The sequence below is a fragment of the Helianthus annuus genome, chromosome 16, assembly GCF_002127325.2.
Source record: "Helianthus annuus cultivar XRQ/B chromosome 16, HanXRQr2.0-SUNRISE, whole genome shotgun sequence".
NCBI classification, from domain to species: domain Eukaryota; kingdom Viridiplantae; phylum Streptophyta; class Magnoliopsida; order Asterales; family Asteraceae; genus Helianthus; species Helianthus annuus.
This window is the reverse complement of record NC_035448.2, coordinates 63816315-63888403: the sequence shown is the minus strand read 5'-3', so window position 1 is coordinate 63888403 and position 72089 is coordinate 63816315. Positions and strand designations below refer to the sequence as shown.

The 72089-nt window shown below is 38.1% G+C and overlaps 3 protein-coding genes and 1 long non-coding RNA gene across 9 annotated transcripts in view; 1 reads left to right on the top strand and 3 right to left on the bottom strand.

Annotated features, from left to right (window-relative positions):
- Positions 1–14929: 14929 nt before the first annotated feature.
- LOC110940397 lies at positions 14930–28625 on the bottom strand. 6 transcript variants are annotated; one of them, XM_035985747.1, is made up of 5 exons: positions 27620–28625; positions 26358–26445; positions 16106–16249; positions 15810–16024; positions 14930–15728 (listed from the first exon to the last, which is right to left on the bottom strand). In XM_035985747.1, exons 3-5 carry the CDS (start codon positions 16110–16112, stop codon positions 15381–15383), a joined length of 570 nt encoding a protein of 189 aa, XP_035841640.1. In that variant the 5' UTR covers positions 16113–16249; positions 26358–26445; positions 27620–28625; the 3' UTR covers positions 14930–15380. The 6 variants fall into 6 exon arrangements, 2 of the variants coding, with proteins under 2 accessions (XP_035841640.1, XP_035841641.1); XM_035985748.1 differs by having other exon boundaries at positions 14941–15728; positions 26358–26434; XR_002593110.2 differs by lacking the exons at positions 14930–15728; positions 15810–16024; positions 16106–16249 and adding an exon at positions 23994–25404.
- Positions 28626–42302: 13677 nt separating this feature from the next.
- On the bottom strand, positions 42303–43520 carry LOC110940396. Its single transcript, XM_022181947.2, has 2 exons — positions 43412–43520; positions 42303–43276 (listed from the first exon to the last, which is right to left on the bottom strand). The coding sequence occupies exon 2, from the start codon at positions 43259–43261 to the stop codon at positions 42536–42538; it is 726 nt and encodes a 241-aa protein (XP_022037639.1). The 5' UTR covers positions 43262–43276; positions 43412–43520; the 3' UTR covers positions 42303–42535.
- Positions 43521–66194: 22674 nt separating this feature from the next.
- LOC110940395 (heat shock 70 kDa protein 4-like) lies at positions 66195–68113 on the top strand. Its single transcript, XM_022181946.2, has 2 exons — positions 66195–66471; positions 66582–68113. The coding sequence occupies exons 1-2, from the start codon at positions 66252–66254 to the stop codon at positions 67964–67966; spliced, it is 1605 nt and encodes a 534-aa protein (XP_022037638.1). The 5' UTR covers positions 66195–66251; the 3' UTR covers positions 67967–68113.
- Positions 68114–72000: 3887 nt separating this feature from the next.
- The window catches only part of LOC110940394, a 5231-nt gene continuing 5142 nt past the window's right edge, over positions 72001–72089 (bottom strand). Inside the window, exon 6 of the long non-coding RNA XR_002593105.2 lies at positions 72001–72089. This exon is cut by the window's right edge and continues 322 nt beyond it. This is a non-coding gene — a long non-coding RNA (uncharacterized LOC110940394).

Here is a 72089-nt window from a genome sequence, read left to right as displayed (position 1 = left end):
GAAAGAAGACCTCGTATCCTTCCTCAAAAGGAGGAAAACTACCTTTGCATGGAAGCATGAGGATATGACAGGTATATCTAAGGATATTATCACTCATAAACTTGGCATTGACAGGTCATTCAAACCAATCCATCAAAAAAGGAGGAAGTTTCACCGGAAAGAAATGCCATTATCCAGGAAGAGGTAGAGAAATTGCTCCGAGCAGGTGAGATTAGAGAGGTCAAGTATCCAAGATGGCTGGCCAATGTGGTTGTTGTTCAAAAGAAAAATGGAAAGTGGAGGGTATGTGTCGATTTCACAGATTTAAATAAGGCATGTCCCAAGGATCCTTTCTCATTACCCCACATTGACTCCATGGTGGATGCAACGACGGGTCATGAACTGTCGACTTTTATGGATGCTTCATCTGGATTTCAACAAATTCAGATGGAACCATCTGATCAATAGGATACGGCCTTTATGACTCCAACCGGTATATATTGTTATATTGCTATGCCGTTTGGATTAAGGAATGCAGGTGCAACATATCAAAGGCTGGTGAATATGATGTTCAAGGATCAGATTGGATAAACTATGGAGGTTTACATAGATGATATGGTGGTAAAATCCGTAAAAGCTGAGGATCACCTAAGGGACCTGGAGGAAGCATTCGATATCCTTGACAAATATAACATGAAACTTAATCCTTCAAAATGTCACTTTGGTGTTAAAGCAGGTAAATTCTTAGGGTACATGGTGACCAAAAGAGGCATTGAAGCTAGCCCAGAACAAATCAAAGCCTTAGTGAATATCAAATCTCCTGCCAATGCTAAGGATGTCCAAAGGCTAACAGGCAGGATAGCAGCTTTGAATAGATTTATATCCAAATCCTCAGAGAAGTGCAAAGAATTCTATGATATCCTAAGGAAGAACAAGAAATTTGAGTGGACTGAGAAGCATGAAAATGCCTTAAGAGCTCTCAAAGATTACCTATCCTCAGCCCCGGCCTTGATGAAACCAGAAAAAGGCGATGTGTTATCCTTATATCTTGTTGTATCCTCAAAAGCAGTAAGTGCAGTCCTTGTTAAGGATCATGAAGGTACACAACATCCTGTCTATTATGTAAGTAAGAGTTTACTTGATGCCGAATCCAGGTATTCACACCTTGAAAAGCTTATTCTTGCATTAATCATGGCATCTACTAAGTTGAGACATTATTTTGAAACTCATGTTATTGTTGTTAAAACTAATTTTCCAATTAAGAATGTCCTCAGGAAACCAGAAATGTCAGGGAGGATGGCTAAGTGGGCAGTGAAGCTTAGTGCCTATGATATAAGATATGAGCCTAGGACAGCCATCAAATCCCAAGCATTGGCTGACTTTGTGGCTGATTTCAGTAGTGATTTACAAAAAGAAGCTGAGTTAGAAGTCCAGCAACTAGAAGAGACCAAGGATCCTTGGATACTCTATACTGATGGATCCTCAAATGTCAAAGGCACAGGGCTTGGAATACTACTAAAATCGCCACAGGGGGACATAATACCCCACTCTATAGCTTGTGAGTTACAAACCACTAACAATGAGGCTGAGTATGAAGCCTTGATTGCTGGTTTGCAAATTGCTAAGCATATGGGAATCAGGTATCTTGAGGTACATGTAGATTCATTGTTAATTACAAATCACTTTAATGGATCCTATGTTGTTAAAGGTGAAAAGCTAACCAAATATTTAGAGATAGTCAAAGAATTGGCACTCTCTTTTGTTTCCTTTAGTTTGACACAGGTACCAAGGGAAGAAAATACAGAAGCTGATGCATTGGCTAACTTAGGATCATCTTTGAAGATTTCGGAGGATATAAGCATTCCCATTATCCATATCCTAGCTCCCGCCATCGAGGATCATGTGGCGCTGGAAATAGGAGAGGATTCTGCGATTATCCCTAGTGAGGATACTCAATCTCATTCAGGATCAGGATCATGGATCTCGCCAATCATGAGATACTTACAACACGGAGAGATTCCTACAGGAGAAAACCCTAGGGCTTTCAAAATTAAGGTATCTCAATTCACAATCTTAAATAATATGTTGTATAAGCGATCTCTTGCAGGACCATATTTAAGATGCATTGAGGATCCTGAAATCCAAGAAGTTTTAAAAGACTTCCATGAAGGAGATTGTGGAAACCACACTGGGGGCAGGGCATTGTTCTCAAGGATCCTGAGGACAGGATACTACTGGCCAACTATGAAAAGAGATGCTGTGGAATATGCTAAAAAGTGTGATCCTTGTCAGAGACACAGCAATATCCTTCATCAGCCGGCTGAATTTTTACATCCTATATCCTCCTCTTGGCCATTTATGAGATGGGGCATGGATATAGTTGGTAAGCTCCCTAAGGCACCTGGTGGAAAGGTGTTCATGCTAGCTATGACTGATTACTTCTCCAAGTGGATAGAGGCTGAAGCTTTTGCCCAAGTCAGAGAAAAGGAAGTTATATCCTTCATTAAAAGAAATATTATAACTAGATTTGGTATTCCTTCTGAAATTATATGTGATAATGGTTCCCAATTTATTGGGGGCAGAACTACTAACTTTTGTGACATCTGGGGAATTAAGATGATAACATCAACACCAGTCCACCCACAAGCTAATGGTCAAGCAGAATCATCCAATAAGATCATCATCAACAATTTGAAGAAGAAGCTTGGATCCAAGAAAGGAAAATGGGCAGAAGAACTACCTTATGTGCTTTGGGCTGATAGGACAACCCCCAAGAATGCTACAGGCCAGACTCCATTCTCTTTGGTATTTGGGGCAGAATCAGTGATCCCAACAGAAATGGTGGTCCCAACTGCTAGAACAAGTATCCGTGATCCTGAGGATAATGATGAGAACTTGGCTCAAGACCTGGATACTATTGAAGAAATCAGGGATCTGGCTAGGATAAGGATGGCCAGTTATCAACAAAGAATGGCTGGTGCTTACAACAAAAATGTCAGAATCAGGAAGTTTCAAATTGGTGATATGGTGTTAAGGAAAGCATTTCAGAATACCACCAATCCTGCTGATGGAAAATTGGCACCAAAATGGGAAGGCCCTTATTTGATTGAAGCTGAAGCAGGAAAGGGGGCATATCGGTTGCTGACTATGGAAGGTGATTTGCTACCAAGAGCTTGGAATGCTGTCCACTTGAAGAAATATTTCATGTGAGCAGGATCCTCATGGCACATATGATCCTTACATTAGGGGTATCCTTGAAGGATCCTTAAAGCATCAATGATCCTTACTCTGGTAATGTCCTAATCTTGAACTATTTCATTTCCTTATTTTCTCACATAAGGATAAGGATCATGTGTCCTTTATCCATCTCTCACATGATTCTGAGTTTTGAAAGTTCAGGTATCCTTAGCAAAATGTTGATTATCCACAGAAGCAATTCGTTCCTTGGGTTTAACCCAAGTTATTTGGGCTTGACCCCAGTTCCGCCTGTAGCGCATGATGATCCTGGTATAGTTCAAGGCAGTGGGACCAGTACTCGCTTTAGGGGCTGATAATTCCATTGTACTGGCTATACCTAGGATCCTACATATAATGGTAGATGTACCATACATCCGTTCCTAAGGTTTCTAACGTTTTCACGTTATCTAAGGTTTTGGCATTGTCATGTCACTAAGTTTGCATAGTCGCCTACTCCAGTTTACATACGATCCTTGGGCTTGTCCCCAGTTATCCTTGGGCTTGTCCCCAGTTATCCTTGGGCTTGTCCCCAGTTGCTAACTCTTATCTTATATTGGCTTAGTCCCAAGTTATGCTCTATTTCAGGTCCTTGAACTTAAACAACTAGGGATCCTTGATCCTTACTTCTCTCTAATGTTTATCTTATAGTTATCCTGATTATGGTTAGGATCCTAACTTGGATCCTCAGGTATGATCCTTAACTATTTCAATTCTATTCGTTGATTATTTGAATAACCCTTGTAATTTGACAACTAAGTTTGTGACCCTTAAAATATATTACTTTTTGGGATTTTTCAAATATGGGATATTTGATCTTGGATCATATCTGTTTTGGTCAAAAAATCACACAAGGATAATGTAACCAAACTTTATGTAAACGGGGTATGATGCTTGGTTAACTATGAAAGTAAAGGATCACTTCTGTGATAAAGATGCAAAGACACAACGATTTATACGAGGAAAAAGCCCTTGATCAATATATGATCTCCGGCATAAAAAACCTCGGGTGATGGCAACTACCGATCACCAAACTTCAATATAAGAACAAAATGATTACAACTTCGGATGATAATGAGCTGAGTACAAGGATCACTATTGTTTCGAGTGTCTAAGTGTGTAAGAGTTGCGTTGTATGTCGTGTGTGTTCTTCCGAATGAGGAAGAGTGGTATTTATACGTGTGTAGGTGACCTATTTTAGGTAGCTAAACTAATATTCAGCTCATTACCCCTTTAGAAATGAGATACAATCTAGCCTAAATTGCTGCCCATGAATCAAGCCATGTTTCCATATCCTGTGCAACGTCTATCTCCGATTAAGCTCTTGCCATAATTGTGAAGACGCGTCCCTTGATCATGATGCTTAGAGCGTATCCTGCTAGATATTCCTGCATAAATAACATTGCATTAAGCGAAGATGATCGTTAGTATGAGGATCCTATAATGTCCCATGATCCTAATCATGAAGTCCGGCTGAGGATCACTGTCTGCCAAGGAAACAAGGATCACTGGTTAGGATCACGTGTAAGGATCACCTATAATAAAAATCCAGCCCTAACAATTGCCCCCAAAATATAAGGAGTTTATTGTAAATTGACGAGTTATATTTTGTTTCGATCTTATCTCCAACGGGCGACTCCGAATAACTAGCCGTTACACATGGACTAGCCGTTGTGATCATTACGTCATAGATGTGACAATCCCTGCAAATCATGATTATAAATAGGAGATAGGGTTAGGATCATTTTGCATTTAAATTCAAGATACACTCCCTTTATATTCTGCACCGAAGATTGATCAGGTATTCTTCTCTTTCTCTCTTTCTTATCTCTTTGCTCTGTTTTCTGCTTCTACTCTGTTTCCGTCTCGTCACAAACATGTTGCTCCGGAATTCTCCACACAAGGATTCCAAGAAGGATAGTCCCTTAAAAAGCCAGGGGATTATCAAGGATTCTCCTACGGAGAGGTGTTGCTTCACTGATGTTCACATAGACAGAATTCGTCATTGCTTTCCGGCGAATGCTGTTTTCAAGTCCTTCACACCTACCGCTCTGAGTGACTCTGTTTCGGATACCTGGGTGGCTTTTCCTGCTACTCCATTTACCATAGGGTATTCATATCCTTTTCCATTGTTCACCCAATCTTTCTTTTCCTTAACCGGCATCTCATATATCCAAGCTATGCCGATGATCTGGAGGGTTCTGTATACCTTCGAGAGGATCATTGAGCAGGAAGGGATTGATCTGGGGATGGCGGAGTTAGCTGAGTTTTACGATCTCACCACCTTTGGTTCTCACCGGTATTTGTTGAAACGGAAAGCCGGGGAGGATCACCCTGTCTTCAAGGTTACTAAGAACGATACAAACTGGAAGCGTCGCTTTTTCTTTGTTAGGAGGGATTCCATCCCAGATGGGAAGGATCTACCCAAGGAATGGGCCACTCATGGTAGGATAGAGGATCCTCGAAGGATCACTATCAGCCCTGTCTCATATAATGAGGATCACTAATATCTCTTTTTATCTCTTGTGCAGCTGTATCCATTGCTCATCTGAAATTAAGCCCTGCTGCAAAAGAGAGAGTCCTAGCTTTTAAAAAGCTTAATCCTGAAATCAGAAGTTTCCAAGTCACCGTCCAAGATTCTCAAGAAGTATCCTCTGCATCTGCCACTATGTCAAGTAAGTATCCTTATAGAAAATAAATTAAATGTAGGATTGTTTGATTAATAAAGCAACTTATCTTGTTTTTGATTGTGTAGGTGCTGGAAAGTCTGCCAGGTCTGTCAAATCTGCCTCCAAATTTGGGATAAGTGATCTTGCCAATGTCACATCTTCAAAGAAGAAGGCTCCTGCTGCCAGTCCTTCAGTATCAGCTCCCAAAGCACCTATTCGAGGCAAGGGGAAGAAGAGGAAGACTACTGAAGATCTACAAGGATTTCCCCTCCACCGTCAGCAATTTCTTGATTCTGTCAACGAGGTTAGGATCACTGCCCCTGTGGGTTATCCTGATGGTTTTCGAGGATCACCTGTGTCTGATGTCATATCTTGTTGTTTTTGCAGAAACTTACTGAAATAGAGACTTATGTTAACCACGTTGAAGATCAGGATCGCCAAATTGCCGACCTCCACCAGATGGGTGCACTAAAGGATCTCAAGATAGCCGATCTTGAGAAGGAGCTCCGGGCTACCAGGGATGAAGCTGTCAAAGCATTGATCAAGTTTGACTACGAGAAGCATGATATCACCCACGATGCTAAGGTCTCTGCTGCGATAACCATGTACAAGATCTAGCTGCAGATGGCTGCAGAGGCTCAAGATCCTTCCTTTGACAAATGTACATGGGACGTGGAAGGTTGGAAGGCAAGGCTGGCAGAGTTGGAGGATGATGATGATGCTGAGGATATCCCTATGCTTGAAGGTGGAGATGCTGGTAAGGATCAGGGTGAAGCAAGTGGAGCTGGTGGTGATGGTGCAGCGAAGGTTTGAGCTGCAAGATTGGGCGATGATGGATATTTTTGACTAGGCCGGAGCCCAATTTTTTAGGTTTGGTAATAGTTTTTTGTGGTTGTTGATGGTTTGTGAACAATTATGGTCTGTAATCTCTGAACAATAGTCTTTAGGGTAAAGGATCCTGGATCCTTCAAACAATAGGTGGGATTACAAAAGGTGGAGGGATCCTCTGTTTGGGGGATGAAGCCTTTGTGATCCTGCCGCTTTTACTTTCCTGCACAATGCTAAGACCGCATAGACAATGGACACCCTTTGCCAACCCATGTGGACGGGCCACGTTTTGCTGGTAGAAATGTGGGTTGGCAATTTTGACAACTTTTTGAAAGGGTTAATGATCCTTTTGTTTAATAATATAACTTTAACTTTTCTGGCTTATCTCGTGTTGTTATCCTTATCTTCTTGTTTCTTAGTTATTTTTGTAGTATATTTGTTTAAAGTGGCAAGAGTTGAAAATATATTTAATAAAATTAGGATATGATCCTAGATCAAATATCCTGATATTGAAAATATTCAAAGTATTTTAGTTCAAGGACCATAGGTTTGGTTGTCAAAGTATAAGGGTCGGTCAGGATAATGAATATAATCAAAATAGTTAAGGATCATACCTGAGGATCCAAGTTAGGATCCTAACCTTCAATCGAGACAATCGTAGATAAGATTTTGATGGATAATAAGGATTAAGGATCCTTATGTGTTTTACCTTTGACAATCCTGAAAAACGAAGCACAACTTGGGACTGAGCCAATGTAAGAGATAAATTAGCAACTGGGGACATGCCCAAAGGATAACCGAGAATGATCCCGGAGGATCACTGGGGACAAGCCCAAAGGATAACTGGGGATGATCCCGGAGGATCACTGGGGACAAGCCCAAAGGATCGTATGTAAACTGGAGTATGGCCCTTTCTGGCGATTATCAAAACTTAGTGACATGAAAATGTCAAAACCTTAGCTAACGTGAAAACGTTAGAAACCTTAGGAACGGATGTATGGTACGTCTACCATTATACGTAGGATCCTGGGTATAGCCAGTACGATGAGGTTGTCAGCCCCGGAAGTGGGTACTGGTCCCAAAGACGTGAACTATATCAGGATCATTGTGCGCTGCTGACGGAAACTGGGGATAATCCCAAGGATAACTGGGGTTGGACCCAAGGATCTGCGGTGCTTTTGAAGATCTTTGACGTCATGCTGAAGATACCTGAACTATCATAACTCAAAGGGTTTGTGAGTAGAGGATGAAGGATACATGATCCTTATCCTTAGGTAAAAAGTAAGAAAATGCAATAGTTTCTAGGATAAGCATATTACCAGAGTAAGGATCACTGATATCACCGGGATCCTTCAAGGATACTTCAATGTAAGGATCACATGAAGGATCATGTTCACAGGAAATATTTCTTTAAGTGAACAGCATTCCAGGCTCTTGGCAATAAGTTTCCTTCCATGGTTAGCAACCTGTATGCCCCCTTTCCTGCTTCGGCTTCAATTAAGTAAGGGCCTTCCCATTTTGGTGCTAACTTTCCGTCAGCAGGATTAATAGTGTTTTGGAATGTTTTTCTCAACACCATATCTCCGACTTGGAACTTCCTTATTCTAACATTTTTGTTGTAGGCACCAGCCATTCTTTGTTGGTAGCTTGCCATCCTTATCCTAGCTAGGTCCCTGATTTCTTCAATAGTATCCAAATCCTGAGCTAGGATTGTAGCATTTTCTTCAGGATCACGAGCACTTGTTCTAGCAGTTGGGATCACCATTTCTGTTGGGATCACTGCTTCTGCCCCAAATACTAAAGAGAAGGGTGTTTGACCAGTGGCATTCTTGGGAGTTGTCCTATCAGCCCATAGCACATAAGGTAACTCCTCTGCCCATTTTCCCTTCTTAGATCCTAGCTTCTTCTTCAGATTGTTGATGATGATCTTGTTGGATGATTCTGCTTGACCATTGGCTTGTGGATGAACTGTTGTTGATGTTATCATCTTGATTCCCCAACTGTCACAAAAGTTAGTGGTTCTGCTTCCAATGAATTGGGAGCCATTATCACATACAATTTCAGAGGGAATGCCAAATCTAGTTATAATATTTCTTTTGATGAAGGATATGACTTCCTTTTCTCTGACTTGGGCGAAGGCTTCAGCTTCTATCCACTTAGAAAAATAGTCAGTCATGGCAAGCATAAATACTTTTCCGCCAGATGCTTTAGGAAGCTTGCCCACTATATCCATTCCCCATCTCATGAATGGCCAAGAGGATGGTATAGGGTGTAGCAGTTCAGCTGGTTGATGAAGGATATTGCTGTGTCTTTGACAAGGATCACATTTCCTGGCATATTCTACAGCATCCCTTTTCATGGTTGGCCAGTAGTATCCTGTTCTAAGGATCCTTGAGAATAATGCCCTGCCCCCAGTGTGGTTTCCACAATCTCCTTCATGGAAGTCTCTCAACACTTCTTCAATTTCAGGATCCTCAATACATCTTAAGTATGGTCCTGCAAGGGATCGTTTATATAGCACATTATTTAAGATTGTAAATTGAGATACCTTGATCCGGAAAGCTCTAGGATTTTCTCCCATTGGAATCTCTCCGTTTTGCAAGTATTTCATGATTGGTGAGACCCATGATCCTGAATAAGATTGAGCTTCTTCACTAGGGATTATTGCAGTATCCTCTTCTATTTCCATGGCCACTTGATTTTCAATAGCAGGAGCCAGGATATGGATGATAGGGATACTTATGTCTTATGGAATTTTCAAGGATGATCCTAAGTTGGCCAATGCATCAGCTTCCGTGTTATCCTCCCTTGGTACCTGTGTTAAGCTGAAAGAAACAAAAGAGAGTGCCAATTTTTTGACTATCTCTAAATATTTGGTTAGTTTTTCACCTTTAACAGCATAGGATCCGTTAAAGTGATTGGTGATCAATAATGAGTCTACATATACTTTAAGATATTTTACCCCCATATCCTTAGCAATTTGCAAGCCAGCAATCAAGGCTTCATACTCAGCCTCATTGTTAGTTGCTTGGAACTCACAGGCTATGGAGTGGGGTATTATGTCCCCCTGTGGCGATTTTAGTAGGATCCCGAGCCCTGTGCCCTTGACATTTGAGGATCCGTCAGTGTGTAATATCCAAGGATCCTTGGTTTCATCCAGCTGCTGGACCTCCAATTCTGCTTCTTTTTGTAGATCACTACTGAAATCAGCCACAAAGTCGGCTAAGGCTTGTGATTTAATGGCTGTTCTTGGTTCATATCTTATATCATGGGCACTAAGCTTCACTGCCCACTTAGCCATTCTCCCTGACATCTCCGGTTTCCTGAGGACATTCTTAATTGGAAAATTAGTTTTAACAACAATAGTATGGGTTTCAAAATAATGCCTTAACTTAGTGGATGCCATGATTAATGCAAGAATAAGTTTTTCGAGGTGTGAGTACCTGGATTCGGCATCAAGTAGACTTTTACTTACATAGTAGATAGGATATTGTGTACCTTCATGATCCTTGACAAGGACAGCACTTACAGCGGTTGAGGATACCGCCAGGTATAAGGATAACACATCTCCTTTTTCCGGTTTTGCTAATGCTGGTGCTGAGGACATATATTCTTTAAGGGCTTGTAAAGCGTTCTCATGCTTCTCAGTCCATTCAAACTTCTTATTCTTCCTTAGGATATCGTAGAATTCTTTACATTTTTCTGAGGATTTCGATATGAACCTGTTCAAAGCTGCTATCCTGCCTGTCAGTCTTTGAACATCCTTGGCATTGGCAGGAGATTTGATATTTATTAATGCTTTGATTTGTTCCGGACTTGCTTCAATGCCCCTCTGGGTTACCATGTATCCTAAGAACTTTCCTGCCTTAACACCAAAATGGCATTTCGAAGGATTAAGTTTCATGTTGTAACTATCAAGGATATCGAATGCTTCCTCCAAATCCCTTAGGTGATCCTCAGCTTTCTTTGACTTGACCACCATGTCATCTATGTACACCTCCATAGTTTTTCCAATTTGATCTTTGAACATCATATTCACCAGCCTTTGATATGTTGCACCTGCATTTCTTAGTCCAAAAGGCATGGCAATATAACAATACAAACCTGTTGGGGTCATAAAGGCTGTATCCTCTTGGTCAGATGGTTCCATCTGAATTTGTTGGAATCCAGATGATGCATCCATAAAGGTCAACAGTTCATGCCCCGCTGTTGCATCCACCATGGAGTCAATGTGGGGTAATGGGAAAGGATCCTTGGGACATGCCTTATTCAGATCAGTGAAATCGACACATACCCTCCACTTTCCATTTTTCTTTTGGACAACGACCACATTGGCTAACCATTTTGGATATTTTACCTCTCTGATCATACCTGCTCGAAGTAATCTCTCTACTTCTTCTTGGATAATGGTATTCCTTTCTGGTGCAAACTTCCTCCTTTTTTGATGGATTGGTTTGATAGACCTGTCAATGCCAAGTTTGTGAGTAATAATATCCTTAGATATACCTGTCATATCTTCATGTTTCCAAGCAAAGGTAGATTTTCTTCTTTTGAGGAAGGATAATAAGTCTTCTTTCATCCTGCCAAGGATCCCTGATCCGATATAGATTTTTGATTCAGGATCACTAGGATCCAAGAGGATTTCATCCACATCTTGTTCCCTTGCCTCCAAGACATTCCTTGGAGGATACTGTAATTGCTATTGCTCCCTTGGCTTCGAGGTTGGCTTCATAGATGAGGTATAACAATCCTTAGCCTCCTGCTGATCACTGTCAATCTTGATTATCCCCCATGGGCTAGGGAGCTTCACACATTGATGGTAGGTGGATGGGACTGCTTTCATATCATGTATCCAAGGCCTGCCAAGGATAACGTTGCAACAAGATAAACAGTCAATAACACAAAATTTTTGATAATTATGTAATCCTTCCACGTAGATTGGGAGTTTGATGTCCCCCAGAGTTTTCTTCGTTTCCCCACTGAATCCTACAAGCACGGAGGATCTTGGTGTGATGTCTGATTCTGGGATTCCCATTTTCTTCAGGACATCCAACTGGATAATGTTCACTGAGCTCCCGCCATCAATAAGGATCCTGCGGACAAAATGGTTAGAGATAAAGAGAGTGATAACTAAACTATCATGGTGAGGATCCTGAATGTTAATGCGATCATCCTCATCAAATGTTATCATCTTCCCTTCTGAGACACTTGATGTTCTAATAGGCCTTTCACCATTGTCCATTTTTGATTCTTTTGCATGTCTTTTGGCCGCCGAGAAGGATGTACCACAGATGTCTGATCCTCCGGATATAAAGTTGATCACTTGTGCATTTGCCGGAGGTGCTGGAGCTTTTTCGGGGATCCTTTCAGGATCCTGGGTCCTCTGCTTTTTTCTCCCCAACAATTCTTTTAGATGCCCCTTGCTTAACAGATATCCAATCTCTTTTCTTAAAGCTATGCATTCTTCAGTTAGATGCCCGAAATCCTCATGGTATGCACACCATTTCGACTTGTCTTTAGTCCCGGATGGTTTATCGTTCTTCCTAGGCCATCTAGCCTTTTCTCCTAGATTCTGCATTGCAAGGATCAGTTCATGATTATCAACGGAAAAACAGTATTCTGAGATTGGAGGATAATCTTCATCATCCTCTTCTTGGTCAACAGCATGCGCATTCTTGTTCTCATTTCTATGGTAGGATTTGAATTTGTTGTTCTTGAAGGAGGATCCTTGCTTCTCCTGTTTTGAGGATCCTACTTGTCTCTCCTGGATCCTCTTGTCATCCTCTAGCCGGATGAACCTGAGTGCTCGAGTTCTTACTTCATCTAGATTCCTGCATGGTGTCATGACAAGATCATCATAGAATAATGAATCCTTAAGCAGTCCCATTTTGAAGGCTTCAACAGCCGTAGCCATATCCAAGTTGGGAATGTCCAAGGATTCTTTACTAAATTTAGTTATATAATCTCTTAAGGATTCATTATGATTTTGAGTTATCCTGTACAAATCACTAGTTAATTTTTCAAATTTTCTGCTACAAGAGAATTGGTTATTGAATAAATTAACTAAATTAGCAAATGAAGTAATAGAGTAGGGGGGAAGACTTAGCAGCCACTTAAGAGCTGATCCAGTAAGAGTGGATCCAAATCCTTTACATAGGCATGCTTCCTTCAACTTTTCTGGGATAAGATTGATCTCCATCCTCTCCCTGTATTGTGCTATATGCTCCTCTGGATCCGTTGTGCCATCATACAGCTTCATGGTAGGGATATGGAACCTTTTGGGTACCTCTGCATCACAAATTGGTGGCGCAAAGCGAGATACCTTGTGGCTTCCATCTGCAATCTCTGGGATAGGCTTGACTACCCCTGGAACACTTGAGATCATATCTTTTAGCTTCTGCAACTCCCTGGCCATAGCATGATTGGTACCTGTATCCTGCATGAATCCATGGTTAGTGGTAGGATAATTATTTAAAGTGTTACCTCCCATTGGGTTCAAGTTAGGGAACCCATATTGCTGGGATTCTGGAACAACGGAGGGACCAGTGGAAGCAATGGTCTGCATTGGAATGAAGTCCCCTTGATGGACATCTAGACTTCCTGTTTGCAAACTCTTTAGGGATCCTGGTATCTGGAAGGATCCTGGTGTCTGGGAGGATCCGGGAACGAAGGAGGATCCTTGAACCTGGGATGATCCTGGAACAAAGGAGGATCCTTGGCCCTGGAGTGATCCTGGAACAAAGGAGGATCCTTGGCCCTGGAATGATCCTGGAACAAAGTAGGATCCTTGAAACTGCTGTGCCCCCGGATAGGCTCCTGAATTCATGAAGGATCCCATGTACTGAGGATAGGATCCTACTGGCTGAAAATGTGAGCCTGATGTCTGAGTCATTGCTGCCGAGTTGAGATGTGATCCTCTTGACTCCCCTATGATTTGCACGTCCGGGATCCCTGATGGCTGGGAAGTGATCATTGGAGTATCGAAGCTCAAGGATTTGGGCATCAGTGGGGAGTGATCCTCTGCCGCTTTCTTTTGTCTTTTGAGGTCTCCAATTTCCCTGAGGATCCTGTCATTAGTCTCATCCTGCCGCTGCATACGATCCTTCATCTGCAAAATTAAAGCAAATATATCACTAGTACTGGGAATAGAAGAATTCATAGCAGAAGAAGATGGAGGTTTAGAGAAAGTGGGAGTTGATCTCTTCTCAGTATTTTTCTGAGATCCTGCCGGTGGAGGAGGCAAAGTGGTCTGTGATGAGGTGACTGCAGACATCGCCGTGGACGTGTTCTTCAATGATGAAGCCATATAACTCTTTGAAATGATTTCGAACAAAAGATTTTCTTATGAATGAAGCACCAATTGCCCCACGGTGGGCGCCAAACTGTTTTGGTCAAAAAATCACACAGGGATAATGTAACCAAACTTTATGTAAACGGGGTATGATGCTTGGTTAACTATGAAAGTAAAGGATCACTTCTGTGATAAAGATGCAAAGACACAACGATTTATACGAGGAAAAAGCCCTTGATCAATATATGATCTCCGGCATAAAAAACCTCGGGTGATGGCAACTACCGATCACCAAACTTCAATATAAGAACAAAATGATTACAACTTCGGATGATAATGAGCTGAGTACAAGGATCACTATTGTTTCGAGTGTCTAAGTGTGTAAGAGTTGCGTTGTATGTCGTGTGTGTTCTTCCGAATGAGGAAGAGTGGTATTTATACGTGTGTAGGTGACCTATTTTAGGTAGCTAAACTAATATTCAGCTCATTACCCCTTTAGAAATGAGATACAATCTAGCCTAAATTGCTGCCCATGAATCAAGCCATGTTTCCATATCCTGTGCAACGTCTATCTCCGATTAAGCTCTTGCCATAATTGTGAAGACGCGTCCCTTGATCATGATGCTTAGAGCGTATCCTGCTAGATATTCCTGCATAAATAACATTGCATTAAGCGAAGATGATCGTTAGTATGAGGATCCTATAATGTCCCATGATCCTGATCCTGAAGTCCGGCTGAGGATCACTGTCTGCCAAGGAAACAAGGATCACTGGTTAGGATCACGTGTAAGGATCACCTATAATAAAAATCCAGCCCTAACAATATCCTAAATATTTACAATCTGACTTGTTCAAAAATACTTATTTAAACAAATGTACATCAGAATAATTGAAGATTAAAGGGACAAAAAGGATAACAACACAAGATGAGCCACAAAAGATTAAGGTTTTATTTATTAACAAAAGATTAACCCTTAAAAGGTTGTCAAAATTACCTACCCCGAGCATCTCCCAGCAATACGTGGCCCGTCCGCTGGGGTAGGTAAAGGGTGTCCATGATAATAAGTTCTAAGTAGTGCAGGAATATAAAGGCGGCAGGATCACAATGGCTTCATCCCCAAACAAAGGATCCCTCCACCATTTGCAATCCTGCCTATTGTCTGAAGGATCCTAGATCCTTAAACCTAAAGCTATTGTTCAGTACAAACCATCAAATTGTTCAACAAAATAGCCATCAAACTAAAAAAATTTTGGCTCCGGCTATGTCTAGAAATTTCCATCATTGCCCAATCACGCAGCCTAAACCTTCGCTGCATCACCACCTCCGGCTCCACTTGCATCACCACCTTGATCCTTGCCACTGCCTCCAGCCTCAATTGTCAGGATCTCTTCAGCCTCCTCTTCATCATCCAGTTCAGCCAGCCTTGCCTTCCAGCCTCCACATCCCAGGTGCTCCTGTCAAAATCAGGATCCTGAGCTTCCAAGGCCATCTGCAGTTTAGTCTTGTACATTGCTATGGCGGCAGAGACTTTGGCATCCTCGGTGATCTCATGCCTCTCGTAGTCAAAGTTTATCAACACCTTGGCCGTCTCGTGTTTGGCATTCTGTAGATCCTTTTGAAGGTCGGCAATCTTGAGATCCTTTAGCAGAGCAACCTGTTGAAGATCAGCAATTTTCCTATCCTGATCCTCCACGTGGCCAACGTAATCCTCAATCTCAGCAAATTTCTGCAAAGAGGATATAGGATAATTTAGGATCAGGTGATCCTCAAACAAGCAGGATATATAAGCAGGGACAGTGATCCTTACCTCACTGAAGTAGTCAAGGAATTGTTGGTGGATCAAGGGCAGACCTTGCAGATCCTCAGCTTCGGAGGCTTTTCTCTTCTTGCCTCCCTTTCCTTTGAGGGGTGCCTTGGGGATTGAAGCAGTCGGGCTGGCAGGAGTCTTTCTCTTGGAGGATCTGACGGTGGTAAGATCGGTGACGCTGAACTTTGAAGCAGACTTGGTGGATTTTCCAGCACCTACACAACCAAAACAAGATAAGTATCTTTACCTTACTTATACTTCACTATTCATTTGAATTTTTAAACAAAGATACTTACTTGACATCGTGACAGAGCCTGAGGATACCTCCTGTGAATCCTGGGTGGTTGTCTTGAAAGATCTTGTTTCAGGATCAAGTCTCTTGAAGGCGGCGAGTCTCTCTTTGGCAGCAGGAGTCAGTCTGAGATGTGAGACGTTGATAGCTGCACAACAAAAAACAGAAGGGGTCAGTGATCCTTATATGAAAAGAAAGTTCTCTGGTGATCCTTCTCGGGATCCTCCATCCTACCATGGGTAGCCCATTTCCCGGGTAGATCCTTCCCATCAGGGATGGAATCTCTTTTGACGAAAAAGAAACGCCGCTTCCAGTTAGTGTCATTTTTGGTAGCTTTGAAGATCGGGTGTTCCTCACCAGGTTTACGTTTGAACAAATAACGATGAGAGTCAAAGGTAGTGAGATCATACAACTCTCCAAGCTCTGACATTCCCAGGTCTATCCCCTCCTGCTCAATGATCCTTTCAAGGGTATACAAAACCCTCCAGATCATTGGCATGGCTTGGATGTAAGAGATGCCGGTTAAGGAGAAGAAAGATTGGGTGAAGGCTGGAAAAGGATATGTATAACCTATGGTAAACGGGGTCACAGGAAAAGCAACCCAATCATCGGAAATATGGTCACTCAGGGCATTGGGGTCAAAGGATTTAAACACAGTATTCGCCGGGAAGCAATAGCGGATCCTATCAATCTGCGGATCGGTAAAACAGCAACGTTCTTTTATGGAATCTTCAATGATCCCCTGGCTCTTCAGTGGGCTGTTCTTCTGATGATCCTTAGCAGGGGAGTTCCGGAGCAACATTTTTGACAGAATGATGGAAAGAGAAAGAAAACAGAGCAAGAGAAGGAAGAGGATGAAGAGAGAATACCTGTTTGATCTTCGGATGGGATTATAAAGGGAGTATCTCTGAAATTTAAATGCGGAACAATCCTATCTCTATCTCCTATTTATAATCATGATTGTGCAGGGTTGTCACTTCTGTGACGTCAGGATTGCAACGGATAGTTCTATATCAACGGCTATATATCCGTTAGTTAGTTGCGTATAAGATCAAGAAAATATAATTCGTTCATTTTACAAATTACTCCTTATATTTTGGGGGCAATTGTTAGGGCAGGATTTTTAATGACCTATGATCCTTACTTGTTATCCTAACAATAATCCTTACTTCTGTGACAGATAGTGATCCTCAGAAGAGCTTCAGGATCAGGATCATGGATAATCTTAAGGATCCTCATACTAACGATTGTTTGTTTGAATTTCGTATTGTTTTGCAGGAGTAACAAGCTTGACCTGGTCTTGGCAACGTTGCTATGGAATATTCCACGGGTATTTCGCACATGTTTGACTAGAAATGGACGTTGTGGAGAACGTGGGAGCATGGCACAAAAGTCGGATAGTTTGTTAGCATAGTTAACTTCTATTTTTAAAGGGGTAACGAGCTAGTAATTAGAACACTTAGCCATTTTCAGCTACACACACTCTCGTACAACCGCACTCTTGAAGCATTCGGCAAACACTTAACAGTTTTCACACACTTTTACACATTTCACCATAGTGATCCTTGTACCTAGCTCGTTACTATCCGAAGTTGTAAACATTTATTGATTAATTTGAGCTTGGTGATCGGTAGTTTCCATCACCCGAGGTTTTTTATGCCGGAGATCATTCATTGATCAAGGGCTTTTTCCTCATATAAATCCTTGTGTCATTTGTGCAATTTACATTGAAGTGATCCTTATCATTGTTCCTCATTTCAAGCATCATTCCCCATAACTAAGAGTTTGGTTGCATTATCCTCATCAGATTTTTGACCAAAACAATTGTTATCAACAGAAAAACAGTATTCAGAGATTGGAGGATAATCATCATCATCCTCTTCCTGTTCCACTGCATGTACATTCTGGTTATCAGACTTGTCGTAGGATTTGAACTTGTTGTTCTTGAAAGAGGATCCTTGCTTTTCTTGTTTTGAGGATCCTGCCAGTCTTTCCTGGATCCTTTTGTCATCCTCTAACCGGATGAACCTAAGGGCCCTGGTTCTTACTTCATCGAGATTCCTGCATGTGGTCATAACAAGATTATCATAGAATAATGAATCCCTAAGAAAACCCATTTTAAAGGCTTCTACAGCCGTAGCTATATCCAAGTTAGGGATATCTAAGGATTCCTTACTGAACTTAGTGATATAATCTCTAAGTTATTCATTTTGACCTTGAGTTATCCTATACAAATCACTAGTTAATCGTTCAAACTTTCTACTACAAGAAAATTGGTTATTAAACAAGTTAACTAGATTAGCAAATGAAGTAATGGAGTAGGGGGGAAGACTTAGCAGCCATTTAAGAGCTGATCCTGTGAGTGTGGATCCAAAACCCTTGCATAGACATGCTTCTTTCAACCTCTCCGGGATGGGGTTAATCTCCATCCTTTCTCTGTATTGAGCTATGTGTTCTTTAGGATCTGTGGAGCCATCATATAACTTCATGGTTGGTATTAGGAACCTCTTGGGTATCTCAGCATCACAAATAGGTGGTGCAAAACGAGATATCCTATGGCTCCCATCTGCAATTTCAGGAATAGGCTTAACCACCCCTGGAACACTGGATATCATATCCTTAAGCTTTTGTAACTCTTTAGCCATAGCTTGATTGATACCTGTATCCTGCATAAGGCCATGGTTAGCGGTATAAGAATTATTGAAAGTGTTACCTCCCGGTGGATTCAAGCTTGGAATCCCAGATGTGAATCCATATTGTCGAGGCTCTGGTATGATTGAAGGACCAGAAGAAGCAATGGTTTGCATTGGAATGAAGTCTCCTTGATGGACATCAGAACTTCCAGGTTGTTAAATCTTAAGGATCCTTGATCCTGCGGAACATTGGATCCTTGATGCACTGTGAATGGGGGTCTTGGAGGATAATCCATGGATCCGAAAACCTGAGAGGATCCTTAAGGCTGAAAGGAGGATCCTTGAATCTGAGAGGATCCTTGAACTAGCGAGGATCCTTGAACCTGAGAGGATCCTTGAACCTGAGAGGATCCTTGAACCTGCTGCGTCCCCATGTATCCTCCTGAGTTGGTGAAGGATCCTGGATGCTGGAAGAAGGATCCCTGATGCTGAACAGAGGACCCCGATGGTTGAAAGTAGGATCCTAAAGCTTGAGTCATTGCCGATGATCCATAACGCATCCCTGCTAATCCACCTAAGTATTGGATATCCGGAACTGAAGAATGCTGGGAAGTTATGACCGGAGTGTCAAAGTTCAGTGATCTAGGCATCAATGGAGAATGATCCTCCACTAATCTCTTATGTTTCTTGATATCACCAATCTCCTTGAGGATCTCTTCGTTGGTTTTGTCCTGCTCTTGTATGTGATCCCTCATCTGCAAAATCAAAGTAAAAAGTTCACTAGTAGTAGGATTAGAAGAAACAGAAGAAGTTGGTGGTTTTGAGAAAATAGGAGTCGGTCTCTTTTCAGCATTCTTCTGGGATCCAGAAGGTGGTGGAGGCAAAGGTGGAACGCCCTGTGAAGAACTGATTGTCGGCACTGAACTTGAAGTGTTCTTCGCTGAAGAAGCCATCTGCTTGGTTGTAACGAACCGAAATGATCACAAAAACAAGAATTCCTTAGGAATGAAGCACCAATTGCCCCACGGTGGGCGCCAAACTGTTTTGGTCAAAAATCAAGCAAAGATAATGCAACCAAATCTTTATGTGTGAGGTGTGATGCTTGAATCAATGAACAATATTAAGGATCACTCTGAAATGTAATGAACAAGTGACACGGAGATTTATACGAGGAAAAAGCCCTTGATCAAGAGATGATCTCCGGCATAAAAAACCTCGGGTGATGGAAACTACCGATCACCAACTTAAATAAAATAAAATGTGTGTTAGAACTTCGGATGATAGCGAGCTAGTTACAAGGATCACTAGAGTGAAATGTGTGACAATGGTGTGTAATAGCCGAGCAAACTGTTGTAAACTGATGAGAGCTGTATGAGTGTGTGTGTTTTAGCCAAAAATAGCCAAGTGTTCTAATTTAGCTCGCTATCCCCTTTTAAATTTAGTAAAATATCTAAATAACTAACTATCCGCAATTCATGCCCTCTTCCCACGATCTCCATAACGTTCACCATGGTCAAGCACGTGCGGAATAAAAGAGAATATGCTCCAGGAATATCGCCATGACTAAGTCCAAGCACGTACTCCTGCAAAACAATCCCATATTCAAAGTAGACAATCGTTAGTGTAAGGATCACTATAATGATCCTGGATCCTGATCCTACAATGCTCTCTGAGGATCACCAATTCAGACAGAATTAAGGATCCCTGAACCCGATAGCAATTGAGGATCACTGATCACAGGAAAATCTTCCCCTAACAAGTAGCACCTGCATTTCTTAGTCCAAACGGCATAGCAATATAACAATATATACCAGTTGGGGTCATAAAGGCTGTATCCTCTTGATCAGATGGTTCCATCTGAATTTGTTGAAATCCAGATGAAGCATCCATAAAAGTCAACAACTCATGACCCGCGGTAGCATCCACCATGGAGTCAATGTTGGGTAATGGGAAAGGATCCTTGTGACATGCCTTGTTTAAATTAGTAAAATCGACACATACCCTTCACTTTCCATTTTTCTTTTGAACAACAACCACATTGGCTAACCACCTTGGATACTTAACCTCTCTAATCATACCTACTCTGAGCAGTTTATCTACCTCTTCCTGGATAATGGCATTCCTCTCAGGTGCAAACTTCCTCCTCTTCTGATGTATTGGTTTGAATGACCTGTCAATGCCAAGTTTGTGAGTAATTATATTTTTAGATATACTTGTCATATCTTCATGCTTCCAAGCAAAGGTAGTTTTTCTCCTCTTGAGGAAGGATACCAAATCCTGTTCAATATTGCTAAGGATCCCTGATCCTATTAAGACTTTGGATTCCGGATCTTGAGGATCCATAAGAATGTCTTTCACATCCTGTTCTCTTGCCTCCAAGACATCTCTTGGAGGATACTTTAGTTGCTATTGCTCCCTTGGTCTTGAGGCTGGCTTCATTGATGATGTATAGCAATTCTTAGCTTCTTGTTGATCACTCTCAATCTTCACCACTCCCCATGGACTAGGAAGCTTTACACATTGGTGATAGGTAGATGGGACTGCCTTCATGTCATGTATCCATGGCCTGCAAAGGATAACATTACAACAGGATAAGCAATCTACAACACAAAATTTTTGATAAGAATGAAGTCCTTCAATATAGATGGGGATTTTGATGCCCCCCAATGTGTTCTTGGTTTCTCCACTGAATCCCACAAGAACTGAGGATCTTGGCACAATATCTGATTCAGGGATGTTCATCTTCTTGAGGACATCAAGCTGAATGATGTTTACTGAACTTCCTCCATCTATCAGGATCCTGCGAACAAAGTGGTTAGATATAAATAAAGTAACAACAAGACCATCATGATGAGGATCCTGGATATCAATACGATCATCCTCATCAAAAGTTATAACTTTATCCTTGGTAACAGTGGAAGTTCGAATGGGTCTATCCCCATTATCCATCTTGGTTTCCTTGGCATGTCTCTTGGCTGCTGAAAAGGAAGTACCACAAATGTCTGATCCACCCGATATGAAGTTTATAACTTGTGCGTCTGCCGGAGGGGCAGGAGCCCTTTCTTGAACCTTTCCAGGATCCTAGATCCTTAACTTTTTTCTTCCCAAAAGTTACTTCAAGTGCCCCTTGCTTAACAAGTAACCAATTTCTTTTCTAAGTGCAATACACACTTCAGTGAGATGTCTGAAATCCTCATGATATGCACACCATTTGGATTTATCTTTTGTTGCGGCTGGTTTATCACTTTTCCTTGGCCATCTTGCTTTCTCACCTAGATTCTACATTGCAAGAATTAGTTCATTGTTATCAACAGAAAAACAATATTCAGAAATTGGAGGATAATCCTCATTATCCTCTTCCTGTTCTACTACATGCACATTCTGGTTATCAGACTTGTTGTAGGATTTGGACTTGTTGTTCCTGAAGTAGGATCCTTGCTTTTCCTGCTTTGAGGATCCTACCAGCCAAGGGCCCTGGTTCTTACTTCATCAAGATTCCTACAAGGGGTCATGACAAGATCATCATAGAATAATGAATCCCTAAGTAAACCCATTTTAAAGGCTTCTACAGCCGTAGCAATATCCAAATTAGGAATATCCAAGGATTCTTTACTAAACTTAGTGATATAATCTCTAAGTGATTCATTTTGACCTTGTGTTACCCTATATAGATCACTAGTTAATCGTTCAAATTTTCTACTACATGAGAATTGACTATTAAACAGGTTAACTAGATTAGCAAATGAAGTAATGGAGTAAGGGGGAAGACTTAGCAGCCATTTAAGAGCTGATCCTGTGAGTTTGGATCCGAAACCCTTGCATAGACATGCTTCTATTAACTTCTCAGGAATTGGATTGATCTCCATCCTTTCTCTGTATTGAGCCACATGCTCTTATGGATCCGTTGAACCATCGTATAACTTCATGGTTGGTATCTGGAACCGTTTTAGGATTTCTGCATCACAAAGAGGTGGTGCAAAACGGGATATCTTGTGGCTTCCATCTGGAATTTCAGGAATGGGTTTAACCACTCTTGTTACACTGGATATCATATCCTTCAGTTTCTGTAGTTCCCTAGCCATAGCCTGGTTGATACCTGTATCCTGCATGAAGCCATGGTTAGCAGTATAAGAATTATTCAAAGTGTTACCTCCCGGAGGATTCAGGTTTGGAATTCCGGATGTGAATCCATATTGACGGGATGTATAATTGAGGGACCAGAAGTAGCAATGGTCTGCATTGGTATGAAGTCTCCTTGATGAACATCTGAACTTCCAGGTTGCACACTTCTTAAGGATCCTTGATCCTGAAAGATGTTGGATCCTTGAAGTGTCGTAAATGGGGGTCTTGGAGGATAATCCATGGATCCGAAAACCTGCGATGAGAATCCTTGAGGCTGAAAGGAGGATCCTTGAACCTGAGAGAATCCTTGAACCTGAGAAGATCCTTGAACTTGAGAGAATCCTTGAACCTGAGAGGATCCTTGAAACTGAGAGGATCCTTGAGCTGGCTGTGTCCCCATGTACCCTCCTGAACTGGTGAAGGATCCCTGATGCTGGAAGAAGGATCCTTGATGTTGAACAGAGGATCCTGAAGGTTGAAAGTAGGATCCTAGAGCCTGAGTCATTGCCGATGATCCAGAACGCATTCTTGCTAATCCACCCAGGTATTGGACATCCGGAGCTGCAGAATGCTGGGAGGTTATGACCGGAGTGTCGAAATTCAGCGATCTAGGCATCAATGGAGAATGATCCTCCACTGATCTCTTCTGTTTCTTGATATCACCAATCTCCTTGAGGATCCTTTCGTTGGTTTTATCTTGCTCTTGTATGTGATCCCTCATCTGTAAAATCAAAACAAAAAGATCATTGTTAGTAGGATTAGAAGAAACAGAAGAAGTTGGTGGTTTTGGGAAAATGGGGCTCGGTCTCTTTGCAGCATTTTCAGCATTCTTCTGGGATCCAAAAGGTGGTAGAGGCAAACGTGGAACGCCCTATGAAGAAGTGACTGCCGGCATAGAGCTTGAAGTGTTCTTTGCTGAAGAAGCCATCTGCTTGGTTGTAATGAACCGGAATGATCACAAAGAAAAAAATTCCTTAGAAATGAAGCACCAATCGCCCCACGGTGGGCGCCAAACTGTTTTGGTCAAAAATCAAGTAAGGATAATGCAACCAAATCTTTTGTTATGAGGTGTGATGCTTGAATCAATGAACAATTGTATGAACTATTTGCAAATCAAATGAACAAATGACACGAGGATTTATACGAGGAAACTACCGATCACCAACTATAATTAAACAAATGATTGTCACAACTCGGGATGATAACAAGCTTGTTACAAGGATCACTATAGTGCAATGTGTATGAAATCGCCAAATGAACTGTTGAGAGCTATTGAGAGCTGTTTCGAAAGTGTGTGTTTGCTAAAATTAGCTAAGTGTTCTAACTCAAGCTTGTTATCCCCTTTTTAATTTAGAAATAACTAAAACAACTAACTATCCGCTAAATGTGCAAGCTTCCCACGATCTCCATAACGTTCACAAGGGCCAAGCACGTGCGGAATATTAAGAGCATACTCTCAAAGAATATCGGTAAGACTTGGTCCATGAATATACTCCTGCAAAACAAGCTCACATACAAGGTAGACAACCGTTAGTGTAAGGATAACAATGAGGATCCTGGATCCTGATCCTGCAACACCCTCTGAGGATCCATAATTCAAACAGAATTGAGGATCCGTGATCCTGATAGTACTTGAGGATCCATGATCCTTAGGATTGGAAAATCCCCCCTAACATGTATTAGGGTTAATCCCTCTCTTCTTGTTCTTTGTTCGATTGTTATTTTGTTCTTGATTGATGGGTTGAATTCATGGTCTCCTGGGATCTATGTTTAGACGCGTCAGATTTTATTTTGATGAATCTGGTTTGGTCTTCCGGTGAATTTCCTTTTCCACTACAAGAAAAAGGACCAATAGTGGCGACACTATTAGCGGCGACATCCAATTGGTCGCCGCTATTGCCCTTATCCGCACCTGGTGTCCCAAGTAAAACCCTAGCCATACGTTTCTTATCCTCATTCAACGGATATGGTTTATCCAGGTTAATAGCAGCGACAGTATTATATCAATAGCGGCGAAAGGTTGTCGCCCTTATTGGTCCGTCGAATAAACAGAGAAAACAGTGCCATTTCTTCCCTCCTTTTTCCACTTTCCCCAAAACCTTTCATATCCTCTCACAGGTTCTTCTCCAAATCGGCTATATCTCTTCATTTTTACCAATTCTACTTCAAATCGGTTAGTATTGTTAATTTTATATTGAATTTCTTGTTTATTTTTTATATATGTTGTTAATTTCTTGATTCTTGGTGTATGTATATGTGTATGCTAGTCTCCACCGTCACCACTTCGTCTCCACGGCCACCACCTCATCTCCACCGTCACCACCTCTTCTCCTCCTTCAAATTAAGGTTAGTGTATGTTTATTTTTGTTCAAAGATGTGAATGTTAGTGTCACACCCCGAAATTATCAGAGCTGGCGTGACTAGACTGGTATCTTCATTGCACAGCGAAAGCAAATAAGCTAAGACTTCTAGAAAATGAACGCCCACTAAGTACTCGAATCTCCAATGGCTCTCCTATTTCAACCGTTCCATAACTTTGAAATGCAACCTAAGAAAGAAACATGCGAAAAAGTCAACATAAAGTTGAGCGAGTTCATAGTTTGTTTGTAAAAGATTTGAAATAAATCTTTTTGAATAACCGGTTTTTGAAGTATTGTTGAGAAAACGAATTTAAAATCATTTTCTTGTCATGTTGTATGGAAACTTTGTATTTGTAACGCTTTATGTTCGTAAAACCATGTATTTGTAAACTCTTGAATTTGTAATGTCCGTATAACCGTCAATGCCCACCCTGACTTTGACTCCATGCCCGCATAATCCTATGCCTTGAATTTGTATAAAACATGGTATGTAATTTGTAAAACCCCGGTATGAAAGCAAACAAGGAAAAGATCACCAATGGTTTGCAAGGCCATTGATATGTGTGACGGTGTAGGAAGACTCAAACCTAGCAAAGTTGTACTGGGCTTCCGGCTGGAAGACATAGTCACCACTATGGGCCGCCCCGGCCTCATGGGTGTGGGCTCGCTACACCCAAATAGATCTATCACTCATGCCCCTCGGTCCTGATACGAGGATTAATGGTCCCAAGTATCCGCCTACCCTATCACATGATCTATGGTTCTTTCCTAGGCTAATCATACCAATAGTATTGTAAGTAATCCTTTTGTAACATGTATTTTACCCCAGCCTCTAAGGCTGAACCTCCCCAGCCTCTAAGGCCAACTCCCCAGTCTCTCTATATTATCACCAGACGATCCATCCCTAGTCATGAAAATCATTCACATTTGATAATACGCATTTGTTTTGTAAAAACCGGTATATTTTGTATAATCCATTCGTAAACCATTTGAGTTCCTCGAAATCCATTCGTAACATGGTTTAGAAATGAGTTTTCATTTATCGAGAAATTGTTTACTTTTGCAAAAATTGCATGTCTTTCCACCCCCGAAAACATTTATAAAAATGTAAAACCGTAAAAAATGGGGGTTATGAACTCACCTGAACCGCCTTGTGCAAAGCTAGCTAAATACGACTTCGTGATGTCGTTTCCGAGACGAGACTCGCTAGTGTGCAATCTACAATATTCCTAACACGGAATATCTTATAAGTTTCTAAATAAAGGCAGTAACTAAACTACGTGTCCTCGAGCTCTACCGAATCGTTGACCGAACGACTCAACGGTAAGTAGTTAACTTATCGGAATTGATTAGGTCATATTTGATAAGTATCGTTTACCGTTGATAATAACTAATAAGTCTTGAAAAAGATTTGGTTCTCGAGATATTTAAAAATAAATAAATATTTATATCGAAATATATAAATATCGTTAAGATCGCTTGTCGTCCCGAGAAGTCGCACGTGTAGAAAAAGAATGTTTATATGAAAATAACATATAACAATTTCGCAACATATATTGTGTCTTGTATATATTCGTCAAAGTATATGTAGATGTCGTTTAGGCGTTTAAAATAAATATAAAAAGTTATATTTATTTAGTAAAAGAATCGTCGATTATTTGAAGTCCGAAATAAATAGATAAACCATATTTATTTTACAAAAGAATTCATGATGTACGGTCTTTAAAATAAATATATAAGCCCTATTTATTTTTATAAAACGAATTCGTGTTGTCTAATGTTTCAAATAAATATATAAACTATATTTATTTTTATAAAAGAAGTCGTGCTGTTTGTTAACGGAAATAAATATATAACTATATTTATTTTATAAAAGAATCCGAATTGTTTGTTATTTAAAGCAAATATATAATCTCTATTTATTTATAAAAGGTTTCGTTTTGTTTGCTATCAGAAATAGATATATACATTATACATTATGCTCATTTTTATAAAAAGGATTTCGTTTGCTCGATATCTGAAATAAATATATACGCTATATTTATCTTTGTAAAAAGAATGTGTTATCCTCGTTCTTGTGCGTTATAAAATGCCGTCAAGAAAAGTTATTTGAATCCCATAGTTTTATTTTATGATAAAACACTTTGTATTTACGGATTTTCTCGAAAAACGGGCAGAGTTTCCTTTGTTTTTGGACGCCCCCGACAACACAAGTTGTCGTTATTTCTCAAAATTCAATCAAGTTTCAACAATGTATATGTATGTAATCAATTTATATAAACAAGCTAAATAGTAATTTGAGTATTTTTAACTAATGATTTCGTCGATTTTATTCGGTTCAAGCTCGTTTTCGCGTATATAAAACTATAAAAATAACGAAACAATCGGGCCGTTAATCTTTACCAAATCATTATGCCGAAACGCGTGTTGACCGAGTTGACTGGGTCAACTGAGTTGGTCGGCTGAGTTGACTCAGTTTGACCGAGTCAATTAATGAGTTAACCGGGTCGAGCCGAGTTGCACCGAGTCGACCCGATTCACGAACCCGAACCACCGCTGACCCACGTTGACTGAACCGAACCGCGCGACCCGCACCACAGGTTGACCAAAGCTGACCAAACCCGACCGTTGTTGACTTTGTTTACTGTGAAATCTGAGCCGAGATCCAAGCCGCACCGGAAACCAAAGTGAAATCTGAACCAAAGCAACTTTGTCCAGAAACGAGACCCGAAACTCCCGAAATAATCTCCAACACTGTATCTGAGTTTAAACTGAGTAACCCAGACCTTGAACAATACTGTGTTGAACAAGTTTTGACCCGAACGAACCGAGCTGACTCGAGCACCAAATCCGGAACGACTCTGAGCATGAGCCGACAAGAACCAGCTTTTAACTTGAACTAACCTGACCCGAACAAGGACTTCCGAACAGACCCCGTCGAATAATGGCAAGGACCGCCGGTCCTTGACTCAGACCGCCGGACCGAGACACCGACTGCCGGTCCGAGACGTCGACTGTCGGTCTGAGATGCCTACCACCGCTGCCGCTACTGCTGTGCTCCGCCGTCTCTCGTTCTCTCTCTCTCCCGCTTGTTACCGTCGCCGCACCACCACCGGACCGTGGTGGTGGTGATCATTTGCTGGATCGCTAAAAGGGGGGTGTGTTTCGCCGGAAATCAGCGACAGTGGCCACCACCGCCGCCGCTTCAGGCGGCGCTGCCAACCGCCACTCGACGAAGAGACAGGAGAGGGGAGGTGTGGATGTGCGGTGAGGTGGATGCTCAGGGTGTGGGGGTGTCGTGTGATCATCGGAGAAGACGAAAGGTACCGGAGCTCGGTCCTCGTCTCCGGCTCCGGTGTATGGTCACGAGGGAGAGAGAGAAACAGACTTTAAGTCTGTGTGTTTGTGATCTCAAATGAAGGGGATAAGGGTCGACCCCCCTTAAGTACTAAAGTTTATGTAGTGGGCTTTGGGCTTGGGCCCAAGGCCCACAAGCCCAGCCCTCGCGTTTCGAGTGGCCCGATCCTCTCTACAAGACCCGTTTTTGTAACTCGAACTTCTCGTAATTCATAAATTCAAATTTCAAGTTTATAAACATGTAAAGTAGTATCAATAATCGTTGTTTGGCGCATTTTATCATCGGTCGCGTTAAAAGAAAATTTGCGTAGAGTGCATCGATTGTCGTTAATGCGTTTTTCCATCCGGATCCGACTAGAGTAGTTAAAATTTAATTACGAAACAACATATATCGTAAATTTTAAGTTTTAAAAATAATACGCACCTCCGATGCTTCCGTTTCATTACCGGTGCGTTTCCTACAGTCGCGTTTCTCGTTCCTGTTTGCGTTTTGCGATGTACGGAAGCGCAATAAATTCACAACATTAATTTCATAAATATAAAATATTCGTAGAAAATCCGTATTTGTCGGCGTTGTCAGTATTTCGTACGGTATCAGTTCGTTGTCGCGTAATATTCAGCAGATTTTTCTGTAGACCACCGTTCACGCACTGTAAAGTCGTATAAGCGTTCCTAGGCACTCCAAAGGCCTAATTAAGTTAATTTCCGCTGTAAACACTATCTATTATCGCGTTAATCACTTGTTAATCACGTAATTAAGAGCCGTAAATCACCGGTTGTCACAGTTAGTAAATGTACTTTAGTTCTTTTTTCTGCTATTTTTTTGCTTTTAAATTTGTTTTAAGTGGTGAATCTGAACAGTTTTGCATTTTGTTGGTCCTGGACTTAGAATTCTAAAAGCTATGATTGCATCTAGTGTACCTTAAGTATAACATGTTATACATTAAGGGTATATAACCATATATATCCTGAACCACTTTAAAGAAACAAAGGTAACATATAACGAAAAGCAAATGTAGTTCTTTATGATGTAAAACACATGTTTAATCGGTTATTTAGTTATCACTTTCAGTGCTTACCAGTTAATTCTGATGGTTTATAGAGAAAAAACAAGTGTGTTTTCTGTAGAACTGTAACACATTTGCCATTTTGTTGCTACTTTTGTAAGAGTCACATGACAGAATCTTTTCATTTTCTAGGGTGTAGGGAAAAGGTTAATATTAAGACAAACATCATTTTGTGAAAGAATAAATACGTTTTTTTTTGTTTTCTTAACCAAAGTATAGTAATAATAACAAACTATTTACCCTTTGTTTTTTGCTTTAGTTTTTGGGTCAGGTCATGCTATTCCCACACGGAGAAAATTATTTTCACACCCCAAAGCGCCGCGCTATGGCCATAGCGGGGCGCTTAGCTCGACAAAAGGTGATTTGACTGACGTTTGAAACATAAGTTGCAGAGACATAAGGTGAAACGAGGTTGCAGGTGTCTCGTGAACCCTAAGCGCCGCGCTATGGCCAAAGCGCGGCGCTTCGACCCCAAATTTTCACTTTTAAAAGCTGCTCAGACACAACATTTAGCATTCGGGGGTTTTGTTGTTTGTCGATTTTCTTTGATCTATTAGTTACGTGTCTTGAAAAAACGATGTTGTGGTTAAGCAACTATCTTTTCGGTCAATATTCTAACGAGTCAGTTGTTCCTGATTCTTACGAGGGGACCGCTATTTCTGACTCGTATGAGAAACCGGTCTCGTCCAACTTGAGGGAGGCATAGGTTGTATCTGGCATTCGTTATCGTGATAACACGGTGAAGCTGGATTTGAATACCCCTGTGGAGGACCCTTACGCACAACAAGGTTATTCGAATTTCGGTTACGGTGGCGAGTACAGCTTTATACAGCAGGAGTGTTATCCAAACCACAGTTACGGTTGTCAACAGAGCTTACAAGGTTATTCGAATTTCGGTTACGGTGGCGAGCACAGCTTTGTACAGCAGGAATGTTATCCAAACCACAGTTACGGTTGTCCAGAGCTTTGAACATCAAGTCTATTCGGACCTCGGTGACGATGGTGAGCCGGAGGATGTGTCTGTTGACGAGGAAGGCTGTTACCCGGTTACATTTTCGTTTGATACAACGCAGACCTTTTCGTCACGTAAAGAGTTGGTGCGTTGGGTACAAGACACAGCAAAAGACAATGGTTACCTCATTGTGATTAAGAGGTCGAATAAAAGAGGAGAGAATTACAAGATTTGGTTTCAATGTACTTTTGGTGGGGAGCATAAGAGTATAGCTACACAGAGGAAAACGAGTATCAAGAAAATAGGTTGCCCGTTCGAGATGATCGGGTTTTCGCAATCATCCGGAAGTGTTTAGAGGATCGAGGTGACGAAGGCAAAGCATAACCACACTCCTATTGAAAACTTAGAGGGTCACGCGTATGCGAGAAGGCTTTCTTCGGAGGATAAAAAACTGGTTAAGGAGCTGGCAGAGCAAGATATTCCCAACCAAAGTATCTGGCGAACGCTGACAAAAAACAATCCGGCTAGAAAGCTTATTCCGAAAGATATACACAACGCTGTTCAGAAGATCAACGCCGAAAAAAATGTCGGTAAGTCTCCGATGCAAAAACTTGAAAACATTCTTCTCGAAAAAGATTACACTTATTACATGCGCACGAATGAGATATCGAACGAAGTTGAAGATGTCTTCTTTGTTCACAAAAAAATCATTCATTATGTGGTGTGCCTTCCCGCATGTGCTAATGATTGACGCCACCTACAAAACGAACATGTACAACCTGCCATTTGTTCAGGTCGTAGGCATGACGTCGACAAACAAATCATTTACGGCTGCTTGTGCGGTAATTTCCGCTGAGAAGTTAGAGAACTACCTATGGGTGTTGCAGAGGATCAAGTCTATGCTGGTAGGATGTATGGAACCGCGCGTGATTTTAACTGACAGGGATTTTGCGCTAGTGAACGTGTGTGAACAAGTATTTCCAAAAGCGCATAAGTATCTTTGTCGGTTCCATATTCAACAAAATATTAATAAGAACAGCAAGAGGAAATTCTCTGACAAGGAGTGGAAAGAATTCGTACGTACATTTTGGACATTGCGCGAGTCTACGACCGAGGAAATATACAGGTATAACTTGGAAAACCTTGAAGCACAGCTGAAAGAAGATGGCCGTGAACGTGGGTATTTCTTACATAATTATGTTCAAATTTTATATAATAACAAAAACTGACTATTTACGTTTTTTAATTTTAGAGGTTTTTGATTATTTGATGAAATCCTGGTTGGATCCGTACCGTGAAAAGTTTGTATCTTGCTGGATTAGCAAAACTATCAACTGTTGGTGCACTACATCTGTTGATTTCGTCTTAGATCAAGTCAAACATTGCATTGTATAGATTAGGGCATGTATTACGAGAAAATAGGAGAATGTATGTGTGTTAGGAAGAGGTTTCGCTTATAGGGACATTAGAGATAGGTTTCGCTTGGTTGAACATGAGGTTCCGCTTATGTGTTCACATGAGGTTTCGCTTATGTGAACATGTCTCTGGAAGCGAAATCTGAACTCTATATAAACCCCTGAAGCGAAATCATTTGTAACTTCGTTGAATTCCATACCGAGGTGTTGCCGGTGTGACGATTGAGCTGTAAATGTTGATAAATCAATAAAACAGTAGATTAAAGTGAAGTGCAAGCTATTTCTACCTACGTTTCTTGTTATTCCGCACCTGAAACATAGGAGAACGCCTCTGAACGACTCATTCGGGTCAAGATACGATCCTACAAGTGGTATCAGAGCTTGGGAGGAGGTTTTCTACAGAAATTAGCTGGATTTCATCATTATTTCTTACTTCTACACCTTCTTTTATTAGTTCAGAAAGTTGTAACGGTCAGAATTGGGTCAAAATTTCTCAGATTGTGCGCAATGGATCAAAGACAAATCCTGGAAAGTTTCGGACCAAAATACGAACTAAAAATGGACCAAATGACCTTCGGATTTGGTTTCGCTTCAAGGGACACTTAACTGTTTTGCTTTAAAGGTTCCGCTTCAACTGACAATTTGGAGTTTCGCTTGAGTAGCACCGCGTCAAACTACTTCATAGTTCCGCTTATTCGGTCAATCTTCAGAGGTTCTGCTCCAAATTACGTAGTAGTTCCGCTTCAAACTACTTCATAGTTCCACTTATTCGGTCAATCTTCAGAGGTTCAGCTCCAAATTACGTAGTAGTTCCGCTTGTGTGTCACCATTAGTGAGTTTCCGCTTCAAAAATATCAAAGGTTTCACTTCAAGATTCCGCTTCAAGAGACAGTGTTGGAATTTCGCTTATTGGTTTCGCTTCATTGATCATCTAAGGTTCCGCTTCAACAGTTTCGCTTATCTGAACAACTATGGTTCCGCTTATTATTACATCAGTAATTTCGCTTCTAAGAACATTAGCAGTTCCGCTTGTTTGAACTCAGAGGTTTCGCTTCAGTGATCAATCATTGTTTCGCTTATTCAGACAACCTTAGTTTCGCTTGTGTGACCTTTTGTAGTTTCGCTTATTGTGCATTCTCACCTGGTTTCGCTTATTTGTCACTGATTTTGAAAAAACGTGCAAAATCATCATGGATACCGAGTTTTACAACGCATTTGAAACACCGTCTACACCACCTGCGATTGCTCAGGCCATGAACTTAGAGAACGAGACCGAAACCACCCAAAAGCCCCCGAAATTGATGAGTATCGAAGAATATTACGGGTGGAAAGATAGATTCGAGAACTGGGTTCAGGCGAATCATCTTAGATCATGGGAGTGTATATTGAAGAAGTATGTGTTGCCTTGAACAGAATTGCAGGTTATCAAACAGTTATCCAAATTCACAGATCAGGAACGGGTGATGTACAAAGCCGAGAAGATGATGATCAGTTTATTGCAGCAAGCGATCAAAGAAGATATATTCATTCTGCTATAGCACGACAAAACTGCAAAGTCAATATGGGATGCCCTTAAAGTCAAGTTTGAAGGTAGCGAGAATATGATTAAAAGCAAGAAGGCGCTGCTTAAGAAAGAGTTTGGTCTGTTCAGCAGCTTACCGGGAGAGGATACAAAGAAGCTGATTGAGAGATACTGTCACTTAGTGCGATCATTGTAGATGTTGGGTGTTGAAAAAGATCGTGAAGAGTGGGTAGACAAGCTAGCTGATGCGTTACCACAGAAAGAATGGGAAACATACTTGATAATCCTGAAAAACACGGGTGTTTATGATGGGTTGACTATTTCTCAGTTCATTGAAAAGATCGAGAGTCAGGATCTGGAACAGCAAAAGATCGCAAGGATGAATAGTCCGAGTGGTCAACAGGATGTGAAGATGTACTATAAGGGTAGCATTCAAGTTCCAGAATCTGAGAAAAGTCCGAAAATCCAAACTGCATTCAGTGCTGGGGATTCATCGGAAAAAGCTGATCAGGGTTCAAGCAAAAGCAGCAGCGGATTCTCATCATTTCCAAGTGTAAATCCTAAAGAGACAAATACAAGCTTTCAATCTCAGGGTACAAAGACAGGAAATGGATACATGATTCAGTGCAACATAGCTCTAAATCTTCCTGAAGGTCAAAGTTTTTCTGAGGATACTGCTAAAGACCACATGGCACTTCTTGGTTCTGTATTGTTATCCTATGAGGGTCTTGTTGCTGGTCGGATCGGAAATCCAATGCTTACAAAGGAGGATTACGATCAGATAGATGCCGAAGAAATGGAACTCATAGATATCAAATGGTGTCTTGCAAGTGTTCTTCGACGTGCTAAGAAGTTCAAAACAATCACCAGGAGAAATGACTTTCTTGATGCTCATGCATCTACTTTAGGTTTTGATAAATCTAAAGTTACTTGTTTTCGATGCAGGGAGAAAGGCCATTTCAAACGGGAGTGCAAGGGTAGAGAAGCTAGCGGTGCTCAGAATCCGTTCGGAAAAGACGACTACTACCGGAAAGCCATTTATCAGCAAGTTGGTCAATCACAAGACTCATAGACGGCTCATGGTAGGAAAATCGAAGATTCTAAAAGAGCGTGTTTAGTCGACTTCAGCTGGGACAAATACATATCTCTTGACAGCAAAGCCTGTATAGTTGATCAAGATGATGAGAAATTACCTGAAGGCTTCAGCTGGGATATGTTTGTTGATGAAAAAGGAGAGTTCAAAGCCTTTATCGCCAAGATTGTCAGAGAGCCATACATGTTTGCTACATGGATGAAGTTTATTGGAGTGAATGTGACGAGTGAGGATGAAAAGTCTGTTACATCTGATGAAAATTCAGAAAGTAGTGATGAACTTTCAGAAAATGTTGAGGAAATTTCAGTGAGTTCAGATGAGAGTGTTGAAAATGTTGCTAGTTCTGATAAGGAAGTTGTATTTGATCAAACACCATCTGATTCTGGTTCATCAGATACTGATTCTGAAAAGTTTGTACAGTTTGATCAATCACCAGTTGATAGTAGTAGTGATGATGAGGAAGAGAAACATATTAATGTTGCTAAATCTCATCTTTCTCCTGAAAGTTTTCATTTCTATTTTGCAGATCGCTTGGAAAAACTAAAGGAGAAAAGAGCTGCTAAAGAACAACAACAAATGAAATCTGAAGATGATGTTCAGAATGTTGAAAGTGTTGCTGAGAACATTACTGAAGTTGAGAAAGTGATTGAAGATGAAAAGGTGAAAGAAAAAGAAAAGGTGATAGAAGTGGTGAAAACAATCGAAGTTGAAAAGATTGTTGAAGTTGTAAAGCCTTGCGAGAAGTGTTTGGAAGCTTGCAAGGATTGTGCAGCAAAAGATGACATCATTGCTGAGTATGAGAAGAAGAAAGAGCAGTTACTGTTCAGCCTCAATTACGTAAAAGAATCGTACGATGTCTTGAACAAAACAGTAACTGGCCTCCAAAAGACAAACTCAGAGAGAGAACAAGCACTGACGATGATGAATGCAGTCATGATGTCAAAGCAGAAAGCTATCAACTTTTACATCGAAGAGAGTGCTAAATGGAAGCAAGAGTTGGAAACAGAAAAGATCGAGAATGAGAGAATTAGACGTTTATTACAGAGTTATTCTAGTTCTGATTATCTCATTGATCGTATTTACCCAACTATTGCAGGAATGGAAGCTTTTCAAGACGAGGAGCCAAAGAAGAAGAAAGATTGTGGTAAGAAACCGACTGTTAGCTATAACAAGTGTCCACCTCCAATTTGGGAAGGGTATTCTCCTAGAAAACCAAACGAGGAGCAACTTGAAAAAGCTGTCAATATAAAGCTAAAAACCGACACAACTGACGTTTTACCAGATAACATTGATGTCACGTTTACCTCGTCCGATACTGATCATGAGTCTGAGTTAATAAAAAAGGTGGTCGATCAGGTATTAGATACTGATGAGGAGTCCGAGTCAAAGTCTGAGTCTGGAAAGTCAAATTCGTCAGTCAACAGGGAAAATTCGTCGGTCAAACGGTCTTATAGTAAAGAGTTTTTGTTATCAAAGGCAAACTTGAATGATAAAACATTCGAAGTTGTTTATACTTTGAATGGTTCTGACAAATTATATTACAACAAAGAGTTCCCAATAATGAGTATTAAAACGGAATTGATTAACAAAACTTTCAAACTAATAGAGATTAATATTCCTGAATTGAAAGTTTTGAAAAATTTTGAAAAATCTAAAAAATATACTTCAAGATTTCAACAACGACTAAACAAGAAAAAAGGTTACAATCCGGTTTTCAAAAGAAACCTAACCAAAATCGTAGCTACAAAAAGAAAGGTCTTGGTTTTATTCCACCAGAAAATTATAAAAATGATAAAAATTCTAAAACAAAAACAGAATTTATGTCAGGTGGAAGCTCAGATGAGGAACAGAAGAAACCGTTCTGGAAACAATCGAACCAGGAGTTTCTTGCTGAGAAGAGAAGGAATGGAGCTGAAGTGGTATATCAAAGAGAGACTAGAACCTGTTATAAATGCAATGAAGCTGGTCACATTGCATGGAATTGTTCAAAGAATGCAAAAACAAAACAGGGAGTTTCTCAGAAATTAAAAGAAAAAGTTGTTGATATTGAACCACCAACTGAAAAACTTAAGTTTTTGAAAACTCAACTTATGAGGTTGGTGAGTGTTCAAAGAAGAATATGTATGAAAAGAAAGGAAAAGACAACCAAATGTGGGTTGTTAAGAAAGTTGATGTGAATGTCGGCAATGAATCTGGTTCCACAAAGCCAGAAGAGCCACAGGTTGAGAAGCAAATTTCAGTGAATGATGATGATTTTCCATCACTGAAATTTGAAGAAGTTAAAAAGAAAGTTGGAAAAGTTGATATTTCGAAACAGTTTTACACAGAGAAAACTGAATTTGATGTCGAAAAAACATTTAATGGAAGTGTAAAGAAAATTTTTGGGAAAATGTTGAATGGGAAAGCGAAGGGGGTTAAAGATTTTTATGCGACTAAAAAGGCAACTTACAACCCCACTGCGCAAGAGGTGAAAGCCATCAAGTCTGAAAAGACTTGGATGGAAGTTTGTTTCCCATAGAAGTCTTAGGACTACGCCGGAGATCCCAAGTTTATATCGTGGATCAGGAATCGGCATCATTCTAGTGTTTGAAAAGTTTATTTGAAAGAGCTTTGAATAATGTTTGAATTTTACAGGTGAAAGGACTACGCCGGAGCTTCCAGGTGAGTAAGTGCGAAGCAGGAATCGGCATCCTGATTGAAAATGTAGATGTAATATTCCTACATTTGGTATTGATTGGTTGTACCTACAAGTGGTAATTTTTACAAATGGTACAGTAGTTCTTGAGTGCAAAATGGTAAATCAGGGACATTAAGTTGTACTTGATTTACTAACATGATAGAAAAACTAACAAGATGATGAACCATAACCCCAATTTTAACACATGTTTAACCGTCAAATGGTTAAAAAATAAACTCATTTTCCGGAAAAATCATTTTGATTAAAACAAACTTAAGTGTTTTGAGATCTAAATGAGAAAATAGTTTGTTGATAGGGGGAGTTCAGATTGTTTATGCCGAGTGAATGGCGATTTGATGTGATTCGATGTCGGTTGTCAAATTTTTGTACAATCTTGTTTTACATTTCATGTTTCATGTGGGTTAAGAGTCTATTTATTTTCAAATTTCCTTTGGAATGTGTTTGCATTTTAGGGGGAGTAGGGAAATTTCAGAAAATCCAAACACATTAGAAAATTTGAAAAAGACAAAAACATGATGAAATTAAAAATAAGTTTTGTTGTGAAAAGAGGAAATGATAGTACATCAGTAGGCTGTCACAACATGCTAAAGAAATGTAAAGATAAAATGTGATAAACAATATCACTAAGGATGTGCCAGTAGGTTTTTGCACATTTAGTAAGTTGTGACGAGATATAAACAAAATTTCAAACTTGCTTGTTCTGTGGGTTAACACAAACTTGGATATATAGGTAATCCCTGAAATCTTGTTTGAAAGGTCCCATATTCTGAGATACTAGGTCTTTATGCTCTGTGATATCTGGGGTATTATCCCGGGACTTCTGCTGTATGGAAGTACTGACCTAGTCCCCGGATAATGCTTTCCGCAAAAACTTGAAACATAGCTTCGCCCTCAGCATGCTGATGAAACAATAAAATTGATAGTCGCTGCTGTTGTAATTCAAAAGATCCTTTAAAGGGGACATACCAAAAGTCGAAGCCGTCATCTCTCTGCGTATACGGAAGTATTGACCTGAGCTCTCACGGCCCTCGCATCTAACCCCTATACAGATATCAGCTGTGGTATACTCACCTGTAAGACTGAATATTGGGATCTGGATACGGGAGTATATTCAAGTAGTGAGACACACGAATAAGTCAGTATCTAAGACATTAACATCGTATCTCGGATCAATTGAACTTTGTGTGAGAATTTCAGTGGACCAATATACTGACAATCTAGGTGAATTGTTTTGAACTGAAAATATAATCAAGCTTAACGATGTTAGTGATATGTCTCATAAACTGATATGATCCTCTTACATGAACTCACAAAAATATGTTTGTAAATATTTCTTTTCTACATTCTTGTGTTTTTACAAATGGTGTCAGTTACTTTTTTTTAGAAAATCCAAAAAGATTTTCAGTGTGTTTTAGCATAAAGTTTAAAAAATCCAAAAAGATTTTTGACAACTGATATTGGAAAGCTGATTTTCAAAATTTCGAGTGCTAGACATGATGATCTTTTTGTGAGGGGGAGTGTGTATTGAACAATCAAATGTACTTTGAAAATCAACAAGTGGTTCATCATAGCTTGAGAGAGAGTGTTTGTTGACGCTCATGAGAGGGAGTTAGAATTGGTGCACACAAAGTGTTAAGTTTAGAAATTTTATTTCTGGGTTAAGAATGTACAGGTATAATCAGGTTTTGATCTTGGATCTAAAGATAGAGTGTCAGGTTTCGATTCTTGAAGACCTCTGTTTGAGCCAGGCTGATCGATCCTGAGAACCTGTGAAGGTCAGACAACGATCCTGAAGATGTTGCTGAAGAACAAAGGAATGCCAGCAAATCGAGAAGGGGAGTCTGAAGATTTTCAAGCAGATATGCTAAAAGAAGAGTCTGTTGGTGAAGAGAGAAAGAAAATCCCAGAGACTGATCAAGACTGAAGATGTGAAGACACAGGATGATGTGTATTGATGAACGACTCCATCAACATCTGAGGGGGAGTCTGTTGGTGCACTACATCTGTTGATTTCGTCTTAGATCAAGTCAAACATTGCATTGTATAGATTAGGGCATGTATTACGAGAAAATAAGAGAATGTATGTGTGTTAGGAAGAGGTTTCGCTTATAGGGACATTAGAGATAGGTTTCGCTTGGTTGAACATGAGGTTCCGCTTATGTGTTCACATGAGGTTTCGCTTATGTGAACATGTCACTTGAAGCGAAATCTGAACTCTATATAAACCCCTGAAGCGAAATCATTTGTAACTTCATTGAATTCCATACCGAGGTGCTGCCGGTGTGACGATTGAGCTGTAAACGTTGATAAATCAATAAAACAGTAGATTAAAGTGAAGTGCAAGCTATTTCTACCTACGTTTCTTGTTATTCCGCACCTGAAACATAGGAGAACGCCTCTGAACGACTCATTCGGGTCAAGATACGATCCAACATCAACTTTCACCAAACTACGACCAACAGGGTTGAGGGCGTGCATGCAACACTAAAAAGTCACTTTCCAAGTCATCGCAACACACTGGATAAACTTGTACTGTATGTTGATCATGTTGTTGATAGACAATACGCTGAGATTAGAAGTAGCTTTGAAACAAGCCTCCGAAAAGTGATGAAGCACCACAAGGATCAGCCCATGCTTGCATATATTCTCAGAAAGGTTTCAATATATGCGATTGAGCTTTTGAGTATTGAACTAAAACGTAAGGAAGACGGGTTGAGAGCCTACGGTGCAAGCTGTGGTTGCCAACTTTTTACCAGCTGTGGTTTGCCATGTGCCTGTCGTTTGGAAAAGATGGAAAATAACGGTAATTAATAGTTTTGACCTTTCTCGTTATGATTTTGCCACCTAATTTGTTTTCATCCACAGGTCAGCAAATCCGGATCACACACATAGACGTGTTCTAGAAGAAGCTTGACTTCAAGCCTACAAGGAATAACATAGAGGATATTGATGTAGACGCGGAATTTGAAAAATTGAAACAACAGATCGATCCAACACCCCCTCAAGTGAAAAGGAGCTTCTTTGAAAAGTTTCAACAAATCCTCAATCCAGGGAACAATAACAAAAAACCTCCTGTTGTTCTGAAGAAAACTCGTGGTCGCCCAACATTGAAAACGCAGGAACAAAGGAAGGTTGAAGCCGCTAGAAAAAGCTCGTACATTCCGTCGGAAGAAACTTGGGTCGAGGCCTCAGACGATCTTCCCTGTCACAGCTCGTACATACCATCCGAAGATTCTAGAAGACAAAAGAATACCAAACCGCTCAACCTACACCCTGATTTCCCGATGATCAAGCTCGGTCCTAAGATGGATATAGCGATCCGCAACTACGCATCTCAGATTCCCAAAGTGATCCATCCATACATCGTGAGAATAAAGGACGTGAAACCAGATGGTCATTGTGGGTTTCGATCGGTGGCTGTTGGGTTAGGAGTGAAACAAAATACATATTTGATGATCCGGAAACAACTTATAATGGACTTACGTATGAACGAATCGCTTTGGAGGCAGGTTTTTGATCCGGAAAACATAGGACATTATGATGCGCTAGTTAGACGGATCGATTTCAAAGGGGTGGGACGAGCAGGTATCGAAAATTACATGACGATGCCTGAGACGGGGTTTCTTATTGCCCAACGATATGGTGTGATTGTTCACACCTTCGACATTCGTGGGAGCGATACAATTTTCCCTCTGCTGGGCGGGCCAAACGAAGCTGAGCAACCTCACTTGGTGGTTGCGGTTGTGTTCGTCGATGATGGGCATTTCATACATGTAGAGCTTGGAGGTTGTTATCCAATGCCTCCCCCAAACCTACTCTGGACAGCGAACAGAACAGAGCGCGCAGCAGCCTGGCATACATTATACAGGGATCAGACCAACGCGTACGAAATGCTTACGTATCGTCCCCCTGACCTTAATGTAACCCCAATCAGTCCTTGTCTGTTGACCAAGCCCTAAGCGCCCCGCTGTGGCCATAGCGCGGCGCTTTGGGTGTGCAAAAAGACAAATGGCGTGTGCGAGTAGACCAGGCCTTAGTTTTTACATGATTCTCCTATTTGATTTTGTTGAGAACTTTTTTAAGTGAACTTTGAGCAGTTATAAAACACTTTACGTATAAAACCGAAATTAATCTTTATGTGACAAAATACGTGCAAATGTACTTCAAGAAATGTATACTAGCTTTAGCGGCGCAGATCATTACTTTTAGCGGTGACAGCTGTCGCCATTATTGGTCGATTTTCTTGTAGTGTTCGTTAATATAGATCGAAACACCACAAATAAAACCTACAATAACATCCCTATACATACTATAGATCCCAGGAGACCATGAATTCAACCCATCAATCAAGAACAAAATAATAATCAAACAAAGAACAAGAAGAGAGGGATAAACCCTAATATGCAATTGTATTAATAAATGAACAATAGAACCTGATTGTTACAAGATGCGAGATTCCAGATTACAATAACAAATGAAAATCCTAAACTATTTATAGACTTCAATGGGTGCGAGTGTAGAGTCGTGTCCTTTCACGAATAGTCACGTCTCTAGAATATGTGGATGAGAATGAAACTTGAAGAGGTGTGTCTTTACATCCACAAGTCGCATCCCTTGATCCCTTGTATGCAGCCAATCGCGAACAAACATGTCCTCAGGGACATACCCTTTCGATTAGAGGAGAAGTTGCCAACTTCCAGATTGTCAACTTTAGTCCCCATATTTTATAACTACCTTGTAAACGCCATCTAAATAACTTTAAACTAATGCATAATCAACCCCTGCATTTCTATCAAACTTTGATCACACAATTAAGGCCAACACATACTACAATAACTTGCTCTCTAAGCTACCCTAATTAATTCATTATAAACATGAAATTTTGCAAAGAGATAAACATACAGAATAAACAAGATTTAACTCCTCTCTTTTCCTTTATCAGCTTCATCTTTTCTCTTTGTTCAGACCTTTTACTTTCTTGGTTTACCACAAATAAAACCTATCATCATATCATATTGTTGGTAATCAACAAGAAAAACAAAGATGGCGTTTTTGTTGCAGAAATATGAACAAACTATTCAAGAAACACATCATCCAATTATACGAAAATGAAACATATGATCTTAACATCAACAGTACTATGATTGATAAATCCCAAGTAGATGGCGAAGCATACGTTTACCAAACAAAGATCTTGCTTAAAGAAGAATTGAAATTAACTATTGAAATATGTCTGAGCAGCACCAACAAGACCCAAAGCATTCCCGGTTAACAAATTAAATAAGACGCTAAGAACTGCTTTCGTGTGTTTCCTTGTCGGTCTCTCCTTCTTCCGTGCCACAACTAGCTGATTCATCCGATCCATATCTTCTGGAAAACGTTGTTTAATGGTCAAAAAAGGATCACTTTTGCCTGTGAAAAACCCATACCTCCAGTTCTGATTAATGATTTCCTTCACACATGAAACATGATAACAGTAACTCCCACATGAAGAAACATAAGCCCACCCACGAACCTTGGACCAAAGATCTTTAGTCCCACAGTGCAAGCACTTTGAAGTAGCCGCCTTCTGGAGGTGCAACGTAAGACCATTCGCAGCTTCTAACGTCTTTTCATCAGCAAGACAAGACGGGTGCAAATGACGTTTTTGAAATGTACATGTACATCTGAAGTGAAACCGTTTGATTTTCTTGCCACATGCATCACACGGGGAATCTATACCAGGTCCTCCATCGCGAAATCGAAGAATACATTTGTTGGAAAATGGGTACTCGATTAGGGTTTGTGGATTCCCACATTGTTTGTGAAGATAGAAGTTGCAGCCCTGGCTGCATACATAACTCAATCCGAAACCTAGTTGGTCGCAACCCCAACAGTAATAAGGGCAGTTTGCGTGATTCAGTACAAGTATGTGTGGATGGGTAGCGTTAAATATCGACATACGCTTTTCCAGTTTCTTGAGAGCATACAAACAAACATACCCAGTTAGTTAGATATCACTAATAGTAGGGTTGGGAAAGGTGAGATAGCTAAGTACAACAAAAGTCATAAAATAAAAGGCAGGAATTAGTTAGAACATCATCATATATACCTTGAAAAGTATTTCACTTGATCAGATTAAGGAGGCCGATGCCTGCATGTATGGGGATTGAAGATCCACCTTCCGACCACAACTTGAAATGCTTCAAGAGATCAGTATTATAACCCATTGTAATATTTTGTCATGAGATGAATCTATTGGCTTATTGGATATTGACTTTTTAAGTCAAGTAATAAAGTAATACGGTTGGTGGCATCACCAATTTTTCTTAAATAATTCGTATATTAATGCATGTCGTCTACCAAAGACAGTTGAAACTTGAAAATTATATTATGAATTGCAATTAACTAAAAAGCGAGGAGGCATTTGCAAGCCATGAAACATACATTAAATAACAACTATTGTGCATAATTATTATGACAAGGACGCTTGTAATCGGACCTATTTTTATATTTTTCAAGTTATCAACTATAGACTTGTTCAAAATGTCAACCAAAGATAACTAATTATGTAACGTTTGGAAACGATTAAAAGCCATATCACAATAGTTGGCACCCATGATTGATGATGTGTTTCACTTTTTTTTAATATTTGACGGATTCCTCGTAATTTAGTGTCATATTGCACGTATACTTTTTCTTTTATTAATTTGTTCGAAAGTATCTTTAGAGTTGTTAGTTAACACTACAAAATCATATTTTTAACCCTCAAGTTTTCTAACAATCTTTTAACATCTACAACTATTTTAATTACAGACTTGTTGTAAATCACATTTTTGTTAGGCCGCTTTGTGAAATCCGACGAATCCCATATCAAACACCGTAATTCTCCCCCTCAACCGTAACAACCTTCGAATTAAGCTGATGCGAACCAACCACTTAAGGCATTAACCCTCGATCCTTTGATATTCAAACTTAACCAGACGTATGATAGAGAAGTTAAATTTTCCAATGCTCAACATCAAACAAGTCAGTTTCCACAAAACCAAGAAATTCAGTTCGATAAATTAATAATAAACCGAACTACGATATCGTGTACAACTATTAGAACTTGATCATCATCTTAGACCTTCTGACTTCGTCTCGTATCATCATGACTCTACCAATTATCCGATGTCTTTCATGTCCGATCTCCCACTCAAGGTAAGCACCTCCTAATTATTTCGAGAAGCCACACAACAACCAACTTTGACAAAAGCAGGACTAAACCACCTAACACACTTGACTAACCATGAACACAGTTTCACAAAATCAAAAACACAAGCCTTGCAAAGAAACATAAATTTTTAGAAATTTTTACTCTCCCTTTTCTTCGCAAAAACACCAAAAAAACAAATAAATCTTCTCCCTTTCTCTTTCAACCTTCAAACTCTACCCTTGGAATGACCCACAAATCAACTAATTATCACGATCCTAATTAGAATTTTAACATAAGGTCCAAATATGAACAATAACAACTGGCCTAGCATTCTTGCGGTCCATTTATTGATCATGAAAATATTATCAGCAATTTTTTTCTGAAACACCCATCCCCTTATTTCGAATATCCTAATTTTTTTTAATCAAGATCAATTAATTATTCAAACACTAACCCCTCCCCTTTTTAACTACTGGGGCTAACCTCGTTATATCAAATAACCCTGCTAATCGTTAGTGCACACCAAACACACAAATTAGCGTGGTTACAAAGGTAAACCCGCTAATAGCTCACAAACCCATTAATTTGATCATAAACCTGCTAAATCTCACAAACACACTAATTTGATCACAAACCTGCTAAGGTGGTAAACCTGCTAAAGTGGTAAACTATCTAAACCCGCTAAATTGACGGTTATTGGTAATTAAACCCGCAAAACTAACTAAATACAAATTTGAATTCAAATTAACCTCAAAAATCTATCAAGCACATCTAACAAGCTCAATAAACAATCTTCAACCGATAAAAACACACCTAATTTCATGTCTCTAAGGTACACACCTAATTTCACATCTCTAAGATACACACCAAATTTCACGCCTCTAAGGTGTTTGGCGAAACAAATGTAAACTCTTTTGGTATAAGATATGTGTTGATTTGTACAAGTCCATCTACGAAAATAAAAAAAAAAAAAATTGGCTGATCAAACCTAAAAGAATGGGCTGATCAAAGCCCAAACACAAGTAGACAAGGACTTAAGGCAGAGAAACAGAAAAAAAGAGTGTAGAACAAGTCTCGAACTCCGGTTTGTTCTATGGAATAATTGCGCAAAGCCAACAGACCATTATCCTTTTGTGTTTAAATTGCTGCTCAAAAACTATATATAAAAAAATAAAGTTATGGGCCCCTTGGGTGTGTGGGCCCTGTGCGGTTGCCCACTCTGCAAATGGACCAAGCCGGCCTTTCATTTGTTCATTTTTATTTAGTTACCAGATTTATCGTTCATTTGATACATATCATAAACTTTCAGGGTGGATTAAAAAAGTTACGAGGAAGATGACCTGCCTTCTTTTTTTAGTTAAAAAACTTATTATTTAGTAATTTTTTATGTTTTATTTTTATTTAAAATGGAAAAAAAATAATAATTATAATCATTGAAGAGACAATATAGGGGCTTGAACCATTACACATGGTTTTAGTGGTGTATTCAACGGTTTGGTAGATCGTGTACTTGGTGGTTTGGTAGGCCATAATTTCTAGCTTCTTGCTAGCCTTATTTGTTTTTTAAATAATATTTATCTTTAGCCAACTATTTTGTCCAAATTCAATTGTTTTTCCCATGGCACATTAAAGTTGTTTATAGGTATGCTTTCACGTATCGGAACCAATGGATACCAAAAGGGCCGGTTTATAGCCTGGCGCTTTAAGGTGCATTGTGAATGCGTTTATTCCTTAATGGTTGAGGGTTCTAGTCCAATAATAGTGATTGGTGTAGGCTTATGAGTCGTTGTATAGGGTATGTGAGTTAGTTGTCCAACATAAGTTTCACTCTTTGCATTTGAATTAGACCTCATGGTATACCAAGAAACAATCCCATATTGCATCTAGATTCATAAGTTAACTACGTTTTTTGTTATTTTTTTTTTCATAAAAGATTTTTTAAATCTTTAGTTATTATTATTATTACTATTATTATTGTTATTATTACTATTACTATTACTATTATTATTATTATTATTATTATTATTATTATTATTATTATTATTATTATTATTTTGAGTTAGTTACAAGGTTAATCCATGTGGTTTCTCAAAAGTAACAATGTTGGGTACTAAGGGTTTTAAGTAACAAATTGGGTTTTGTGTTTTATTTTGCAAAAATGTTGGGTTCTAAGACCAAGAGCATGTTTGGTAGCCTCGTAATGATTGTATTAAGAGGCTATCTCTGATTCGTTCAGAGATAGAGGTAGGTGTGTTTGTTTCACTAAAATAACACCTTTTAATGGTTTAGTTAAGCTATTAATGATTTAGTTCTAAAACCGGTTGAATGAAAAACAAGACAAATTTATCCTTACCCTAGTTATCTCTCGCCCATCTTGTATTTCTCCACAACCCCTTCACCCTCGTCCCTTCACACCAAACAACACAAAATAGCTCAGAGGGGGTAAAAATGTCATTCAAAAGTTCAACCAAAAAACACTATTGCCACAACACTTACTGGATCAAAGCCTCTTAACTAGTCAGTCAGTCCGTCCTTAATTCTCGTTAAGTTTGTAACATCCGCAAAAAAGTGGATCCTCAAAACCTGACACGTTTCATAAACCAGATCCAAAACGTAATAACTAAAACTGCGGTTTATGATTATTTGTATTACTTTTAGTAATGACACGTACTAATTTAATTACAATAGTTATATCAAGGTTTGAATATTATTTTATAAATAAAGTATACTAGTTCCTAAAAGACATATCCTAAGTGACATTAACATCTAACTTAAACCACAACATTTAAACGAGAATCCAGCCTTTTTCTAAATAATGTCTTAAACGACACCTTCAACAAATCCAAGTGCACCATCTCTTATTTGCAAATGACATGGCCTCATATTTCAAACCACGTGACCTTTTATTGCAAACGATAAGCTGCTTAACTCAGACGACATCAACTTCATCACCTGAACATTTCTAAGCGATAATGCTATATAAACCAAACAACATCCTTAAACTATCTCACGTAATACAATCTAAACGACACCTTTTGTCGGAAAACGATACTTGGTATCGTTTGGTGCCAAACCAAAAGACACTCATCTACTCTACGAACGACACTTCACTGCATGTTTTCTTCTCCAAGGGATCACAATTTTGGCAACTCCAATTACTTATCCCAGCTATAAAACACGTTAATTAATATAATTTACTTTGAATGAACCTAAACACTAATACTCACCAGTAAACCGTTCCTATACACTTGTATCGTACCTAATTTACATCTTTATCAAATCTCCTTTATAGAATAAAAATATATTAAATCAATATAACGAATTTCGACCACAACCACCTCTATTATCATTCCTAAGCGACATCTCCCCTCTCTGCAAGCTATACACTACTCACAATTCGTCCAAATCGTTCTCTAACTAACGGATTTAAGCAAGGATCAAAGCTAGGGCTTGGAACTTTATCTCTGTGTAACTCTTGCGTTTCTTCATTGATTAAGGTAGTTCATGTGTCCATTTTGCTTAGTTTTTCGAGATCTACAAAACCCTTCTATCTTATAAAATCGTATTTAATTTCTTGAAGTTCTAGGGTTCTTGAGTTATTGATTTGGGGCTTTTGATTTAGGATTTGTGTTTTCAAGAAATTGGATGAAGATTACTAACTGTTATCATGTTAGTATTGTTGGTTTAATTCTTGAGAATTTTCGGATAATAATTGGAGTTATTGTAGTTATAATCATTATATTTCAAATAAAATTTATCAAAATATAATAATTATCTAACAGAGATTATTATAAATAATATTATGAATTTCTAGAGTATATATATATTATAATAACTCCAATTATTATCTGAAAATTCTCAAAAATGAAACCAACAACACTAACATGATAACAATTAGTAATCTTCATCCAATTTCGTGAAAACACAAATCCTAAATCAAAAGCCCCAAATCATCCTTTATTGCAAGAATCAATGTGAACACAACCAAAAATACCTAAAAAAATCTAAAAAACACACAATTTTTTTTTTTTTTTAAAATCGCTACTTTTCGTCAAAAAGATTTTTATAATTTTTTTTGGAGATTAAACTAGCTATTTTTTAATAAAAAAAATAGTTATTTTTTGTGTTTTTTAGATTTTTTCAGTTTTTTTTTTTTGGGGGGGGGGGGGGGGGTTAGCTTTATGGTTTAGTTTTTAGCATTTAGCTTGGGTGGGGGGGGGGTAGGTTTTTTTTAGTTTTTGGGGGTGGGGGTTAGGTTTTTTTTTAGGTTTTGGGTGGTGTAGTAGGTTTATTTTTTGTGTTTACATTGATTCTCGCAGTTCTCGCATGAACCCTACCCTATATATATATATATATATATATATATATAGGGTCAGGATTTAGAGAAAATGGTGGAAAGTGTGAGAACGGTTATGGATCGTCCGGTCAAAACAATCTATGGACTAGATTGGCGCGGTGGCGTTTTCGTAAATAACATGAATTTATTACGTGGACGCATTTCATTAAGGGTAAAAAAGGTAAAACATCCTTTCTCACATAAAACACCGTTGAAATATAAAACGCCAAATAAATACAAAACGTCAATTTTATCTCTGCGTAGTTTATTCTGTGTTTTTATTTAAGCTCTCAGGCTACAAAATCGCCACAAAATGTGAAACGCCATAATATATAAACGCTAAGCCTTACATCCGGATAAATGTTAATTACATTTATTGTTATAAAAATAATATCCGGCCCAAACTACGCGCCAAAAAAATTCTATAAATAGAAACGTCTCACCACCTCCAGTTTATCACACCAAAATAACACACAAAAAACACAGTGGTTCCTAAAAAATACAACTCAATGTAAAATGCCAAAAAGTTGATAGAAATCAACGATGGCAAACATCTTTTCTTTGATACTCAGTAATGTTCTGCATGAAGTTTCGCTGAATGATTTGTTAGGTGAGTGGAGTAAGTTTTTGCTGCATGAGATGGACAAAATTCAAGAAAGAGGGACTGATGACACCCATATGTCATTTTGTCTTCTTTGTTCTTGAAGAAGGTTTGAATGAGTAGAAGAGACCTATCCCAGTGCAAATGCTACTTTGGCCTCGATGATTATAATAAAGATGACGGGCAGATAGCATCCACCCTCACGGAATCGATCTATGTCTCCAACATCCACAAAGACACTTCAACACATGAACAAAGAAAATAAACCACGCCAAACCCAAAACGCCATTTATTTGTGACAATTCTTGTAGTTTCAAGAGAAGAAAGAGACTGATGACATTGAAGATTAGATCATAAATTGCTTCTATTTGTTTTTTTTTTTTTAGTTTTCTTTTTCGGTTGTTTGTTATGTAATTTTCAGCTAAGAACAACAAATACATTAATCCTATAATGAAAAAATATAATAAAACGCCAAACGAGCAAATGCTTGTGAAACGCCATCATGCCATAAAACGCCCCAAAAACTACCAAACTATAATAAAATTACTTTGAACAAGTACTATTATAATAAATCTAAAAAAAAAGCTTAAAACAATGTGCAAAGAAAATAAAACAAAAAGTCCCATCGTTATCTAAACGCCATTCGGAAACAAAACGCCATAATTACAGCAGTCAAGATTAGACGTGTTACAAGATAGTAAAATGAATCTGAAAACAAAACACGGTAACTGCAATACAGTAAAATGAAACGACGGAAACATAATTACTAACATTTATTATATCGAAAGCCAAATACTTGGGGAATTGAATGTATTTATCTTTTTCAAAACGCCATAACTACCTGTCATGCGCGGGAAAAAAAAGGTCCTTATAAAAGTAGACCATTAGAACACAACCTCAAACACGCCAAAAACATTGACTAAAACGCCACATATTGTCCAAAACGCCAAAAACTTAAAAAATGGCTAAGGTTATTGCATGGAGGTTTGAAGGGAAGGAGAGACGATTCATCATAAAGTTCTCTGATAGGAGAAGGGTGAAGGTAAGGACAATAAAGCCATACTTATGGATGAAGGGGTTCAGAGGGATATCATGGCCCTTGGGGTTCTAATGGCCAACGATTGTGAAAGAACCCGAACTGTAATAAGAAGATTGAAGAGAAAATTTCCGACAGAAGACGATGATGATATTGATGATACTCCTCTACAACACTTATCAGTTGAGTGATGCATGAAGAAGCAGGAACGGTTGAAGTGACTTATCAACACGGGGTGCAATATTCATTGCCAGTGGAGGAAATGTTGAAGACAGGGAGGCTATTTCTCATTGAACAACTTTGTGATTTAGCACCTTCGAACGATACAAAATCCAGGGTTGCAATGATATTCAAGAATAGGCTGCAGCAAAGAAGAGACGAGCTAATGGCGTTATACGCCAATCTAAAATTTGATGATGATGAATCTGAAGAAAGTGATAAACAAAACGATGGGTACGTCTCTGATATAATCCCATCCACAGAAGACTATTAGTTTATTTTGATTTCGTATTATTTTAATCTTATAAAATATTAATCTATGGTAATCAATTATTAACAAAAGACCCCGAACGCCAAAAAAATGACCTGGAAAACGCCAAAACGCCAAAAAAATAACTATGTGACATAAGAAATCGGGGAAAACAGTAAAACGCCAAGTAATTAATGATTCTAGTTAACGCCAAAATTATCTTGCACACCAAAAATGAAGCAGCATGTCACACACGAAAATCGGGAAAAAAAGAAGAATATTGAAAAGACAAAAAAACCCCTCAGGCCCTGATCATATCCCGCGCCACGTGTTGGCCCAGGATGCGTTCTCACCGTTCTCACACTTTTGGGCGTTTTCTCCTGATCCCGTACCTATATATATATATATATATATATATATATATATATATATATATATATATATATATATATATATATATATATATATATATATATATATATATATATTTGATTAGGTTCATTTGTGAACAACATCTTCATAGTGAACTGCATGAACTAATCAGGACCATTGATTTCCTTTTTACTTGTTAAGGGTAGGATCGTAATTTTAAAATAATTTAGTTTTGAATCTTTATTTTAATAATTGTATTTTAGTTACACAATCCCTATTTTTTAGTAATTATCCTCTACAATATCTTTTAATCTTTTATAAAGATCATTATTTGAAATCTTTAACAAATTTACGTAACTTACAAAGATCATAAAACCCATAATTCATTCACAGAGTTCTTCCATAATACCCAGAATTCAATTTCGTTCTTCCTGTCTTTCAACCATGGCCGACCCAGAAAATAATACCCAGGTGTGTGTTGTATGATCTTTAAGATGAATATATGTATACCAGTGTTGTGTGTTTTTCTTATTCTATTCGTATCGTTTGCTGCAGTTTGCATTCATGTGATTCTTTATCCAAACGTATTTTTAATTGAGATTAATGATGCAGTTCGTGTTAATACACAAACGTATATTGAATACCAACAACAAGGATTTTTGTGTTTTTAAGATTACCCCATTGATTATACACATACGTACAGTTCGTGGTTTTAAGTTCGAGTGAGCAAAGATAATTTTTTGGCAATGGATATTCATAATACACATGTGTATAACGTAGGGGGGTTGCATGATTACATCTGATAAACATTGTATTTAACATAGAATAGAATGATGAAGTTCACGGTAATACGCATATGTATATTTTTTACCCTAGTTATTTTATATGTAAATACCAACAACTAGATGTGTAGTTAAGACTACACATGCTATATAAATATGGGTTTATTAAAAACTTTTGTGTTTCCCTACACATGCTAGATGTGTTTCCCTATCCTTTATATTTCGAGTCCCGTCAACTCGGGCCTTTTATATACTTTGTTTTCCTCAAAGTATTTACCCTTCTTTTAATTAACATCAAGTTTATTTATTTAAATTCTAATATTCGTCGGGTAAATTTTACTACCAACGGTGCTTTATCCGTCTTTTAGTATTATCGCGATTTGATTACCAAACCCGTTTTCGGGGTGTTACAAGTCTACCCCCCTTAGAGAGGTTTCGTCCTCGAAACCTGTTCTTACATAATTCATTGAGTTTAAACTCAATGTATTTGAGCCGAGAGGTCTTTTAAACATTACCTATACTTCTTAACCAATCGTTAGTATTACCCGAAAAGTACGGTAACATCTTTTAGTTACTAATTGTCTTCATATCTCATACGACATAATGTAACTTCGAAATAACGTAATTCCGTTATTTCTACTAGTTTAGTTAACTTAGCGATTTCCATCGCTTTTATATATTATTGAATTCTTTATGAATCCATTACTTTGACCCGTTTAAAGGTCTCTAGTGAAATCTTTCACTCTAGCAACAATTCCTTTTATTTTCAAATTTATTTATTCGGTTTAGTTATACCGAATTTACCGTTTACTAGCGAACCAAATTTCTTAACTTGAATTGCTGACCTTAACCGGTTTCACTAACTAGACTTATTTGTCCAGTTCCTTTTTACCGCTTGCTTGGTTATAATGTGATTCTACTTCACATTACATTTCTTGACCGTGATTGTGTTACATCATGTTTAATTTATATCAACCTTTCATTTTCGAAAATATCACTTTTCGAGTATATCGTCTTGCGCCTATCAGTGTCAAGACTTGTATCTTTCATGCTTACTATTTAAATTCCTATCAGAATTTATGTTTGTAAAAAAAAAAACATTATTTCTTACTAAAACCGAAGTTTTAGTTTTAGGATCTTCTCTTTAACTTTTGTCAATCATCCATACTGGGATATTGACAGTCCGTAATTTAATCCCTTACAGTATTAGTTTTATGCGGGGATTCTTAACTGATTTCCTCGCTTTATTCCTTCTAACCCGTAGGTTTTATCACTTAGCCTTACGGGCTATTTTTGATTAGACATTCACCTTTCTAAGGCGAAGTCCTTATAACTTCTTTCTAATCATGACCCGTGGGTCGTTTTAGTCCGTATATCTCTCATTTGTTTATAACCCTAAAGGTTATGTTGATCCCGTAGATCACTCTTTTTACTAGTGTCTTATTAAAATATATATATTTGGTGTCAAAGCACTCTTTTTACGTTTGAATTTCATTTGTCTCAAGCTTACCGTTATCCGGCTTGCGCTTACTTACGCCTTCAAGCATTATACTTTATTCAACCCATTCAATCTCAAAATGGCTGAATATAATTATCAGAATTTCTATTTACGAAATTTTTTATGGTTTTTTTTTTTTTTTGTCATAACTCATAATCCGAGTCTTTTGACTTTAAATTCATGTTCTCGTTTCTCGGTTTACGTATGTGTTTAATTCTTACCCATCAACCGGGTGTTTTACCAAAGTCGTTATTATTGCAATCCTCCCGGTATGCATTAAGACCTTGCTTCATTTTTATATTCTGACCTTGTCTTTAAGTTCGACGTTTTACAAAAATGACCCGTTAAGGGACATATTTGCATTTTCCAGGTTCGAGTGCAAGTACACCCCCTCCCAATGCATATCTAACTCATCTTACATGTTTACATTCTCCGGGTTCGAGTGTAAGTATCACTCCCTCCCAATATTTGTCTAAATCGTTTTACATGCTTGATGTTTTCTGGGTTCGAGTGTAAGTACACTCCCTCCCAATACTTGTCTAAATCATTTTACATGCTTGATGTTTTCTGGGTTCGAGTGTAAGTACACTCCCTCCCAATACTTGTCTAAATCATTTTACATGCTTGATGTTTTCTGGGTTCGAGTGTAAGTACACTCCCTCCCAATACTTGTCTAAATCATTTTACATGCTTGATGTTTTCTGGGTTCGAGTGTAAGTACACTCCCTCCCAATACTTGTCTAAATCATTTTACATGCTTGTTTGTCCCTTCACTCGGGCTCATTATCCTAATGTAATACGCTCCCGTCACTTGGTTGTGCGTTTACATTATTATCAAATATTTTGCTTATCTGATTCATTTGGGCACTTTTTAATTAGTCCCATTCACCCTGCCCTTACTACATCGGATGTAAACGTGTCCACCATAAGAAGTTCATGGTAACATATGCCGCTACTTACTTGGCCAGAGTAAGCGATGTAAGTAATACCTCTATCTGTTTTTCTTGGAAACAATATCCCGGATAGGTTTTCTATTCAGGTCTTTCCAAGTTTTTAATTTACATATGCAACTTTTAAGTTCCTACTTATTGTTGCATATTACTATTTATGCTATTATTTAAAATGTGCACCTGGTAATGTTTTCCCCGACGGGCGTTCTTTGCCATTAACCTTGTTCGCGGTCATTACGCGATTTAGTCCTCGGTGAGAATGCTCCTCTTGTCATACTTCGGACCATTCCATCATCATATCCACAATTCGTTTGACTCTCGTCGTCTTCAAACGCGAGTGTCCTTTAATTAAAACATTCACAAAAGTTAGTAACGTCAACCTCAATAATCGCCCGTATTATAATACAAGGCTTTTTCTACTACACGGCACCGTTGTGGACTACAAAACTGCGGGCTCGATATCCGAGATTTTATAGGTGATAGAGACGCCCAAATGATACTTTACAAATTCAAAGCACGCAGCGAAAACAAATAAAATTACACATTTAGCACCCATATTGTTGATACAGAACTTTAGTTAATATTTGTAACACCCTAGTTATTTTATATGTAAATACCAACAATTAGATGTGTAGTTAAGACTACACATGCTATATAAATACGGGTTTATTAAAAACTTTTACAAATCATCCGTTATTCTACAAAACGTGATCGAATTCGTTGATTAAAATCTACAACGTTGCAATGCGCGGAAGCGTGTATCTTTATCGTGTTCGGTTCTTCGCTGAGCTTGATCGTCCTCCGGCATCGCAGAAAGCACCTACATTTCATAAATATGAAATGCTTTAGTCATACGGTATCTAAAACGCATCTAAACGAGTCCGGAAAACAAAACTGATCAAAAATACATTTTTGCACAAGGTCCACCGTAAATTACGGTGGACACCGTAATTTACGGTAGTCCTTGTTTTGATTTGTTTCCATCGTAAATCAGGAGTGTTTCACCGTAAACCATTTCAGGTCCACCGTAAATTACGGTGGCACCTGCATCACACCTTTCCATTTTGCCGTAATTTGACACGAAATCTTTCGTATCTTTCAAACCGCTTATCCGTTTGACCTACCGTTTCTTCCTACATGTTTGTAATTTAATTCTCCATCATATGGAGTTAAGATCTGACATCCGGATTAAATAAAATTGAGACTTTTAAGCCTTCGGCTTATTATCTTTTCAACAATTTTCGACCCGACTATGTGATTATCAAACAAACATGTTTGTTTGACCACCATTCCTCATGAACCCTTAAATTCTAATATTGTCAATCATATTAAGTACTGAACACGGGTTTCTACACAATTATTTACCCGTTTTTGTTTAAAATCTTATTTTGACCCGTTAAGGGTATTTACGACCATTTTAACACAAACGGTGCTCATTTCTCATGTACCTCATAGTTCCACCAATTTGTTATTAGCTAGTCTTCCACCACAACTATGAATGTGGTGGATTTAACGAAATGGACTATTTATTCCGAGTTTAATTCCTACGGATGTGTTATTTTTGCGGCAACACACAAATTAAGCATTTAACTCTTGAAAGTTTATGTCTACAACTTTCATGCGCGTCTAAAGATTACAAGATCGTAAGATAAGTTCCTAAACAACCTTTATAAGTTGTTTGCTCAATTTACCCTTCAAGGGCATTTTAGTCGACATTAGCCCCTCATTTACTACGAGGGGCTTTCAATACATATTTGACCAAGTTTGTATGTTAACTATAATCGTATGCATACGTACCTGGCTAGGGTCAACATATAGACCCAATTTATACCTCGCTTTTATCATCACACTTAGTGTGGGCGAAATTAACTGAATCGCTAATCGCTCCTTGCATCCGAGCTACGCTTTTCTTCCATGCTTGACTTGTTTGACCCGCTTTCACTCCAAGCTTCCACCTAGCTTGTTACGCGTCAAACTATCATCATCGTTTTCAAGGTGGTTAGTTTAATCATACTCTAATACGATTATTCCACCTTATGCATTTCATATCAAAATTGCTATTTATCGTATTATAGGTCAGTTTGACCTTTTTAATAGTCAAATGCCCATTAGTATACTAATTTGCATTTTCGAGTTATCAACTAGTTTTAGCACTCTTTAACTACTCGGTAGGCGTTATCTTTAGACCTCCGTTTTAACCAAAGTTCTAATCGCGTTTAACACATTTAGAACTCTCTTTAATCACTTTTTGCATAATAGTCGAAACATCACAACTAGGTGTTTTAACTACGAAATTCTAGTTTCGAGCCTTCTTTGAGGCATTTCAACGAACACCTTAAGGGCAGAATTTTACATGTTTATTTATCATGTCTCTAGCTTATCTCTTACCCCAAATTTCACATAAATCAACCATCTTACAAAGTGGTTAACTTCTATAATTTCTGAATTCACTTCAAAATCGTCAATTTACACTAGATCAACAATCTATTTCCTAGTGTTCATCATATTAACATAAAACCCACTTAGCTTATCAATGGATCATCATGAATCTCATAGTTTTTCCAACAATCTAACATGTTATTGACTAGGGTTTACTCCTAGACATCATATTACTTCAAGATTCACTCATGCATGACATAATCAAGCTCAATTTCAGTTTCTTACAAATAACCTAGAATTTTGAGATGGGTCAAAACGTCACAATTTTACATACCTTGTGATCCTTTCAACTTGGTGTTCATGAATACGAGCTTGGATTTCGATTTGGGACTGATTTGGCCTCTCAATTTCTTGGATTTAGGCAAGTTAGGGTTGAACAAAGGAACTTCCTTTGCCCCTGTGGAAGACATCGACCAGAACACACACTCAAGGTGTGTGTTTTGGTGTAGAGAGTTTTATTTAATTAAAACTTGTTTCTAGTTTGTCCCTTATGGCCCCTCTAATTCACCCAAGTTACATTGAGTGTATTTTAACCAATTTCTTTATTACTACAAGACTTGTAATTTAACTAGGTTATTTACTTCCTAATTATTTTATCTTGTTCATAACCGATATTTAATATATATGTACGAAACCTATATATCTTTGGGGTGTTTCCCTATCTTTTATATTTCGAGTCCCATCAACTCGGGCCTTTTATATACTTTGTTTTCCTCAAAGTATTTACCCTTCTTTTAATTAACATCAAGTTTATTTATTTAAATTCTAATATTCGTCGAGTAAATTTTACTACCAACGGTGCTTTATCCGTCTTTTAGTATTATCGCGATTTGATTACCAAACCCGTTTTCGGGGTGTTACAATATTTTGGTGTGATGGCGTTTCTAAATTAAACTACGAAGCATTTGGTGATGTTCTGGCGTTCGATGCAACGTATCACACAAATATGTAAGTCATAAATTCACTTTTTAATTTAATTTTATTTTTAGTTATCAGGTATCAAAACCAATTTTTCCGAACAGGTATGATTTGATTTTTGTCCATTTTACTGGAGTTGACCATCACAAAAAGTGCACGATTTTTGGAGCTGGATTGCTACATAATAAGACAATTGAGTCATACACATGGCTTCTTCAAAAATTTCTTGAGGCACATAATGGAAAACAACCCCTTTTGGTATTAACAAATCAAGATTGTGCGATGTAACAAGCAGTCGGCAATGTATTTGATAAGTCCATTCATAAACTATGTATGGGGCACATTATCCAAAAGCTGCCGAAAAAGGTATGGATTACAAACATGTATATCTTATAATGTCGTTATGTTGCAAAACAATTGTGAAATACAAATTACATCATTTTAAAAAATTATACACATGTGTGTAGTTACCGACATTCAAGTGTACACAAGTGTATAACGAAAAAGTTTGTTGAAGATATTTACTTTTCTTTTATAGGTAGATCAAGGGTAACGACAAGAGGAACGCATAAATCAAGCAAAAATTTCACAAGCTTGTATGGGATGTTTACATCAAACCAGAAACGTTTGAGAAGAGATGGCAGTTACTTATTGCTGAATACAATTACTTATTGCTGAATACGGTTTAGAAGGCCATTCATGGTTGACCGAAATGTATTCAATTCATGAACAGTGGATTCCAGGATATTTTCGCGAATACCTATGTGTACCTTAATGAAGACCACATCTAGGTGTGAAAGTGCTAACCATTTTTTCAAACCAAACTCCAGTTCACATAATACGTTGGTCCAATTTATGTTGTGCTATGATACGTCTGTTGATGGGATACAAAATGACCAACATAAACTCTGTCATAAAACAGACACCACTAATCCCGAATTCAAAACAAATTGGCCAATCCAACGTCATGCAAATGTTATTTACACAAGAAAAATATTCTTCGACGTCAAGATCACACTTCCGAAGTTATAAATGAGTTCAAGGTTAGTAATTAAAGTAATAAATTTTTCTATTTTTTTGTTTCTTATTTAATGAAAAAATTACACTACGTCGCATATGTACACTGTTTATATATTTGTATATTATATATACTGATCGGTATTTTAACCTTCTATTATAGGTCACGTTTAACAAACAAGATCTATTCGTTTCTTGCAAATGTATGTGTTTTACCGGAAACGGATTTCGATGCCGTCATGTGTTTTGCGTTTTTAGACATCATAACAAATTTATATGCCGTCATGTGTGTTGTAAATAAAGCTCAAGGAAAAAAAGCCGGTTGATGATATTCCTGGAGCCACAACTAAAGCTAAAACAATAAGTGTTGCTGAACCTGAAGCTGAACCTAAAAAACCATTCGAACCAGTGTTAACTACTCAAGACAAAGAGATTACGGATGCTTTGTATGGCCAAGAGAACAAGCCTGATGACGAAGATGAAGAAAAAGAAGATGAGGAGTTGGTAGATTATGGTGATTCTGGAGATGATAACAATGGTGGTGAAGATAGTGATGATGATGATGATGATGATGATGATGATGATGATGATGATAACAAGGTTGGAGATACAGGTGTGTTGGTTATTGGTACGACAGCTCAAACTACTGAAGTTGAGGTTGAACAAGAAATAGAGAATGTACAAAGACAGGGGAGTATGTATAGGATGTTGATGTGTATAAAGCGCTAATCATTGTAGATGTAGTACCAGTTACAACTATTCATGCAAGTGATGTAGCAGAATGGTTCAAAGACACAAATTATATTATTGAAGAGGGACAGTTCGTGCACAGTTATACTACAAAAAAAGTTTCAAAGTTGTGTGGGATTTCAGAGGAAGAAGTAGTGTTAGATTTCGAAGCTGATTTAAATGATGAAGCTGTGAATGATGATAAACAGGAGTTTGTTAATATTCCTTAGGAAAACGATTACGATAGGGTTGAGATTGAAGAAGATGTTGATGATGCTGATGTGAGGTATTAGAACAATATTCATGAAAACTTTACCACTTTACTGAAATGTTTGATGCTGAGATAGACGAGTTTCTTAAGCGTCACATTGAAGAGAAAACAAACGAGAATGCACTGATAGTTGATGATGCAGAGATTGCAAATACTAAGAAGAAATGGTTAAAAGAGTTAAAGCCTAAGAGAAAGTTTTTAAGACCGTTGAAGTTCTATCAACAAAACAAGGATATCTTGATGGGTGATATTATAAGTATTGCATATCTTCCGAAGATATGAAAAGTGGCTATTAGAAGGGAATACAACGTACAATACTTTCAACAGATAAACAATTTAAAAATGTTGCAGTGGTTCCATGTTAAAGAGTTGTGTCGATTAACAATGATAAACCATGATGTAGATGGTTATACTCATCATGTGTGGATTATCATTAAGCATCAAGCTAGAACATGATTTCCAATTTGCAAGCCATAGGAACCGTAGAGGTTGATATTAAAGAAAGAAATTGATCTAGAGAGGGGGAAGCTAGTTGTTACTTTGAGATACAAGAAGCCAACAGTTTTCAAAAACATACCATTCCACATGACGGTATGTTAAGGTGGTGGTATTACGATGAGAAGACAAGAGAGGTTGTGATTGTGTGAAAAGAAGAAAAATTGGAGATCGGTAAGAGTTTACGACCCGATGTGGTTGGTAAATCTCTTGGAGAAAGATGTGGATAGATTGTTCTGGAATCAAATTCTATTCGATGCACGTGACATAACTCAAGCTTTGCAGTTTCAACATGTAGTTCGAGTAAGATTCATATACGAAATCCACTCAGGTTGAATGTGGGAGATAAAGTAGAGAAAGTTAGAGAAAAAAGAGAGGAAGAAAGAAGAGAAGAGAGGGGAAAAGGTGGAGGAAAGACGAATGCAAGTGTCTATAACAAGATTCAAGTTTATGAAGAAGCCACCACTAACGGATTAGTCTACTCGAAGAAGTTTCGAAGAGCACAAGAGAGAGTATAGAAGATAAATTTTCGGGATAGATTACTAAAGTTTTTTTTTGAAGACCTAAAGAAAAGATTGCGGCAATATCCAAGGGGGAATTTGTTAGTGTATGTATGTCTAATGCCTACGTCTAAGTCTAGGGTTATATGTAATAGGGCAGTGTTTTGTGAGTGTTTGAGATTTGATATTATAATGTAAACACTCATATGCAGGTAGGAGTCCTACGTGCGTATGAGCACATCCCGCGCAAGACTCATGTGCCCTATGTGTCTCACGCATGTCTATATAAGTAGATATGGGGCACATGAGTGGTTAACTTGTTCCTTTGGTATTTTGGAGAGCTTTTGTCAAATCATTGTAAACCAAATGTTATGTTGCCCAATTTAAATCAGAAAAGATAGATTATGAAACCAAGCATGTTTGAGTACTTTTTAATGGATTCCGCACATTATAAAGTTGTCTAGATATCATTTCGGTGTTTCTACACGTCACACGCGATCCTACATTCGTAGTACCTTATTAACATGTGTTTTGCATGTTAACATTTTCTTCATAAAATAAAAAATAAATGAACTATTTATTTAAATAAATAGGTTTACTCACCGACTTATGTTAACTCAAAAACTATTTTAGACACGATACAGGAAATCAGGTTGACGAGAGGAGGATGAAGACACGTAGGAAATGCCTTAGTTGAATAAACGGGACTTATTTTATGAGTTATGTTTTTGGATTGATATATTGGAATTTTTTTTGTTATGTGACATTTTTAATTTGGATATGAATAAATGTTTAAACTTTAGTAGTTGTCATGAGTTATGAACAATCATCCCGCTCCGACTGATAATCCGCCACGGGACAGGGTGTGACAAAGTTTGCTGTTAAATTTAGGTAAAATGATTAAAATGTGTCTCGCCACCTCCACTGTTACGAACAAAGCGATGATCTTTGTTTTATGTCCTTTATAAACGTTGGCTAGTTGAACATGAACAATTGTTAAAGCTTTTATATTTCAAGCCGATTTAGGGTTATTAATCACTGATTTGTATGTTTTGAAACCCCATATTGTTGGTCGATTAGTGCTCATTTTCGTGTTTATTTTATTTTGGTGACAAAAATTTGACTTAGGGAGTGATTTAATCAAAAATGGAGGCCAAAATCATCGAGTTGACCCTGCTCAAACTTTTAACCACGTTGTACATACCATAAATGTTTTCTGTTCCATGACCAATAACACAATAGTGCCTGATTAGAGCTTTCCATGGTGTTTTTTGTGATATTTTTACCTACCTTGTCTCGCAAAATCCTTTGACATTAAGACTGTTGTTTTGGTTCCGACAGATATTCATTTTCAGTTAATTCAGTATTCCTTTTGTTGGATTGCAATTGTCATTGAATTTTTTTATCGTCATCGCGAAACATAAAACGAGCTCTTTGATCTCGTGTATTACACTGTGGCTATAGCTGAATAAATGATACAATGTGAACTGAAAATTATACGTTTTTGTTTATTGAACTTTTTAAAATGAATATCTTAAATTATGTTTTTTTATATAATTTAAACATATTATTAAATTTAATAGTAAACTTGTTATCAGATGAAGATTATGTAGGAGGATTTGAAATCATATAATTAAAAGAGTAAATTACAATTTTAGCCTGTGGTTATGTCATTTTTAACTTATTAGCCCAAAAAGGAATATTTTGACATCTGTACCCCTAACGTAATTTTATCTAACTATTTTGACCCTTACCATTAACCCCATCCATTTATTTGATTAAAAACTAGTCATATGCCCCTCACACGAGGGGCATTTATGTCAATTCACCCACTCACTTATAATAAACCCTTTTTGTATAACTATATTTATGATCTGCCGTTATAATCTACCGTGTTAATTAGTATAAATTCGAGTTCGTCTACCTTTTACAGCGGGTCGCGATATAAGTTCGCGTTTGTCTTTGCCCATGTTTTACGTCACGTGGCGGTACCTTTTTGCTTTACAATTTTTGCCGATTTTAGTTGTTTGATTACTACTTAGCACGGTCTTACGACCTATGCCCCGGCAACAAAGGGGTTAAACACTAGTTGAATGCTCAAAATAAAATCACCAAGACCTAATCTTCCAAATTTGTAGTCTTCCTTCTCATGCCCATCAATATGATTACGAAAAAAACTCATCTATGATCCATCTTCATCTTCTTAGTTTCAGCACCCCCAAACCCTAATTCCACCATTATTATATGCAATGTCTACCCAACCATAATTCAAACCTAAAAGAATATGAATAAAAAAGAGGAATACAAATTCAACTAAATACAGATAGTAATTAAAAAAGTAATAGAACAATAAACAATTACAGGAATTAGAAACTAATCACCGTGTGAAGTCAAATACAAATGAAGAAGATGAAGATAGGATTGATGCAGATGTGTTTTTTTTAAGGGTTTATTATAAGTGTGTGGGTCGGTGAATTGACATAAATGCCCCTCATGTAAGGGGCACATGACTACTTTTTAACTAAATAAATGGATGTGGTTAGTTGCAAGGGCCAAAATAGTTAAATAAAATAGCTTTGGGGGTACAGTTAAAAGATTCCTTTTTGAACTAATAAGGTAAAAGTGACATAACTACAGGGGCTAAAATCGTAATTTACTCGAATTAAAATTATATGTTATTGATTATTTGACTACCAAAATTTTTGGCTTTCATGATTATCAACAAGAAAAAGATTATTTCTACATTTATAATAAGTGTTATACATGTAATCATGTATTAGTTATTATTATTATTATTATTATTATTATTATTATTATTATTATTATTATTATTAAAATATATTAAAATCAAATATAAATAAAATTGTGATGTTGAAGGAGAGAATGTCAAATATTATTAATTGAAAATTGTTCATTACACTCAACATCCTTTAGCACTAACTAGGTTAAATGTAAACGTTAAGTAAGATTACGTGACCCAACGTGAGGACATTTATGTCCTTTCACACCCCGATTCTTCCCCCTTTATAACTCCCTTCTCTCTTTCATAAACCTCCTATCTTTTTCTCTCTAACTTTTCTCTACCACCACCATCTAGCCACCACCATCTCCGACATAACCAACATTACCATCATCAGAAACCACCTTCGACAACCACCGCCACCATCTCTGAAAACCACCACCAACACCAACCAAAACTACCATCTCTAAAAGATTTGGGACATTTTAAGTTGCGCACCAACACACCCAAACCAAAACTCTAATTTAAAACTATAACCGCCAACCAATACACACAAACCCTAACTTCAAAACTTCACCAAGACATTATTCTGCTCCTCCCTCTCACTTTCTCTCCAATACACACAAACCCTAATCACGTGACAAACAGCAACACATATCTCTCCTCTTTTACCCTTTAAAACAATGGGGTTGAAATGTGACAGAGGGTTACAATAGGTGGTGGTATTTTGCTATGGTGTAAGGCGGTATACAGTGGTGGTGGTGGTGGTATGAGGTGGAAGTGGTTAGTGTGGTCGTAGGTGGTTAATACGGTGAAGAGGTATGGGTGGATGGTTGTGGTTGTGTGCGGCTATGGTGGTAGTGATGCCAGAGTTGTGGTGGTGGTGGTGGTGGGTGGCCAGAAGGGAGAGGTGTGGGAGATGAAGGGATTTGATGTTTTGAATAGAGAGAGAGAGAGAAAACTGACATAGAGATAGAGACAGAGAGAGAGCGAGAGCGAGAGAGTGTTGTGACTGTGAAAGAGGGGTTTCATAAGGGAAGAAAGAAGGTGTGAAAAGACATAAATGCCCTCATGTAGGGTCCACGTGACATCATTTAACGTTTAAATTTGCAATGTGTTTTACAAATAAAGGATTGTGACTGTAATTATGAAGTTAAAGAGCATCCATTGCAATCCGATACAAAAATAAAGGATGCAAATTGTAATTTACCCAACAATAATTTACATATATTTAAGAATAATTTTTGTTGTTTTAACAATACTATAATTTATATAATTTAATTTTCTAAAAAGGTGGTAAATGATATAGAAAGGTAAGGAGTTATAGAGATGTTTGTAAAGTTTCTGAGAAAACAATTGCTTGGTAGACGAACTCTTTGCAGCGTAGATACATAAACATAGACCCCTCTCCAAGAAGGCAAAAAAAAAAAAAAAAAAGGAAAGAGAAAAAAGATAAAGAACTCACAACGTCGACCGAAATGTCAATTGGTATGTCCGACAAGGTCTAAGAATGCAAATTTATGAAACAAGAGTTGGTGGACATTAAAAAGAAACGAGAGGAATAATTTATGGTGTTGGCGGATAAACATAGAGAGACGTTTAGACCAATTGGGTTTCATAAGGATCTAGAGACGTTTAACAGGCCACCCGACAATGTTTCACCGGAGATGTTGGAAATCACGCTAGCCGAAAATTCGAGATCGCCAAAAAATATAATTGGCCATATAGTTTCTTAAACTTTTATAGTTTTATTTTTTTTATTAAGTTTAATTTTATGTAATGTTTTTTTTTTTTTGAATTTAGTTAATGTAATTTTAGTTAGTCTTATTTAATGTATTGTTTTTTTTTAATTTAATGTACTTTTATTTTGTTAAAATATGTTTCATTTATTAATTAAACAGTTAAAAAAAGGAAAACAAATTAGTTTACCCCATGACATGAGTGTTGACCACCCTTTATGTTTTTGGGGCAAGAGGGATGTAAGTGAAAGGAATTGATATGGCAACTCATGATTTGATAAACTCATGATTTGATAAGTGGAAAGTTTACCCCTTCTCATAAAAGGGTAATCATCATTTTTATTTTTTCATTGGTTCCATTTCACCCTTATTATCTTATTATAATCATCATTTTTATTTTTTCAATTGGTTCCATTTTCATTTATGTTGTCGAATATTGTTTCATAGAATATCAATGTCAACTTTTGAAAGGACATAGTCCGTTTCCCTTATTGTAATAAACTATTCATCAACTAGATAAATAAATACAAGTTGGCTTATCATTTTTTCAACAACGTTTAAATATTAATACACTAACTATGCATCAACTAGATAAATATATACAAGTTGGCTTATCATTTTTTCAAACACGTTCAAATATTAATAAACTAATCGCCGGTATACCTATATTACAATTATTTATTTATTTATTATATTTGTATATGCAACTCAGATTATATGGTTTCAGCAACTTCAAATATTTATAGACCGATGTAAATAAGTGTTTCTGATGCTCCTTCCTTCCCATTTCAATTCCTATATCATTTATCAGCATTGACTACATCTATTCCCCATTCTTCTTTTACAGCCAACTTTTTCCAATATGTCAAGAAGCGTTAAAACAACCGCAATCGGCATTGATCTGGGAACAACTTATTCATGTGTTGCTGCCTGGTTTGATCAGCACAACCGTGTCGAGATCATCCCTAATGAACAAGGTAACAACATTACCCCATCATGCGTGGCTTGCGACGACATAGAAGTTTTAGTTGGTGAGGGTGCCAAAAACCAAATCACCAGGAATCCGAATAACACAGTTTTCGGTATGTTGATTTCATTATGAACTTGGATATTTATCATACAAGACAATACTAGATTTCCTGTTTATTTGATATACAACCTGATGAGTAATGAACTTTTTGCTAACATTCAGATGTTAAGCGTTTAATGGGAAGCAAATTTAGTGACAAAAGATTGCAGGAGGATATACAATCCTGGCCTTTTAAGGTAATTGAACGGTCTCTAGAAAAGCCAATGATTGTGCTTGAACATATGGGCACAGAAAGGGAATTTTCACCGGAAGAAATATCTTCCATGATTTTGAAGAACTTGAAAAAGGCTGCTGAAGAATTCCTCGGAACACCAGTTACACATGCAGTGATTACGGTCCCTGCGTATTTCAATGACAAGCAACGACAGGCGACAAAGGACGCTGGGACACTGTCTGGCCTCAATATCTTGCAATTGATTAACGAGCCCACAGCAGCTGCAATCGCCTATGGTCTAGACAAACTTGCTGACAGGAACCACCCACCGCAGAAAAATGTCTTCATTTTTGATTTGGGTGGGGGGACATTTGATGTGTCGCTTCTGACTATTACCAAGGATGGAAACATAAGTGTTAAAGCCGTGGGCGGTGACACGCATTTAGGTGGAGAGGATTTTGACAAGGCTATGGTTAATCATTGTGTAGAAGAATTCAAGAAGAGACAAAACAAGGATATCAGTAAAAATGCAAGGGCAGTGGGGAGATTAAAAGTTGCATGTGAAAAAGCAAAGAGGGATCTTTCATCTACAGCTCAAACATCTATTGAAATTGATTCGTTATACGACGGAATTGATTTTTCAATTAAGTTCACCCGCGCAAGATTTGAGGAGCTAAATGCTGGTTTTTTTACTAAATGCATTGAGCATGTTGAGAAATGTTTGAGAGATGGGGATATGCAAAAGCAAGACATTGATGATATTGTTCTTGTTGGCGGGTCGACTCGGATCCCCAAAATACAGCTAATGCTGAGGGAATTATTCGACTGGAAACAACTTTGCAAGAGCATTAATGCAGATGAAGCTGTCGCGCATGGTGCAGCAGTGTTGGCTGCAAAGTTAAGTGACAATGGCAATAAAACTGTGAAGGATTTGATACTTTTAGATGTAACCCCTCTCTCGCTTGGCATCGAGACCAATGTAGATGATATGGATATTTTAATCCCAAGGAACACACCAATACCCACCACGAAGGAGGATGTTTATGTAACAATGGTGGACAACCAAATAGGTTTCACAATCCAGGTGTATCAGGGTGAGAGCAGGAAAACTAGGGACAACATCTTCCTTGATCAGTTTCATCTTCAGGGTGTTCCTCCAGCCCCTGCAGGTGAACAAAAGGTGAAGGTTTGCTTTACCATAGACGTCAATGGTATTCTCAATGTTTCTGCTGAATTGGTATCTACGGGTAATAAGAAAGGTATAATAATTGCTGAGAGTGGAAAGCTGTCAAAGGATGACATTGAAAAGATGCTGAAAAACGTTGTGCTGTAAGTTTATTTGGATCAGAAATACAATATTCTACTCACAGGATATTTCTAATGTCTTATCAACTCAGAACTCGAATGTTGTTGCTCTTTTGGATATGTATACGATTCAAGCTTTTGTGATTAATTGAATATGATTCACTTTATGGTTGTACGTATCAATTTTTAAGAGCCCACATTATTACATTGAAATCATAACTTTAAAATGCTTCATCTAGTGCAAATAAAATCATAAGACCCCCAAAGAGTGTCCAAACATTAGGTTTTAGATCATTAGTTGAAGTGAGTTGAATCCAATACTAACCATAACATAAGTTCCTAACAAGCTCACCAGAATTTTGCAATTTATACGGATAAGATCATGGCTTGCCGTGTCACGTTTACGGAAATCAAATACTAGTAAATGTATAAGCAATTACATCTCATACAACATAACAAGTTCATAAGTTCCCAGCCAGTAAACCATATCACTGATTATTACTTAATGTACCTGAAGAATCACCAATTCGACACTCAGATGAAATCAACGTTGAATCTGTGTTTCTTCAGTCACGAATATATATGACAAACTATCGGTGGGAGACGCCCAACGGTGATGTACACCATTTTTGTTAATATATAATGACAAGTTAGTGTGTTACACAAGTCTAACTCAAGAATGTCAGGTTCAGTTATATGTACTTAAACTTAAAAGAAATTACTATTTAGAATCAGAGTATTTACAGTAAACATTTCTTATATGGTTTGAAGGCAATGTATTTAACTTTTTTTTTTGAACGACAAATTCGGATCTTTTACGGACCTTGGAGTATCATCGTGCCACCAACGAAACCACCCAATCATATCCATCTCCACTAGGCTATAATGCCTATACTCCAATTCAGGAGTAAACCCAATAAATATGGAAAACCCCCTTGTGGGAGTCGAACCCAAGACCTATTGGTCCTAAAGCCTTATCACACCCCCAAGATGCCACTAGGCACTTTATTTGATTTTGGAAAGTTTGGTTGAAAAATGTTTGAAAAATTGATTATGTTAAGAAAAGCGAATTAAAAAAATTAAAAGAAAGATGTTACAGCCCAACAGGATGTTGTTAAGCCCACTTCAGAGCGGCCCCGAAGAGAGATCAAGATGTGAATCAGGTTTGTGGACAGAGCCTGACCCAAACCCAATCAATCCATCGATAAGTTGCAGTGAAGACTGATAATTTCTCATGAGTGACCAAGTCTTTCAACATAGCAGTAGTAGTGGGCAGTTAGTTGCATTAAAATAAGACCAATTTTTTAACAACCAACTATAAAATTTTATTGCCAATAAACCGGGCCATCTAGACGCTAGAAGTCCCGAACATACAAGGAAACAATGAAAGAAAACATTAAGTTACTACATTTCTTATGTTAAAATCACACCATCTTCCTCTATTTAGCTCCCCGAGCTTGGACCTATTATTTATCCACAAAAACGAATCCTCTTCAATGCCTACAACCATCTTAGGAATTGTCTCCCATTAAGTTTTCAAATATCTTACCATTTCTACATTTCCAAATTTTCCAAATCGTAAAAAATAACACTGCTTCGATCAATCTTTTCCACTCATTAGCATCAACTACTACTTCGTTTTCACTCATTAAAACCTTTTAAGTTTATAATCTTCTGTATAGCATCAACTTCAATAACTGACGGACTTGGTCTAGGCAACTTCAACCAAGCCCATATATTCCACCAAATTGCCTTAACCGAAAGACACGAAAATAATATGCGATCCGGGTCCTCCTGATCCGGCCCACAACTACTACATAAAGGAACTACAATCTGGACACCACTATGAATTAACCCCACTTTAGATGGAATTTTACCCATAAAAGCTTAGTCGATCTTTGAAATAATCCACTTCTTCCATCTAAACACCATTCTAACTGAATCCTCATTACGTTTCTTCATAATTTGCGCTCTAAAATTAGCAATTGAGAAAACTCCATCTTTGTTTCCTTCCCAAAACCACTTGTATCTTTAAAAACAAAAGACTTCCTACGATCCAACCAAAGGAAGAGAGAGACTAGCAAATGTGTGTGTAAGGACAATAGTTGTGAATTAATGATTAAAACCCGGATCTCAGCTTTTATAGGAAACTCGGTTCACCACTTGCATAACTGACTTGAATTGTATAACTTGAAGGTTGTGTTATATTTGTATAACCACCAGACCTTCTCAGGGGCGGACCCATATGGTGTGGGTCGGGGTCCACAGACCCCAATGTTTAAAAAAAAATAGTACAATCGGTATGTTAAATTTTTCAAGGACCCCATAAAAATAATTAGTTGGACCCCAAAGTATTAAAAACAAAGATGGTATGGTGGTTAATCCCCTTGTTTATCAACATATGGATCCCATGTTCATGTCTTACGTGTGTTGTTTTTTAGTTTATTTTTTCCATTCAAATTAAACAAGTGTTTTAAAACAACACAGCCACCCACCCATTTATCTTCTAATTTGCTTCTTTAATTTGATAAAGTGAATCCTCTAATTTGCTTCAATTGAATGACTCTGAATGATTTTATTTCACATTCGATTACCAAATAACACTTTTAATATACGATGGCATTCATAAAAAAAAACCTGAAAGAAAAGTTTGAAGTTATGTGAAGTAATTGTGTTGTTGGTTCCAAGCAACTTATTAATTACCACTATTTGATAATTTGATGCTTCAAAATGGTTCTTACTAATGTAGTGTTTGCATGTCCACTAAATGATTCTATATTATTTCTTAGCCCTGACCCGACTACGATGACCGACCCGAAAATTTTAATAATTGGTTGTGAAAAATTCTTACACCAAAAAATGGACCCCAGTAAAAAAAAAAACATTGGATTCGCCACTGGAACTTGTCCACTTGCATTGACTGGTACCCGGCTACTAGCATCTAGCCCAAAACTCTAAGCCCAAGTCCAATCCTTTAGCCATCCAAGCCCTTTAGCCATTATCCATTCCAGTCCTATTCGTGTGCACCATGAACATTACAAACAAACATAACTAGTTTAATACCCGTCCGTTGGACGGGTTACGCTAAGGTAACAAAAAAAGACAATGTATATTGATGGTGTTTCGGTTTGCTTCTCCCTTTTCCTCTTTTCCATCTCCTATTTGAAAATATTACAACCATCGAACTTTTCTTTTTCTTCTTTTCAAATCAGTGAAACGCATTCTCAAAACACATTATCCAAACACTACAAAAATGACATATTAACTTTTAAGAAGTCAAAAACTTAAAAGCAGCTCAAAATAAACAATCCCAAACACCCACGTTAGGTGAACACAAGTCTAAAGAACATTATAAACAAAAGCACCATTTTTTAATTTATAAAAGTAAAACGAACATGAAGAGTGTACAACCACAAAACAATATAAAATAAAACTGATAGAGTGGTAAAACATGAAATTGTGTCATTTTAATGAAAAAGTAAACGATAGACAACATTGGGGGAAAGTGTAGTAACATTCAAATATGGTTGGTTTACTGCCTATATTTTCTCAGCTTTTGGATCGTTCTCTTTAACCTCAAAGGTGGCCTCTTTTCGACATGTTAACGTTTTTATACGACAACAATCCAACCAATTAAAACACTTGACATAACCACGAATAAATAAATTTAGAAAGTCAAGAGGATACATTTAAGTAATACATAACACCATAACCTCCGTGATTGGAGAGCTTTTATTATGTTCAATCAGCATCACAATTTGTATGTTCTAATGCTCTCAAATCAGATTGTTTATCCCGTTCTTTACAAGTTTGCTCAGGTAATTTACATTTCAGTTTGTTAGGGTTACCTAGTTTAATACCCGTCTGGTGGACGGGTTACGCTAACTACGTAACAAACAAAGATAATCTATATTGACGGTGTTTGGGATTGCTTCTCCTTTTCCATCACCCTTTCTTATTTTTGAAAAAGTCAGAACCATCTAACCTTTCCTTTTCTTCTTTTCAGGCCACAAAAACTCTTCTCAACACATTATCCAAACACTACAAAAATGACTTATTAACTTTTTTTTTTTGGTAAATGAGCTTTTGCCCGACAAACTTTAATAAAATGAAAGGATTTTACATGTATTTGTTGGAGGGGCATAACCCCC

Excerpts from the sequence above, each read along its gene's own strand:
- LOC110940397 (XM_035985747.1), bottom strand. Across the intron at positions 15,729-15,809 it reads TCCTTGACTACTTCAGTGAG|AAATTTGCTGAGATTGAGGA; the intron begins GTAAGGATCACT and ends TCCTCTTTGCAG.
- LOC110940396 (XM_022181947.2), bottom strand. The coding sequence starts at position 43,261 with ATGTCGATATTTAACGCTACCCATCCACACATACTTGTACTGAATCAC.
- LOC110940395 (XM_022181946.2), top strand. The coding sequence starts at position 66,252 with ATGTCAAGAAGCGTTAAAACAACCGCAATCGGCATTGATCTGGGAACA. Across the intron at positions 66,472-66,581 it reads TCCGAATAACACAGTTTTCG|ATGTTAAGCGTTTAATGGGA; the intron begins GTATGTTGATTT and ends GCTAACATTCAG.